General features: G+C 36.5%; 1 protein-coding gene across 1 annotated transcript; it reads left to right on the top strand.

Moving 5' to 3' along the window:
- The first annotated feature begins 46,551 nt into the window (after window positions 1–46,551).
- LOC101056789 (ubiquitin-conjugating enzyme E2 variant 1) lies at window positions 46,552–66,024 on the top strand. The gene is made up of 3 exons (XM_009439589.1): window positions 46,552–46,629; window positions 65,337–65,469; window positions 65,858–66,024. The coding sequence occupies exons 1-3, from the start codon at window positions 46,552–46,554 to the stop codon at window positions 66,022–66,024; spliced, it is 378 nt and encodes a 125-aa protein (XP_009437864.1).
- The last annotated feature ends 6,065 nt before the right edge of the window (window positions 66,025–72,089 follow it).

The following is a 72,089-nucleotide window of genomic DNA, read 5'->3' as shown; positions in this document are numbered from 1 at the left end:
ACTTGCTGATTGCAGAGCCCCAGGGCCTTGAGTGAACACAGGAAGTAGTCAGGTAGTGGTTACTGCAGGCCTTGAGTGATACCCAGTGCTGTGCTGGCTTCAGGTCTGACTCAGTGCAGCCCTACTTGTGGTGGCCACAGAGGTTCTAGTGTCACTCCACCCCCAGATCCAGGTGGTTCAGAAAAGAGAGAGAGACTCCAGTTGTTTGGAAGAAGTAAAAGAAGTGAACAATAGACCCTGTCTGGTAATCCAGAGAATTCTACCAGATCTTATCCAAGACTACCAAGGTAGTACCTCCACAAGTGTACAAGAAACACAGTGACACAGGGCTTGGGGTCCCACCTAATGAATATACAGCTTAGATCACAACACTCAAGTCTATTTGAATACCTGGAAAGCCTTCCCCACAGCTAGAGATACAAACAAACCAAGACTGTGAAGACAACAATAAATATCTAACTTTTCAGTGCCCAGGCACAGACAAACATCTACAAGCATCAAGACCATCCAGGAAAACATGATGATGTCATCAAATGAACTAAATAAGACACCAGGGATCAATCTCAGAGAAACAGAGATATGTGTCTTTCCAGACAGAGAACTCAAAATAGATGTTTTAAGGAAAATCAGAAGAATTCAAGATAACACAGAGAAGGAATTCAGAATTCTATCAGATAAACTTAACAAATGCATTGAAATTATTTTAAAAATCAGGCAGAAATTCTAGAGTAAAAAATGCAATTGACATACGGAAGAATGCATCAGTCTTTTAATATCAGAAATGATCAAGCAGAAGCAAGCATTATTCTGATTAAGACAGGCTATATGAAAATACACAGAGGAGAAATAAGAAAAAGGAATTTAAAAATGAACCAGGCCTCTGAGATCTAGAAAACAGCCTCAAAAGGGAAAATCTAAGAGTTATTGGCCTTAAAGAAGAGGTAGAAAAAAGAGATAGGGATAGAAAGTTTATTTAAAGGAATTGTAACAGAGATATTCCCAAACCCAGAGAAAGATATCAATATGCAAGAACAGGAAGTGTAGAGAACATAAAGCAGATTTATCCCAAAGAAGGTTACCTCAAGGCATTTAATAATCAAACTCCCGAAGGTCAAGAATAAAGAAAGGATCCTAAAAGCAAGAGAAAAGAAACAAATAACATACAGCGGCGAACCAATAGTTCTGACAGCAGACTTTTCAGTGAAAATCTTACAGTCTAGGAGAGACTGACATGACATATTTAAAGTGCTGGAGAAAAAAAAAAAACCCCTTTTACCTCAGAATAGTATATCCAGCAAAAATATCCTTCAAACATGAAGGAGAAATAAATACATTCCCAGACAAACGATGAGGGGTTTCCTCAACACCAGACCTGTCCTACATAAAATGCTAAAGGGAGTACTTCAATCAGAAAGGAAAGGATGTTAATGAGCAATAAGATATCAACTGAAGATACAAAACTCAATGGTAATAGTAAGTACACAGAAACACATGGAATTTATAACACTGTGACTGTGGTGGGTAAACTACTCTTAACGTAAGTAGAAGGACTAAATGATGAACAAACAAAAAACAATAACTACAACAAAATTTGAAAATATACAGAGTACAAAAACATAAATAGAAACAACAAACAGTTAAAAATCAGGGGATGAGTTTTTACTAGTTTTCTTTTGGCTTACCTGTTTGTTTATAAAAAAGTGTTAAGTTGTTATTAGCTTAAAATAATGGGTTGTAAGATACTATTTGAAAGCCTCATAGTAACCTCAAATCAAAAAACACAATGAATACACCAGAAGTAAAAAGCAGGAAATTCAATCATAACAACAGAGAAAATCACCTTCACTAAAAGGAAGACTGGTTGAAAAGAATGAAGAGAAGACCACACACACACACACACACACACACACACACACACACACACAAATGACAAAATGGGAGGAAAAAGACCTTACTTATCCATAATAATGTTGATTGTAAATGGACTAGACTCTCAGTAAAAATTCATAATGTGGCTGAATGTATATAAAAAATCAAGATCCAATGATCTGTTGCCTTCAATAAACACAGTTAATCTGTAAAAACACACATAGACTGAAAATAAAGGGATGAAGAAAGGTATTTCATGCCATTGGAAACCACAAATGAGCAGGAATAGCTATACTTGTATCAGACAAAATAGATTTCAAGAGAAAAACTGTAAGAAGAGACATAGAAGGACACTATATAATGAAAAGGGGGTCAATAAAGCACAATTATATAACAATTATAAATATGTATGCACACAACACTTGAGCACACAGATACCTAAAGTGAATATTATTAGAGAGGGAGATATACTCTGTATTAGTCCATTTTTACCCTGCTGATAAAGACGTACCTGAGACTGGGGGAAAAAAAAGAAGGTTTAATTTGGCTTACAGTTCCACATGGCTGGGGAGGTGTCATAATCATGGTGAAGGGCTGACGCGGGCACCACTTCTTACATGGCAGCAGCAAAAGAGAATGAGGAAGAAACAAAAGTGGAAACCCCTGGATAAACCCATCAGATCTCGTGCGACTTAGTCACTATCACGAGATTAGCACAGGAAAGATCAGCCCCATTATTCAATTATCTCCCCCTGGGTCCCTCCCACAACACATGGGAATTCTAGGAGATACAATTCAAGTTGAGATTTAGGTGGGGACACAGCCAAACCATACCATTCCACCCCTGGCCCCTCCAAATCTCATGTCCGCACATTTCAAAACCATTCATGCCTTCCCAATAGTCTCCCAAAATCTTAACTCATTTCAGCATTAACCCAGAAGTCCACAGTCCAAAGTCTCATCGGAGACAAGGCAACTTCCTTCCAACTATGAGCCTGTAAATTCGAAAGCAAGCTAGTTACTTCTTAGATACAGTGGGGGTACAGGTATTGGGTAAATACAGCTGTTCCAAATGGGATAAGTTGGCCAAAACAAAGGAGTTACAGTGCCCATGCAAAAAAACTGTACTCCAATACCACTGAAGAATATTGATGCAAAAATGCTCCACCAAATACTAGCAGGTTGAACTCAACAATACATTAAAAGATCACTCTTCATGACCGGGTGGGATTTATCCCATAAATAAAAGGATGTTTCAGTATACTCAAACCAATCATTGTGATGGATCATATCAACCGAATGAATGACAAAAACCCTATGATCATTACAATTGATACTAAAAAGGAATTTTATGACAGACCCAGAGCTAGTATTATACTAAATGGAGAAAAACTAAAAGTCTTTCCTTGAATATCTAGAAGATGACAAGGATGCCCATAATTCACCACTGTTCTTCAAAATAGTACTGGAAGTCCTACATAGTGCAAGAGAAAGAAAGAATATGTGCTCATATTGGAAAGGAAGAAGACAAATTATCCTTGTTTGCTGATGATATGATTTTATATTTGGAAAAACAAAATACTCCATTAAAAAACCATTCGAACTGATAAACAAATTCAGTAAAGTTTCAGGATACAAAATCAACATACAAAAAATGGTAGCATTTCTATATGCCAACAATGAACAATCTAAAACAAGAAATAAAGTAATCTAAAGTAATCTTAGTTATGCTCAAATAAATTTAAACACCTTCAAATTAACCAAAGAAGTCAAAGATCTCCACAATTAAAACTATTAAATACTGATGCATGAAATTGAAGAATACACAAAGAATTGGAAAGACATTTCATGTTCATGGATTGGAACTATCAATATTGTCAAAATACCCCTACTACCCAAAGCTGTCTAGAGATTTGATAAAATCCCTACCTAAATACCAATGACATTATTTGCAGAAATAGAAAAAAAATGTTAAAATTTATATGGAACCCACGAAAGACCCAAAGAAACAAAGCCACCCTAAGCAAAAGGAACAAAATAAGAGGAATCACATTACCTGACTTTAAATTATACTACAGAGCTAGAGCAACCAAAACGGCATACTACTGACATAAAATTAGACACAAAGACCAGTGGAACAGAATAAAGAATCCAGAGATACACCCATACATCTACAGGGAACTCATTTATGACAAAGGTGCCAAGAACATACATTGGGGTAAGACAATTTCTTCAATAAATGTTGCTGGGAAAACTGAATATCCATATACAAAAGAAAGAAACTAGATATACAATCATGTCATCTGCAAACAGGGACAATTTGACTAATGATAGACTGGATTAAGAAAATGTGGCACATATACACCATGGAATACTATGCAGCCATAAAAAATGATGAGTTCATGTCCTTTGTAGGGACATGGATGAAATTGGAAATCATCATTCTCAGTAAACTATCAAGAACAAAAAACCAAACACCGCATATTCTCACTCATAGGTGGGAATTGAACAATGAGAACACATGGACACAGGAAGGGGAACATCACACTCTGGGGCCTGTTGTGGGGTGGGGGGAGGGGGGAGGGATAGCATTAGGAGATACACCTAATGCTAAATGACGAGTTAATGGGTGCAGCACACCAGCATGGCACATGTATACATATGTAACTAACCTGCACATTGTGCACATGTACCCTAAAACTTAAAGTATAATAATAATAAAAAAAAGAAACTAGACCCCTATATCTCACTATGTACAAAAATCAAATAACAATGTATTAGAGACTTAAATCTGAGATTCTATCCTATGAAACATGTAAAAGAAAACATTGGGGAAACCCTCCAGGACATTGGAATGGGCAAAGATTTATTCAGTAATAATAACTCACAAGCACAGGCAACCAAAGCAAAAATGGACAAATTGGATCACACCAAGTTAAAAACCTTCTACACAGCAAAGAAAACAATCAACAAAGTGAACAGGCAACACACAGGATAGGAGAATATATCTTCAAACTATTAATCTGACAAAGGATTAGTAACCAGTATATATAAGGAGCTCAAACAATCTAATAAATCTAGAAACATATAATAATCTGATTTAAAAATGAGCTAAAGATCTGAATACACATTTCTCAAAATAAGACATACAAATGGCAAACAGGTGTATGAAAAGGTTCTCAGCATCACTGACTATGAAAGAAATTCAAATCAAACTACAATGAGATATCATTGTTAAAAAGATATCATCCTAGTTAAAATGGCTTTTTTCCTAAAAGTCAAGCAATAGCAAATGCTGGTGAGCATGTGGAGAAAAGGGAATCCTTGTGCACTGTTGGTAGGAATGTAAATTAGTACAACCACTACGGAGAACAGTTTGTAGGTTCCTCAAAAAACTGTAAATAGAGCTACCATACAATCCAACAATCCCACTCCTAGGAATATACCCAGAAGAAAGGAAATGAATATATTGAAGACATATCTGCACTCCCAGGTTTACTGCAGCACTATTCCAGAAGCACAGATTTGGAAGCATCCTAAGCATCTATCAACAGGTAAATGTATAAGGAAAATATGCTACCTATACGCAATGGAGTACTATTCAGATATTTTTTTAAATGAGTTCTTGTCATTTGCAGCAACACAGATGAAACTGGAGGTCATTAAATATAACTAGCTAGGCACAGAAACACAAAGTTGGCATGTTCTCACTTATTTGGAGGAGCTGAAAATTAAAATAATTGAACTTATGGAGATAGAGAGTGGAAGAATGGTTACCTGAGGCTGAGATTGGTGGTCGTAGGGGGTTGGGAATGGGGATGGTCAGTGAATACAGTTAGAAAGAATGAATGAGACCTGGTATTTGCTAGCACAACAGGGTGACTATAGTCAAAAATAATTTAATCGTACATTTAAAATTAACTAAAAGTGTAAAATTGATTTTTTTGTAACACAAAGGATAAATGCTTGAGGTGAAGGATACCTCATTGACCCCAATTTGATTATTACACATTGCATGCCTGTATCAAAATATCTCATGTAACCCATCGATATATACACTTACTATGTACACAAAAATTAAAAATTAAAATATATGAATAAATAATATTTTGAGCTAGCTAACATTTAGGTAATTTTGAATGAACAACATGACAAATTTAAGCTTCATGTGATTCAGTTAACTTCACCCAGATAAAACTTATTCCTCTTCCTATGCTGTGCTATGTTTCTAAACCAGACCAGCTGTCTCACCAATGCCTAAATTTCACTATTCCATTACGTTACTGGAAACATGGGTCTTTGCATGTATAAGAGCAGCATCATCTTAGGTAAAATGAGATTTTCCCAGTTTGATACGCTTTTCCTCATACTACATATTTTCTTACTATTTGACTCCTGCATCATTTCACTGTAATTTCTAGGACCATAGTTAAGCAATAAACCAATCATGCTTTAATCTCTTACCAAACATTGTGCACATCCTTTTAAATGAACTTGAACCAAGTTTTTCCACAAAACAACTAAGGTCTATTGCAATGGACACTTTTCTATCTTCATCTCTCTCTTTGGCATCACATAGTGTTGAACACCCTTAATATTGTTCTCTTGGCTTCTGTGATAAAACTTAATTCCTTGTAGTATACAGGATATCTAACATAAGAAAGTACATAACAGATGCTTCATGATCACAGATACATCTCCTACTACTTTATTATCCCTCCTCCACCCTTAGCATGCCTAATGCTGTATAAACACGCTGTTTGCTCATGAAAAGGCCATTGACTGACTAAAACCACCAACACTTTAAGCCATTGCTCTTCCCAGAGTTCTCTCCTTGGCTTTTTTCCCATCTTACTTTGCCGTCTCTCCCTCAACTGTCTCTTCCATTCCTAAGAATTATATTATTATTATACACGGATGATTCTGAAAGTTTCATTTCCAATCCAAACCAATTCCTAGAACTAGATTTTTGCAGGCTACTATTTAACAACATTTTCATCATGCCCTATATGCAACTCAAACTCAACACGTTTAAAACTAAATTCCTAATTATTTCCTCCACTCTCACTTCTGCTGTATTTACTATAATGCTGAACAGCCAGTTGATCACTAACTCCAGTTATTTCAACATCATAAGAACCTCGGTAATTGACCCTGTGTGTTCTACCCTGACAGCCCCCCATTTATTCCACTCAACTATTACAATAGTCTTCCTCTCAATTATATTGCAATAAGCAGTTCAATTTCAAATATATGCCTGCCACTGCCTACAGAGACAGTGATATTTCTAATACATGTGTCTGGTCAAGTTACTTCTTTACTTACAATCATGCATTGGCTTCCCATTATCTACAGGACAATTTTCAAAGTCATTAGAATGGAAAAGAAAGCCTTTCATGATATGCTGCCTGTCTACATGGTCAGCCACATCTCTCCTCACTATATACACCCTATGCTCTGTATCTGTGTATTCATGGTCATAACTACACACTTCAGAGTTGTGTATTCAGACAGAAAGATTGGGAGAAGTACTGTAGTTGCTTTGAGCTAGAGCTACAATGGTAGAGGCTTATTATATTCTCTAACTCCTCATATCTCAGCAAACCCTATTTCCACTGAGGAGTCACTTGAGGCTTCTCACTCCACACCAGCAACACTAAGAAAGCTGGAAAAAAGTCAAAGATTTACTGAATTCACCATGACTAAATCTTTGCACTTGAATTGAAGGACAATTTAGGCTGACTTAAGCTTCATGGGAGCACTGGCTTATCTCTGAGCACAATGATATTTCAGCTCTAACCACTGGTCTGGAGTTAGAAAAAGCTAGACTAAAACATCTATTCTGTCACTTGACTTCTTTGAGTTTCAGTTTCCACATTAGTAAACTAAGAATAACTAGTTTGTGAGGTTGTTTGGATAATTAAATGAGATAATAAAGTATATCACAGTAGTGCCTGGAACATAACAGGTACACTTAGCTATGAACATATATAAGAAAAGTGTTGACAAATTGGAGATGTATAGTTTTGAAAGGCAAGATAGACACATGACTCATTTTTAATATAAGAGAAAAATGCATTTTTAATATTAGATACTTGAATATTTATAAGCTATCAATAAATGAGTGTGTATTGATATGTTTCTGGCACTAGGCTGCTAGCAGTTATAAAACAATACAACACACTCATGGTTTCTACCCATAAGAGACCTATGTTACAATTGGAGAGAGAAGATAAACACTTGAAGCAAGACCTCCTGCCACTACTGCATACATATATAAAGCACCCACCCCAGGTTCCAAACTCAGCATTTCACATTCCCAGGAATTGCTGTGTACCCAGTTCCAGAGTGGACCCAATTGAAAGTGAAATATTTTTCTCAATTATTGGCTACTTGCCCCAACTACTAAGAAGCAGAGAGACTGGGAAGATGACCTGAATGATACATATAGGCCAATAATAGTAATTAGCTTTGTAATGGGTATCCTTTTGCTGATCAACACATGCATTTAAAGCTGACAGAGAAATAAAGCATAGTGAGTTCACAAAAGAACAAAGGCGTTAGCTCTAAGAGAGAATGTCTCCTCTCTGGGACCTCTTCAAGATGCTCTTAGATGCTCCCCAAACAGTAGAAGTAGTTAGTGCTGCTGACTAATCATTAAAGTATTGCTCATAATCCTGGCAAGAAATTGTCTTCACTTCACTCTTAGGTACAAAGATTACACTTACAGGAAAAAGGGGCAAAGCACTTTGGGAAACTAAAAGAAAATATCAAGGAACAAAGCTCATGTGGTTGTTATTGCCCTCAGCCTTACAGAGCATTCTCGAGAATTGCATTTGACCATTTGTTTCCCTAACCAGCCCAGCTGTTCTCACCAGGATATTGTTCTGTCCTAAGAAACTGCGTGGTATGTGTTCTATTTTAGAAATACACTTATCATTGCTTCTGAAATGCCATTTTGCCTTTGGAAACACTCACAGGAACTAGGATCCAGAAAGTGAAAAGATCTGTGAAAGCTCGGAAACTTCTCAGTAGGAGCTCCAATTCTCAAAAAGCCAAAAAAGAAAACAGACTGTATCATAGCTAATACAACAACAACAAAGATGAAAATATCATGTAAAGCATATTATGATAATAAAATATTCTTATTGCATTGACAAATGATAGTATTAGCTACCATGCATTGCTTTCAATTTTGCATTAAGAGCTTTACATTGAATATATCAATCTTCAAAGCTCTCTATATAAAAATAGAAAGTGAAGCTCAGAGAGGTTAAGTAGTTTGTCCATGGTTACCAAATCGACAAGTTGTACAAAATGGAATTTTAACCCAAAGCGTCTGTTCTTTCCATAACCCCAAACTGTTTGATTCCCATCCAAGGATGAAGCCTAACCCTTAAAATAGGTAAAACTGTGGTGGACCCTTGAAGTAAGCTAGCTGAGCTCTGCAATTATGATAAGGAAATAAGTTTCGCCTGATACTTTTCATATGAAATATTTTATCTACAGATATCATTTGTTTTCAGGTTTTTAAAATTATTATTATACTTTAAGTTCTGGGATACATGTGCAGAATGTGCAGGTTTCTTACATAGGTATACATGTGCAATGGTGGTTTGCTGCACCCATCAACCCATCATCTACATTAGGTATTTTTTGTAATGCCATCCCTCCCCTTGACCCCGACCCTGCAACAGGCCCCGGCATGTGATGTTCCCCTCCCTGTGCCCATATGTTCTCGTTGTTGAACTTTCACTTATGAGTGAGAACATGCGGCATTTGGTTTTCTGTTCCTATGTTAGTTTGCTGAAGATGATGGCTTCCAGCTTCATTCATGTCCCTGCAAAGGACATGAACTCATCCTTTTTTATGGCTGCATAGTATTCCATGGTGTATATGTGCCACTCTTTATCCAGTCTATCATTGATGGGCATTTGGGTTGGTTCAAAGTCTTTGCTATTGTGAATAGTGCTGCAGTAAACATATGTGTGCATGTGTCTTTATAGTAGAATGATTTATAATCCTTTGGGTATGTAACTAGAAATGGGATTGCTGAGTCAACTAGTATTTCTAGTTCTAGATCCTTGAGGAATCACCACACTGCCTTCACCAATGGTTGAACTAATTTACACTCCCACCAACAGTGTAAAAGCATTCCTATTTCTTCACATCCTCTCCAGCATCTGTTGTTTCCTCACTTTTTAATGATCACCATTCTAACTGGCATGAGATGGTATCTAATTGTGGTTTTGATTTGCATTTCTCTAATGACCAGTGACAATGAGCTTTTTTTCGTATGTTTGTTGGCCACCTAAATGTCTTCTTTTTAGAAGTGTCTGTTTATATACTTCACCTACTTTTTGATGGGGTGTTTGTTTTTTTTTCTTGTAAATTTGTTTAAGTTCCTTGTAGATTCAGGATATCAGCCCTTTGTCAGATGAATAGATTGCAAAAATTTTCTCCCACTCTGTAGGTTGCCTGTTCACTCTGATGATAGTTTCTTTTGCTGTGCAGAAGCCCGTTAGTTTAATTACATCCTATTTGTCAATTTTGGCTTTTGTTGCCATTGCTTTTGGTGTTTTTGTCATGAAGTCTTTGCCCATGTCTATGTCCTGAATGGTATTTCCCAGGTTTTCTTCTAGGGTTTTGGTGGTTTTAGGTCTGATGTTTAAGTCTTTAATCCACTGTGAGTTAATTTTTGTATAAGGTGTAAGGAAAGAGTCCAGTTTCAGTTTTCTGTATATGACTAGCCAGTTTTCTGAACACCATTTATTAAATAGGGAATCCTTTCCCCATTGCTTGTTTTTGTCAGGTTTGTCAATGATCAGATGGTTGTAGATGTGTAACATTATTTCTGAGGCCTCTGTTCTGTTCCATTGGTCTATATATCTGTTTCAGTACAAGTACCATACTGTGTTTTTTACTGTTGCCTTGCACTATAGTTTGAAGTCAGGTAGCATGATGCCTCCAGCTTTGTTCTTTTTGCTTAGGATTGTCTTGGCTATATCAGCTCTTTTTTGGTTCCATATGAAATTTAAAGTAGTTTTTTATAATTCTGTGAAGAAAGTCAATGGTAGCTTGATGGGAATAGCATTGAATCTATAAATTACTTTGGGCAGTATGGCCATTTTCACAATATTGATTCTTTCTATCCATGACCATGGAATGTTTTTTCACTTGTTTGTGTCCTCTCTTATTTCCTTGAGCAGTGGTTTGTAGTTCTCCTTGAAGAGGTCCTACACATCCCTTGTAAGTTGTATTTCTAGGTATTTTATTCTCTTTTTAACAATTGTGAATGGGAGTTTGCTCATGATTTGGCTGTCTGTCTACTATTGGTGTATAAGAATGCTTGTGATTTTTGCACATTGATTTTGTATCCTGAGACTTTGCTGAAGTTGCTTATCAGCTTAAGGAGTTTGAGGCTGAGACGACGGGGTTTTCTAAATATAGAATCATGTCATCTGAAAACAGAGACAATTTGACTTTCTCTCTTAGTATTCGAGTACCCTTTATTTTTTTGTCTTGCCTTGTTGCTGTAGCCAGAACTTCCCTTACTATGTTTAATAGGAGTTGTGAGAGAGGGCATCCTTGTCCTCTCTGGAAGCTGGAGCGAATGCTTCCAGCTTTTGTCCATTCAGTATGACATTCACTGTAAGTTAGTCATAAATAGCTCTGATTATTTTGAGATATGTTTCATCAATATCTAGTTTATTGAGAGATTTTAACATGAAGGGATGTTGAATTTTACCAAAGGCCTTTTCTGCATCTATTGAGATAATCATGTGGTTTTTGTCATTTGTTCTGTTTATGTAATGTATTACATTTATTGATTTCCATACGTTGAACCAGCCTTGAATCCCAAAGATGAAGCTGTCTTGATTGTGGTGGATAAGCTTTTTGATGTGCTGCTAGATTTGGTTTACCAGTATTTTATTGAGGATTTTCACATCAATGTTCATCAGGGATATTTGTGTGAAGTTTCCTTTCTTTGTTGTGTCTCTGCAGGATTTGATATAAAGATGATACTGGCCTCATAAAATGAGTTAGGGAGGCGTCCCTCCTTTTTAATTGTTTGGAGTAGCTTTAGAAGGAATGGTACCAGCTCCTCTTTTTTCCTCTGGTAGAGTTAGGCTGTGAATCTGACTGGTCCTGGGCTTTTTTTGGTTGGTAGGCTATTAATTACTGCCTCAATTTCAGAACTTGTTATTGGTCTATTCAGGAATTCAACTTCTTCCTTGTTTAGTCTTGGGAGGGTGTATGTGTCCAGGAATTTATCCATTTCTTCTAGATTTTCTAGTTTATCTCCGTAGAGGTGTTTACAGTATTCTCTATGGTAGTTTGTGTTTCTGTGGGATCACTGATAATATCTCCTTTATCATTTTTTATTGTGTCTATTTGATTTTGTTCTCTTTTCTTCTTTATTAGTCTAGCTAACAGTCTATCTATTTTGTTAATCTTTTCAAAAACTGGTTCCTGGATTCATTGATTTTTTGAAGGGTCTTTCATGTCTCTATCTCCTTCAGTTCTGCTCTGATCTTAGTTATTTCTTCTCTTTTGCTAGCTTTTGCATTTGTTTGCTCTTGCTTCTCTAGTTCTTTTTTTTTTTTTTTTTTGAGAGGGAGTCTCACTCTGTCGCCCAGGCTGGAGTGCAGTGGCATGATCTCAGCTCACTGCAACCTCTGCCTCCTGGGTTCACACCATTCTCCTGCCTCAGCCTCCCAAGTAACTGGGACTACAGGCCCCTGCCACCATGCCCGGCTAATTTTTTGTTTTGTATTTTTAGTAGAGACAGGGTTTCACCATGTTCGGCAGGATGGTCTCGATTTCCTGACCTCATGATCCATCCACCTCAGCCTCCCAAAGTGCTGGGATTACAGGCATGAGCCACTGTGCCCGGCGCTTCTCTTTTAATCATGATGTCAGAAGTGTCGATTTTAGATCTTTCCTGCTTTCTCCTGTGGGCATTTAGTACTATAAATTTCCTTCTACACACTGCTTTAGCTGTGTCTCAGAGATTCTGGTACATTGTGTCTTTGTTCTCATTGGTTTCAAAGAACTTATTTATTTCTGCCTTAATTTCATTATTTACCCAGCAGTCATTCAGGAGCAGGTTGTTCAGTTTCCATGCAGTTGTGTGATTTTGAGTGAGTTTCTCAATCCTGAGTTCTAATTTGATTACACTGTGGTCTCAGAGACTGTTTGTTATGATTTCTGTTTTTTTGCATTTGCTGAGGAGTGTTTTACTTCCAATTATGTGGTCAATTTTAGAATAAGTGTAATGTGGAGCTGAGAAGAATGTATAGTCTGTTGATTTGTGGTGGAGAGTTCTGCAGATGTCTATTAGGTCCACTTGATCCAGAGCTGAGTTCAAGTCCTGAATATCCTTGTTAATTTTCTGTCTTGTTGATCTGTCTAATAATGACAGTGGGGTGTTAAAGTCTCCCACTATTATTGTGTGGGAGTCTAAGTCTCTTTGTAGGTCTCTAAGAACTTGCTTTATGAATCTGGGTGCTCCTTATTGGGTGCATATATATTTAGGATAGTTAGCTCTTCTTGTTGCATTGATTCCTTTACCATTATGTGTTGCCATTCTTTGTCTTTTTTGATGTTTGTTGTTTTAAAATCTGTTTTATCGGAGACTAAGATTGCAACCCCTGCTTTTTTTTTTTTTTTTTTTTTTGGTTTCCATTTGCTTGGTAAATTTTCCCCCATTCCTTTATTTTGAGCCTATGTGTGTCTTTGCATGTGCGATGGGTCTCCTGAATACAGCACGCTGATGGGTTTTGAATTGCTATCCAATTTGCCAGTCTGTGCCTTTTAACTGGGGCATTTAGCCCACTTACATTTAAGGTTAATATTGTTATGTATAAATTTAATCCTGTCATGATGCTAGCTGGTTATTTTGCCCATTAGTTTATGCAGTTTCTTCTTAGTGTTAATGGCCTTTAGCTTTTGCTTTGTTTTTGCAGAGGCTGGTACTGGTTTTTCCTTTCCATATTTAGCTCTTCCTTAAGGAGCTCTTGTAAGGCAGGCCTGGTGGTGACAAAATCTCTTAACATTTGCTTGTCTGTAAAGGATTTTATTTCTCCTTCACTTACGAAGCTTATTTTGGCTGGATATAATATTGTGGGTTAAAAATTCTTTTATTTAAGAATGTTGAATATTGGCCCCCACTCTCTTCTGGCCTGTAGGGTTTCTGCAGAGATATCCACTGTTAGTTTTATGGGCTTGCCTTTATGGGTAACCCAACCTTTCTCTCTGGGTGCCCTTAACATTTTTTTATTCATTTCAACCTTTGTGAATCTGATGATTATGTGTCTTGGGGTTGCTCTTCTCAAGGAGTATCTTTGTGGTGTTCTCTGTATTTCCTGAATGTGAATGTTGGACAGTCTTGCTAGGTTGGAGAGGTTCTCCTGGTTAATATCCTAAAGTGTGTTTTCCAACTTGGTCCCATTCTCCCCATCACTTTCAGGTACACCAGTGAAACGTAGATTTGGTCTTTTCACATAGTCCCATATTTCCTGGAGACTTTGTTAGTTCCTTTTCATTTTTTTTTTCTCTAATCTTGTCTTCACACTTTATTTCATTAAGTTGATCTTCAATCTCTGATATCCTTTCTTCTGCTTGATCCATTCGGCTATTGATACTTGTGTATGCTTCACGAAGTTCTTGTGCTGTGTTTTTCAGCTCCATCAGGTCATTTATGTTCTTCTCTAAACTGGTTATTCTAGTTAGCAATTCCTCTAACCTTTTGTCAAGGTTCTTAGCTTCCTTGTATTGGGTTAGAACATGCTCCTTTAGCTCAGAGGAGTTTGTTATTACCCACCTTCTGAAGCCTACTTCTGTCAATTTGTCAAACTCCTTCTCCATCCAGTTTTGTTCCCTTGCTGGCAAGGAGTTGTGATCCTTTGGAGAGGAAGAGGCATTCTGGTTTTCGGCATTTTCAACCTTTTTGTGCTGGTTTTTCCTTATCTTCATGGATTTATCTACCTTTGATCTTTGCTTTTGGTGACCCTCTGATGGAGTTTTTGCTTGTTTGTCCTTTTTTTTTTTTTTTTTTTTTGATGTTGATGCTATTGCTTTCTGTTTGTTAGTTTTCCTTCTAATGGTCAGGTCCCTCTTCTGCAGGTCTGCTGCAGTTTGCTTGGGGTTTACTTTTACTTCAGACCCCATTTGCCTGGGTATCACCAGTATAGGCTGCAGAACAGCAAAGATTGCTGCCTGCTCCTTCCTCTGGAAGCTTTGTCCCAGAGGTGCACCTGCCAGATGCCAGCTGGAGCTCTCCTGTATGAGGTGTCTGTCAAACCCTGCTGAGAAGTGTCTCTCTGTCAGGAGGCTTGGGTGTCAGGGACCCACTTGAGGAGGCAGTCTGTTCCTTAGCAGAGCTCAAGCACTGTGGTGGGAGATCCACTGCTCTTTTCACAGCTGGCAGGCAGGAACATTTAAGTCTGCTGAAGCTGCGCCCACAGCCACCCCTTCCCCCAGGTGCTCTGTCCCAGGAAGATGGGAGTTTTATCTATAAGCCCCTGACTGGGGTTGCTGCCATTCTTTCAGAGATTCCCTGCCCAGAGAGGAGAAATCTAGAAAGCTAGTCTGGCTATAGAGGTTTTGCAGAACTGAGGTGGGCTCCGCCCAGTTCAAACTTCCTGGCAGCTTTGTTTAACACCGTGAAGGGAAAACCGCCTACTCAAGCCTCAGTAATCGTGGATGCCCCTCCCCCCACCAAGCTAGAGTGTCCCAGGTCGACTTCAGACTGCTGTGCTGGCAGTGAGAATTTCAAGCCAGTGGATCTTAGCTTGCTGGGCTCCATGGGGATGGGAACCCCTGAGCAAGACAACTTGGCTCCCTGGCTTCAGCCCCCTTTCCAGGGGAGTGAATGGTTCTGTCTCGCTGGCATTCCAGGCACCACTGGGGTATGAAAAAAACTCCTTCAGCTAGCTTGGTGTCTGCCCAAATGGCCACCCAGTTTGGTGCTTAAAACCCAGGGCCCTTGTGATGTAGGCACCCAAGGGGATCTCCTGGTCTGTGGGTTGCAAAGACCACGGGAAAAGCATAGTCTCTGGGTCGGACAGCACCGTCCCTTGAAGCATGGTCCCTCAGGGCTTCTCTTGGCTAGGGGAGGGGGTTCCCTGACCCCTTGTGCTTCCTGAGTGAGGCAATGCCCCACCCTGCTTCTGCTGGCCCTCCGTGGGCTGCACCCACTGTCTAACCAGTCCCAATGAGATGAACCAGGTACCTCGGTTGGAAATGCACAAATCACCCACCTTCTGTGTTGGTCTCACTGGAAGCTGCAGACTGGAGCTGTTCCTGTTCAGCCATATTGCCCCCGCTTTCAGGGTTTTAAGAAAAAAACATACAAAGTCATAGATTTCTGAGAAGACATTAATAATTTATTTTTGCCTATTACATGCCAAGTACTATATATATATATATATATATATATATATATATATATATATAACTTCTTATTTTTAGGACAGCCCTTCTAGTTATATAGCATCATTACCTTTTACTAGATGAGAAGTCTAAAGCTCAGAAAGATAGTCATAGAGATAGAACCTGAGGTCCTATATTCCTAAGACTTAGTGCATACTTAAGTGTCTTAGCAACTTGAAGCATTTTGGTGCTGATGCCCTCTTCTTCAACCATCTCGTCTTACGAAGTACACATTGGCATAAATTAAGTTTAAATTTTATTTAAATTGTAAAAATATTATTTTCTAAAACCCTCTTCAGAAATATTAGAGTAGGCAGAATTATGAAATTCTAATTTATAATTCAGGGCTAATATTGGTGTGCCAATTTATTTTTGCCAAATAAATTGAATTAAACATTTATTTTAATAAAATCTAAGCCATAGTTTGCTTTATTTTCCCATTGTTAGATTATTGAAGTATACTCAAATGAGATAGACTAGCTCAGACAAAGGGGTGTATGGGATTCAATTGCCAAATGTTAGATTTCTCCCTCCCTTCCTCCCTTGAATATACACCAACTTTTTTAAAAAAGAAGTTACTTATTGATACAATAACACTGTGTAACAAAATACTAGATAATGCAACAGCTTTAAAATAATAAGCCTTTAAGTCAGGAGTCTGTGGGTTGGCAATCTATGCTGCACTCATATGGGTTCTTCTGGTCTTAGATGGGCTCACTCATATGTTTGGTGGTTGGTAGTTGATAGTTTGGTGATAGGAGCCACATGTATTTTATCATGCAGCAGTCTAAATTAGGAATGTTCTCATGTTGAAGGCAGAGTAGCAAGAAAAGAAACAGAAACACACAAATACTTTTTAAATCCTTTGCTTGCATCGAGTTTTTAAATATCCAATTAGCCAAAGCAAGTCACAAGGTCAAGCCCAGAGCCTACAATGAGTAATGATATAGGAAGGATTGATACAGAGTGCCATTAACACACTCCATAAATGATATTCCACTCTTGTCACAATCATTCACATCCTTCACACATGCAAAATATGCTTACCCCCAAACTAGGATCTCAACAGTCTTAGTCAGGTCATCAGGCCCCGAATCTAGGATCTCATGATCTATTATCACGTGCTGATATGACTCAGATAACAATTCTCCTAATGAAAAGACCAATAACAATTTATTGGCCACTCAACATTCAGTGATGATACAGGGATTGGATAACTACATAAAGACTCTTGTTCAGAAACAAAAAATAAAAATAAAAAGGAAGCACATAGCACTGGTGTATAGTAATTATTGCTGGACAAGCGTGGCTAAGACCCCACACAGGGGTGAAGAATGCTCCTTAATTACATCGTTACTCTTCCCTGGAGTCGCTTACCTGTCCATTGTTCTTCATGGTCTTTACCTTCGTTGTCTGAAACATAATTCTTTTGCCATTCTGCTCAGTCACTTTTGAAGAAGGCATTTAAAAATATGATTTTTGAGCACCTTCTTAGCCTGCTTCCTGTGCATAGAATATTGAAATCCCAGTGCTTTTCAGAATTTATAGTCTCATTCTCTTTTAATCAAGGCTGGTAGCACTATTTCCCATGCAACATCTTTAAAACTTTTTGGGCTTCACATAAACGCAGTTCAAACTCACTCCATTGCAAAAAAGCCACAGACATAATTCTTTTTCAGATGGCCTTCTGTCTCTAGACTTCATAGTGTTTCTTTAGGCCTGTCAGGTTGCTATAAGACAATGCTCTTAATATTCTTAGAAACACTTTTCTGTAGTTGAGAGAGTCTATATAACATCTCCTTAATTACTTCAAAGATTTAAACAAAGAGTCTTACAAAATTATCTTGGTCTTTAGTACTAAGAACATGTTTCTGGCAGCTCCTTGGATTTGATTTTTTACTAGCTTGAGAAGATAAAGAGGAGAAAAAGTTATTTTCCAATCCAGGGAATTATGGGACTCTCTAAATGTTACTCACAAACTGGGCAGTTATTTACTTAGCTCATTTCTTTTCTGTTGTATCTTATCATACACTGCCAGTAAGATCCAGTTGACATTTTCAATATTTTGCCTGGAGATATCTTTGTTCCAGTATAAATGTTAATTTGATATATTTTCCATATTCAATGTTACCACATGTTTTGCCAAATGTTTCACCACTAGATAACACTGCTTGCCATTTATTCAGGCTGCTTTAACAGTTTCCTCACCACTTTTCTAGTCTCTACTGTTTCCAAACTCTTTTACCACTCTTTACCCATTGCCTTTATAAAAGTCAATAACACATATTTTAGGTTTCTACTAGAGTGGCATTTAGCTTTCAAAATCAAACTTTTGTATATTTGTTATCTATTACTACAATAATGCTACATAACAAAACAAATCCAACTTAGTGATGTAGAATACTAGGTATTTATTTAGCTCATAAGCCTGTGGGCTAATAATTTAGAATGGACTTATCTGGGCCATTCTTCTGGTTTTAGTTGGGCTCACACACACATCTAGTGGTTGTCTGGCCGTCAACCAGGATAATAGCCATGACTGGGCCATATGTCTCACCCCACCTGGCAGGCTAGCCTGGGCATTTTTTTTCATGGCGAAGCCAGAAAAACAAGAAAAGAAGTAAAAACACCAAATACTTTTTAAAGCCTCTGATTGCATCTTTTTTGAAAAAAAAATATTTTGTTTGCCAAAGCGAGTTTTGTGGTAAGCCATAGAGTTAATATAAAAAGATACTTACAAAGAATGTTGATACGGGGAGACATGAAAAATTGGGATTATTAATGCAATAAATTTAAAACTCTTATTATATAACCATCTCAATTCCATTAACTTTTTTCTTACCAAAAAGATGATAGAAATCTCCAGGAAAAGGAATTGCTGCGCCTTGTACGATTTGGATGTGTGTCCCCTCTAAATCTCATGTTGAAATGTAATCCACAGTGTTGCAGGTGGGAGGTGTTTGGTTCATGGGGGCAGATCTCTCATAAATAGCTTGGTGCTTGTCTTCATGATAATGAGTGAACTCTCACTGAGTTCACATGAGATATGGTTGTTTAATAGAGAGTGGAACCTCCATGCTCTATCTTGCTCCTGCTCTCATCATGTGATGTGTTGCTCCCACTTCATCTTTTTCCATGAGTAAAGTTCCCTGAGTTTTCAACAGAAGCCAAGCAGATGCCAGCACTGTGCATCCTATACACCTTACAGAACCAGTTAAACCTCTTTTCTTTATAAATTTCCCAGCCTTAGGTGTTTTTTATAGTGACACAAAATGGAACTACACAATGTCCTTTTTGGTTTTGCTAAGAATAATTTTAAAACACATATTTTTGAAATAGAAGATATGGAAAACAGCAATAGTTCAAACAGACAAAGACTTAGATAAGGCTTTTCAATATCCAATGCCTACAGAGATCAGGAAGCTAGTGCAAATTGCATATCCCATATTTAAAATGTTCCAGACAAGGTGTTTCAGATTTTTTAATTATTCAGATTTTGGAATATTAGCATGTACATAATGAGATATCGCAGGGTGGAACCCAAGTCTAAACATGAAATTTATGGAAGATTTTGGAGAAGGTATGATATATTTTTTGTGTACACTTAAAGACTGCTGTTATTTTCCTCAGGATAAGCCCAAGTGCTTACAAGGATCAACAAATAAAGTCATAGGTAGATAGATTTTACTTCAATACAAAAAAAAAAAAAAACAACTTACAGTCATACTTGCCTGAAGATGAAATAAAATAGATCAAGAAGTAGATTTTGGTAAAAATCCTCCAAGTAATGGGAAACAGTGAGTGTATGATGTATTAGGAATGTTGCAGAGAGGATTCAAATTTTTGACACAGGAGAAGAGATTTCAATTATGTGGATTTCAGAGTCTTTTCCAATTCTGTTTTTAATACTTATGATTCTATTAGGAGCATAGAATATTTTAAGTCAGACAACCAATATATGCTTGAAAATCTTACATTCACTATCAAAAAAGTAATAGAAGAAATTTGGAAAGAACAAAATGAGAGCCATAGGGCAGAAGAGAAACCAAAATTAATCTGAGGTTAATGTCACAAGTGATATAAGCTGCCAAGTCACTTTTGAAGCAGCCTTGGATAAGAGATCAGCCATGGATGAAGCAAGACCATTTTAGAAGTGAATGAGAAACAGTCACTGAGGATGGTGAAGTAATTCAAGCATTAAATTAATTCTTACATGTTTACCAAATGAATGAGGAACAATAAGCCTACTCTTCTGTGTTTCAAGAAAAGATTTTTAAGTCACAAGGGTGATTGAAATGCCAAGTATCCAGATAAGATTAGTGCCATGTTTTAACCCTAAATTAGTCCTCTTCCATGTTTCGGTATTATCCAATAGAGAAATCTTAAGTCTTATCTTTGACCCTTTGCATCTGGGTTAAGTAGCACCAGGAGCTGGCAAAATGGAAGCCACAGTCATATCCATAGCATTTCCGTCTGTTTGAGACCAACCAGTTTTAGTGCCCACAGGGCAGAACAGCCCTTCACAAAATTGAATGGAAAAGAATTGGCTGCATTTCTCATCCTGAGGCACTAATGCAAACCTGGATTTCATTTCCTAAATTCTTGCTCATGTAATCCAGTTTACTTGAGTTTGCTAATTTTCTCTATTTCTCTATCTGTATTAAGGATAAGTTTCATTTCAAAATAATCAAGGTATAAGAGGAAACTGCATCTGTTACAAAGAAAACTGCAAAGGCAGAACAAAAGTTACACATACTGGATTTCTACTGGAATCATTTTTGTATTAATTAATGCAGGACTACAAATAAAAATTGATGTGTCCCTTGAGTTCAATGAGATTATAGTTTCTGGATTAAGACAGTACAAAAAATACTCCAATTGGTGTACATTAATTTAACACTCACTAATGGCTTAGGTACTTTCACATAGTTGTCTTAAATATTCTCCACACTTTACAGATGAAAAAATATGAATTGCCCATATGGTGACCATATGTTTTCTTTTTTGCCCTGGCCAGTTCCAAGTTACATCTGCTTTCTTAGTATAATTTTCAACAGCATCCTGCTTCATTCTCCAACGTTACCCAGTTTTGATTACAAATTTTATGGTCACTCCAATTGTAACAGTAATAGATGGCAGACATGAGATTAAAATTATGGTCTTCTGATTTCTTCTCCTCTATGAAACATGATATTAAAGTGGATATTATATAGTGGAAATATGACAGAAATCAGCTGCTATCTTCTGAAAGTCCATTGTTAGTATTGCCATTTCCAGATAATTACTTATTCATCTTTGTGTTAGCACTCTTGTCCCTTTGTGACTCATGCTATCTGCTCTGTAATCTTCATCTGTCCTCTTATAGCAGTATCGCAGTCACTACCACATGTTTCAACTGAAGACCATAGAACCCCGATATTTGCATTTGTTGAAGCATTCAACACTCTGGCCTGAAACTTTCTTGACTCCATAAAATCACAATCAATACATTAAGACATTCATTCCCATGGCTATTTCTTGGATACCAAATGATTATCAGAAACTATTCTACTTCTTCAAAACAAAAACTCTAGTATCACTCATACACCAAAAATGCCTTTTGTTCCAGCTTTTGTACCATCATTTCAATCTAACCAACTTTATTTAGTCTCATAATTGCTTTGTTTGTTGACCCCCATGTTTTCTGCCAGATAATCAAACTACTCTTAGCCTCACTTTCTTTTTTACCCAGCCTGTACTCTATGAAAATCTTGTCTATTCTTATATTTTTTATTATTTTGTTATATTTTGGTAACATGGAAGCAGGGTCATGTGTTTCTACCCATAGCACATCAAAGAAATCCTGGGTCATAACAGGCACTCAATACACATATGTTGAATAAATAAAGTAATGACGTCAGGGTGACTGTCTCCTCTTCATTAAATTTTCTGCTTCCGATTCTCATAATGGAGCTACAAGTAGCATATTTGAATGTGCTAGCTGGCATAGCACTGGTCTAATAAGGCTGTAGTAAGGAGGAAAATCCTCAGGTGGGCCAGCTTTGAACTACTACATGAAAATAAAATGATACCCTAATCTTTGATCAGCTATGTCACTTGCTATTACTTTTTGAATTGAATTTTATAAAATTAGTACTTGTAAATCTGTTTATTCTCTCCTAGATACTTAGCCACTTATTTTAATTGTTCCTGTCCTTTGGGATCATGCTCCAAATGGCTGGATGTCCTATAGGAATAGTAAATTTAGAGGCATATCTAGCAATGCGTTTTGCATATAAAAGTTGCCCCATCATTGACTAATGGATAAGCATATTTTCTCACTCACACATGCACTAAAAAAAAGGGTAATTATGTGAAAATAGTCAAATGGAAACATTAAAAATAGTGTTTAAAGTAGGACACACCATTCATCAACCAATATTTTCAAAATATAAACACCTTCATATAATAAAATATTTATAAATATTTGACTATGATAACTCCATGATATAAGTAGGTTTTGTGAAATATATTTTTTATTCATCCTGAATTCTATTTGCAGTCCAGATTTGTCTGCAACTTCTGTGTAGTTTCACTTTATTGGTCTTTGGTAGAAATGACTAGTTACTTTCAGAACAATCCGTCTATTGAGGACACCTAGAATATATAGATAAAATATAAAAATTAACATTGTAACATTACAAATGCAATGTAATATACACTACACACATATATGTCTCTCTACACACACACACACACACACACACACACACACACATAAATGCACACTGAAAAACTACAAATTAGAGTTCAGAGTTCATAAAAAAGGAAGGTTCTTCTTAAACACCTCAGATTTTCATTTGAGAGGCTAAAGGGCTACACTCCAGATTAACAATAAACTTCAGTAGACGAACGCTTGTAAGGACACTCAAACCCTCACTCAGTTAAGGAAATCTGGAATTGTGAGTGCCCTCATCTAGCTGTTTACTGGATTCAGAATTAAATGAACTCTAAAGAAAGATAACATCATCTAGAACCTCAAACTTATCTACATTTTATATGTAACTCTTTAGCTTTTAACAAAATATAACCAACTATATACAAAAAAAGAGTTAACAAAATAAAGAAAAAATACGCTAAAAACAGATTCATATATGGAGTTATCAGACAAGTACTATAGAATAGCTGTAACTATTACAGTAAAAAAAATTAAAGAAAAACATTGGTAGAGGACTAGACACTAAAAATTAAGAATCATATGTTAAATTCCAGAATTTGGAAATAAGCTAATTAAAAGTAAATTAAAAAATAGGTTAAACAGCAAAGTGGATGCAAATGAAAAAATTAATTGGAGATTAATCAGAAAATAATATTCATCTTGAAGCATAGAGAAACAAAAATAGATTAATGTGAATAAAGGCTTAACGTTGGGCCTGAGCCTTGGAAATTACAGATTTGTGTAAATGTAAATGTGTCTGTATCTGCCTTGTTTGCTTTGTGAGACTGCACTTAGGTTGGAGAAGCTATGAGTTGGCAACTAGGGCTTGGGCCTATATGAACAGAATAATATTCAATTATGAAAAACTAAAGCTAAGATATCTTTGTTTCAAAGTGATCCGCACACATCTTGACTCTCATCTGGCAGCTGTACGTGCTCTATATGAATGAAAGACCCACACAATCTGTATATTCTTGGGTATTTGTTGGGCCTCCTGATAGGATGAATGTGCCATATCTGCTGAATTTCTTGCCTTTGCGCTTGTATCCACAATTGTGGTATTAGAAATGTAAATACAAAATATAACATAACCAAATATTAAATTTGCTTGGAGAAGTGAAAGAAAATTGGGCAGAAATAGTATTAAAGATATAGTTGCTGAAATGTTCCAAAACTGATAAAAGACATTGAACCACAGATTCAAGAACTATAAACCCCAAGAATATGAATACAAATAAAACAATATCAAGGCACATCATAAGGGAACTATTGAAAAACAGGAAAATATTAAATCCAGCAGAGAAAAAACATTAGCATCAAAGAAGCAACAATATGACTATTAATAACAATAGAAAAATGTAATGACATTTTCGAAGTTCTAAAAAATAGTTGTTAACCTATACTTCTACAAGCAATAAGAAGAGTCTTAATAATAAAAGCATCAAAAGTCTATTTCTCATTTAGGTTAAGTAGCAGGTATTAGACAACACTTTCTACCAAAACAATTGTAATGATATAAAGTAAGAAAACCCCTAAGGGAGCCAAGACTTCAGGGGTCAAGTTCAAAGAGAACATGGAGGAATTTTGGAGTGTATAAAACACAAAGAGACCTGGCTAAAGGTATCAGAGAGTACTCAAGTCATCTAATACCTCAAACATTATTCTCAAAGACATAATGACACATTGGAGTAACCCTTAAATCGTGGATATTTTCCCTCTTGAAACATTTGTCAATTCTGGCAAGGAACATGAAAACTAACAGATTGCAGATTTCTTGAGCTTACAGTAGTCTCACTGGGCTTAAAATACAAATATTAGAGTTCAGGTCTACCAAAAATGCTATTATTTAAGGGCCAAAACTCCAGAGAAAAGGAAACCAAAGAGAAGCAAGGCCAACATTCTGCACACAATTTTCTGCTGAAGCATTTTTATTAGTTCCAAGCTGCACTGGTATGGAGGATTATTTTGGGAACCCAAACTAAATGTACCTGTAATAGATAAAAGGCTAAGCAGAGACTTCATCAGTGCCACGGTGCAGAGAAGAAAAAAATTAGATTTCAGAACCTACAAAGGAAGAAACACCCTGGTAAATGACAAAAGCCTGCTGGTAAGACCCTGAAAGAGATACATCTAAGAGAAAGGACAAAATGTAAACAGACCAACTTCAATAGGATCCAAGTGATTTGACCATATTCTGTCCTCCTGCAAGAAGAAAAGTAACTCCTCTCCAAGTAAAAATAGTAGGATCCAGAGACTTTACAATTGTTTGTGCATGATGTCCATATCAATAAATAATAAATAACTGACAGGAATGGTATGAAATGAGACAAATTGACTGAAACCTAACACAAAGGTCAGCCAATAGAAACAGACCTATTGGTGGTTCAGATATTGAAGTTATCAGACACAGACATATAAATAACTATATGGAATATCTTCAAGAATATAGACAAAAAGATGGACAATTTAATACATGACCGAAATAATTAAATGAAAATCCTAAAATTAAAAAATAAAACAACTCAAATTAAGAATTTGATTGGTTTAACAACAGAGCAGACAGTGTAGAATAGATCAATAGTCAACTGGAGGGTAATTCAGTAGAAAATGTAGAGAATTAAGCTTAGAGAAAAATAGGATGAAAAATATAAACAGCACATTATATGTATAACTGGAGTCCATGAAAAAGATAAGGGAATATATCAGAAGATTATTTGGAATAATATCAGCCAATAATTTTCCAAAATTGATTAATTCCATCGACCATAGATAAGAGACCATCTATGTGTGTGAGCACACACACGCACACATACATGTATGTGCACACACACAAAGCACATCATGGTAAATCTTCTGAAAACCAAAGAAAACATTAAAATCAGTCGAATGAATAATAAACGACCCATATACTTTAAAAGAACACTGATAAGGCTAACAGCTGATTTTTTCCACAGGAAGGACTGAAGAAAGAATAAAATGTGACTTATTTAAAGGACTGAAAGCAAATTAATGTAAACTCATCATTCAATTTACAGTGAAAATATCCTTCCTACATGCAAACAAAATAAAACATCTTTAGATAAATAAAAGCTGAAATATTTAATTACTATCTAATCTACAATAAAAGGCATACTAAAAATAAATATTTATGAGAGTGAAATAATTTAAAGTAGAACTACAGTAATGAAAAAATAATGAATAACTCCTGAAAGGGTAAATTTAAATGGATAGTAACCATTTAAAGCAATAATATTGTTGAATTGCATGACTTTATAAATGTGTAGAATCAAAATTCTTGGCAACAATAGCACAAAACATAAGAAGAAGGTGAAGTAAAGTATTAGAAGATTCGTGCATTATTTGGAGTGTAGTAAAGACACTAATGTCTAATACATTTTAATGAGAAAAAATGCATGTTGTAATCTTCAGGGTAATCATGAAACAACGTGAAAACAGTTTATTACCAGCGAGGCAACAAAATAAATAATAGAATTAAAAACACTTGATTAATCCAAAAGAATGCAAAGAAAAAGAGACAAATATAAACAACCTAGTCCAAAAGAAAGTAGATATAAACCCACAAATATCAGTAATTACATTAAATAAAAATGACTAAAGACTCCAAATAAAAGACAAATATTGTCAGCTAAATATGAAAATAAAAGCCAAATATATGCCGTGTACCAGTGACATACTTAAATATAGGAAAATATAAAACTTGACATTAACAGGGTGGACAAAATACATCATGCATACGACTAACCCAAAGGAAGCTAATCTAACCATACTAAATATCGGAGAATTTAAGGTAAGAAAATAGAGCTGGAAGGAGACAAAGAGGCAAATTTAATAATGATAAAAAGACAACTCAATAGGAAGAAATAATTCTAAATCTGCATGCACTTAATAATATAGTTTAAAAATATATAAAGCACACATTAGCAGGAAAGGAGAAATATACAAACTCATAATCAGATTGGGAGACATTTTAACACACCTCTCTCACTAAGTGACAAAACAAGCAGACAGAAAGACTCATGAGAATGCAAAAGTTATAAACAAATTGTTTTTCGTTTGGGCTTTCCTGCTTTTTCAGAAGCAGATCTGGAGGCAAGAATTTAAATAGCAGTAATTGATTTGGGAGATCCAGGGAATATCAGTAGGTGACTGAGGAATTTTTAAAGAAAAGAGGAGTCAGTTACTGCTGTGTGCTCCTATGGGCAAAAGAGCTTATTTTGTGAATAACCTCTGAGAAAATGGTAAAAAACAAACAAACAAACAAACAAACAATACAGCTTTCTCAGTATTATACCAACCAAGGGAGGGACAAAAGCTAATAGACATAGAATATTTATACACCTGCTTCCAAGAGGTGTATAAATCAGTTAAGGGCTGTTCCCTAAAGGTATACATTCTCCAGCACTTCTGGTCTGCCATGTGAACACGGATAGCATAAACTTCTATCTTTCTATAAAAAGCCCTCAGGCACAGAGTTACTTCAAATTACCAATAAAGCAGAGCATGTGATAGTGTCAAGAATATGGATGAGGTACTAGCAGCATCTGCTGTGACAATTAACAAAAATGACCTAATTGACATTTCTAGAACACCAAATTGAAAAACTATAGCATACACATTATTTCCAAGTGCACATGGAACACCTCCCAAGTAGACTACATGATAGGCCATAAAGCAAGTCTCAACAAATTTTAAATGATTCAAATCCTATTGAATATGTTCACTGACGGTGACATTAAACTATAATTTAATTTAAAAAATAGCTGTAGGAGTCCACACATGTCTGTATATTAAATACTTTACTCCAAAATAACCCACTGCTCCACTTTTAAGAAAAGCTGATTTCTAATATGGCAGAGAGGGTCTCCCTGAGGTGAAAAATGTATGCCAACACAAGAAAATCAGAGAATAAGGATTTAAAAAAAAAAAAGTATGTTTCATTGAGAGGGAATAGTATATGTGAAGGCAATAGAAGTCAGGGAGGACTTCTTGTAAGAGACATCTTGAAAGGGCTGTGAAAAATTACTATGATTTGGCTGGATAGAGAGAAGAAAAAGCAAGGGCATCACAGGCAGAAAGAACAATATGAGTGAAAACAGGAATGGACACAAAAATATTGGCAATAGTAAACCTGAATGAAATCAAGACCTTTTGTTGGGTAGCTGTGGGAAATTAAGCTGGATAATCAGGATGGGATAAGATAATTGTGTGGAGGGCAAAGATTAGCTATGGCCCAATCCTCAAGAGATGCCTGTGCATATACTTATGTAGCAGACTTCTTTTCTAAGGGAGGCTTCAGTAGAACATTATTTGAAAACCTAAGTTTACCCACAGAGATATTAAAAGCCACTGAGTAAACATACCTTTGTAATAGCACATGTAATAATATCCCACCTTCTGTTCCAAGGAAGGCATTCCTCTGTTTAGTATATACTGTAACAGCAAGTTGCTATCAAGCCCAATATTATTTAGTGACAGATTGTTACAGTAGACAAATCTAATACAGCCCATCCTTGGTCTTTCAGCGGGCACCAGAATGAATGTTTTGGCTGAGTATTCTATACATTTACCATGGAAACACAGAGGGTTTAGCAGCATTAAAAAAATTTGAGCACAATTCAAGTCACTTAATACAGTTTAAGACTCAACAATCATGTACTTAAATTCTCTTTCAGTTAATTTCAGTATATCTTCCTTTGGTGGTTCAGAAGGGTTTTTAGGTCTTACAGGTAGTCTCAGGTCATTTATAGAAACACTAATCCTTACCAGATTGTGTGTTCACACATAGTGATACTAGAAGCCTTGAATCCGAGGTGGCTAAATAATATAATTTCTCATAAGGTGATACTCTAGAACAGTATGGGGAAAACGGTGACAGGGTATTGGAAAAACTTGGAGAAGAACCTGCCAACAGGTGTACAGCTTTGGAAAAGGAGAGTGTTTCCTGTGTTGGAAATGAGGGATGCAGAACTGTGTGTTCTCCTTAGAATCCCCAAAGAAGATAGTTGTTCAGCCCTAAGTCAGAGTGGATACATTTTCTAGCTCTATTTATTACCTTGACTTCCTTCAGCTTCCTTAGCCTAGCTGCTCAATCCAAGGTGAGAGTACTTCATCTTCCTTGGATTCTGTCTCCTTAGGGTCCCAGTCTCAAGAGTTATGAAACCCAGAATTTTGTGAATGGAGAAATTAAGTTAGGAAACCATTAGTAGGAATTCAAAGGGAAAGGGATAAATTGCAATATATGCAGGGTGTTATGAAAAACTCAGAAAACAGGGACAAAATATATTCTACTTTGAAAACTATATCATTTGTTTTTTGTTTCCAAGATGGTAGATTACAGGCATTGCTAACATACCTCTCCCACTTAGAAGGACAAAACAGTGTCTAGAGATTCACACTGTGAACTTTTTTCAAAAAGTGATGCAGGAACTGAACAGGAAAACCAAAGGAATCTACAGATCCTTTGAAGGAAGTAGGAGGCTGCAACCTACACAGTGAGTCAGGCAAAAGGCTGTGAGTCCCCAGAGTGTGAGGGGGAGGCACAGCCTCTGGGACACCCCCACTCCCCCGCCCCCCTCCCCCCACCGAGGATCTTAAAAGTCCAAGCCACAGGAAAGGCCCTAACCCTATCCAGCACAGTAATAGACTTATGGACTATCTTGGAATATAAAAGTAGAAACAGTGGCAGGAAGACCCTTGCATGCACTCCCAGTTTCCAGCGTGGACTGAGGGAAACCATTCCTTACTGTTTCTCACAGGGAACCCTGTGGAGGACAGCCAAATAGTTTAGGCAGTGGTCACGGGTTGAAAGAAGCTCCCAAGTCGGTTTTATGATATAACCTTGGGTGGGGATGATGAACTCCTTCGGCCAGGGCCAGGGTGAGAGAGAGTGAAAAGCAGGCTGCATCTGTGAGTACAGGAGCCACAAGTGCAGAAGTCAGGCACCTGGCTTTGTAGCGAACAGGGAAAGGCATGGCCTGAAAGCTGTGGTTGCTATCTCCGTGGAGAAGCTTATGACTCAGAGCAGTTGTGAGTTCTGAGTGCAAGATGTCCAGAACTTAGCCCACTGCTACCAGTGGAACACTGCAGGAGTGGATATAATTTTCCAAGTGTGTGGAATTTGTGTGCAGCTTACCACCGCCTGCTACTCCCTATTCCCTGTGTGAACTGTTCTGCACAGCAGAGGCAGCAACACTCCCCTCTGGAACATCAACTGAGTGGCCTGAGAACTGCTTCCATCACCTGACATCCACAAGGGCTACTGCTTGCCCTGCACATGGAGACTCAGAGCACAAACTTACCTGACCAAGCCCCCACCTAATTTTGCCCTGCCATCTGCCCTGGTAGCTTAACACAAAGGACAGAAACTCTTAAGAGCTATATGAAAGAACCATATAAGGCCCTGCTCACTGCCTGAGAAACCAGAGTATCCACCCTGGGCAACATAAGGCAAGCAAAACTCCCGCTACTACTACTGCAGCTAGGGCTGTTTTGCAAGTACCACCTCCTGGCTGGAGGCCAACCAACACAGGTCATTACAACATCTCTTGGTAGAATAATACTGCTCCCAGGAAGGAGAAAATGGCTGCACAATCTCAGCTATCACCACTTCCTGCATCACTCTGGCTAACCAGGAGCTCCTGAGTCTGTCCACATGACCAGTTTATTACTATTGTAACTGGCCATCATGAAAGCCAACATACTAAGGGTCTCAACAGCCAAGTAATCTCAGAGTCTACATTACTCCCCTGCCGTTCTCATTAGAGCTGGTGCTGCTACCCATTACTGGAAGACGTGAGGACAGATCACATCACCAGATCCACTGCAGACATTTCCCAGCACCACCCTGAAGTATGGAAACTTCACTGGGCAGCTAGACCCAAAGGAGCGACAACATTCACAATAGTCTGGCTCCCAGGGACTCCCACTCCTAGGAAAAGTGGGAGTGCACCACATCAAAAGAACACCCCGTGAGACAAAAAAATCTGAACGGCAGGCCTTGAGCACTAGATCTTTCCACTGGTGGGAAGTATCTTTCCATAGAGTCATAATTGCAGTGCTGGGCTCAGCAAGGAAAGATTTCAGGTCTAACCCAATAGTCAGACAACTCTGGTGCGCATGAAGAGTCTTGGAGAAGGAGACATCCTTCCCACCTTGTCCAACACTGCAAGCACATTTGGGGCTTCTCCCATGAAAGCCTGGCATGGGTGCAACTATAGACAGCTTTTCTGGAACACATCAGGGTGACGACATCCCTTCAGGAGGAACATCCTCCAAGTTCAGGCTTGAATGAGAGACAGAGTCACAATTCCTCTCTACTTGAAACATCAACATTCATGTAGATGAAAAGAGGTAACTGTCTGATCTGAATAGCTGGAGCACTAGGACAGGAGTGTATCTGACCAGTGGGTAACTTTCCTCTTTACTTGGCAGGGAAACTGAGTTGACTCCAACCTTTGCCCCTAATAAGACCTCACTGTGACTCACTGAGAGTTTTTCCAGCCACTTCTGTCAAGGCTAGAACCTCTGCCCACCATGGGGTATTGCACTTACCCACCGGCTTTAGCCACAGCCACTTTCTACCCAGGGACACCTACCATACTGGCCTGAAGCCTGAACCATCAAATCATTAAATTAAATACTGGGGAAATATAAATAAATAATACATAAATAAATAAGTAAATAAATAAATAAAGCATGCCACAGGGCAATGAGACAGGCTTCAAGAGCCCTTTACCATCCCCACCCCATATGAAGCAGTAAACTTGTTCACACAATGAGCACATTGCTACGACAACCAGCATATGAGAAAACCACCTGCATTAGTCTATTCTTGCACTGCTATAAATACCTGAGACTGGGTAATTTATAAAGAAAAACGGTTTAATTGGCTCACAGTGCTGCCGGCTGTACAGAACACATAGTGGCTTCTACTTCTGGGGAGGCCTCAGGAAGCCTCCAATCATGGCAGAAGGCAAATAAGGAGCATGATGTTTCACATGGCTGGAGAAGGAGGTAGAGAGAGGGGGGAGATGCCACACACTTTTAAATGACCAGATCTCATGAGAACTCACTGTCACAACGGCAGCACAAAGGAAGATGGTATTAAATCATGAGAAACTGACCCCATGATCCAATCACTTCCCACCAGGCTCCATCTCCAACCTTGAGGATTACAATTGAACATGAGATTTGGGTAGGAACACAGATTCAAAGTATATCACCACCAAACAAAGACTCTCTATAACCAAGGAACTCTTACAGAGTCTTCACCCTTGAAAGCACCAAGAACTGAATTAAGCTATTATTAACTATAAGCATTAAAGCCACATTCTTAAGGGGAAAAAATAAATTAAAAAATAAACAAAAAAGAAACAGTCAAATCAAACATAAATTCCAGAATATTTAGAAGAAATAGCTTACCCAACTAAGAAGGAACCAGAAAAATAACTCTGGTAATAGGACAAAACAGGATTCTATAACGCCCCCAAAAGATCACACTAGCTATCCAGCAATGAATTCAAAACAAGATGAAATATTTGAAATACCAGATTAGGAATTCAGAAGGTTGATTATTAAGCTACTCAATGAGATATCAGAGAAAGGTGAAAATCATCATAAGAAAATTTAAAAAGCAGTTCAGGATATGAATCAAATCTTTCCAGACTGATAGATATAATAAAGAAAAAACAGTCAGAATTTCTGGAAATAAAGCACACACTTAGGGAATTACAAAATGCAGTGGAAAGTTTTAACAATAAACTAGAACAAGTAGAAAAAATAATTTCAGAGCTCAAAGACAAGGCTATTGAATTAACCCAATCTGACAAAAATTTTTAAAATCAAAATCAGTGAGCAAAATCTCCAATAAACATGGAATTATGTAAAACAGCCAAATCTAAAAATAATTGGTGTTCCTGAAGGAGAAGGGAAACAAAATCTGAAAAACTTATTTGAGGAAATAAATGAGGAAAGCTTTCCTGGTCTGGATAGAGACCTAGATATCCAAATTTAAGAAGCTCAAATAACTCCTGAGAAATTTATTGCAAAAAGATTTTAACCAAGGCATATATTCATCAGGCTATCTAAAGTCAACATGAAGAAAATAATTCTAAGAGAAGTAAGGCAAAAGCATCAGGTAACCTACAAAGGAAAACCTATGAGAATAACAAAAGACTTCTCAGCAGAAACTTTACAAGCCAGAAGGGATTGGGGTTCTATTTTCAACCTTTTTAAACTGAACAACTGTCAGCCAAGAATTTTGTATCCACCAAAAAATAAGTTTCATAAATGAAAGAGAAATAAATTTATTTTCAGACAAATGCTGAGGGAATTTGTCACTACCAAACCAGCACTACAAGATATGGTAAGAAGAGTTCTAGATCTTGAAACAAAAGCCTGATCTGCACCAAAATAGAACCTCTTGAAAGCTTAAAACTCACAGGGCATATAAAACAAAAATACAATTTAAAAAACATCTAAGTAACAATTAACATGATAAAGAGAACAGTACTTCACATCTCAATATTTACATTGAACCTAAATGGCCAAAATGCTTCACTTTAGAGATATAGAATAACAGAATAGATAAAAAACTACCAGCCAAATGTCTGATGTCTTCAAGAGACTCTCCAAATTGGAAAGATTCCTATAAACGCAAGCTAAAAGTTGGGCGGGGGGAGATATTCCACACAAACGGAAACCAAAATTGAACAGTAGTAACTTTTCTTAAATCAGACAAAAGCAGACCTCAAAGCAGCAACAGTAAAAAAAGACAATGATGGTCACTACACAACAATAAAAGAATCAATGTTAAGGGGTGGGACCAAGATGGCCAACTAGAAGCAACAGTGATCAGAGGCTCCCATCAAAAAGAACAAAAAGAGTGTGCAAATCCAGCACAGGCATCCTAGGTATCCAGGTTCTGTCATCAGGACTGACTAGGCAGCTGACGTGATCCACAGAGAGGAAGGAAGAGCAGTGTGGTGAAGCAGCCCACCTGAGAGCCATACAGGGCAGGGGAGCCCCCAACCCCCAGCCAAGGGAGGCAGTGAGTAAGCATGCTACCCAGCCTGGGAAGCCATGCTTTTTCCTGAGAACTGTGAAACCCATGGATCAGAAGATCCCACTCATGAGCCCGCGCCATGGGGGCCTAGGGTTCCAACCACAGAGCTGTGCAGACACTCAATAGCCACTCACCTAGAATCTGCTTAAGCCTGCTGAGTTCCCCAGAAAAGGGGCAATTGCCTGCTGTCTAAGCCACCTGAGCTCCTTGGGAGAGGGACAGCAGCCAACACTGGGACTGCTAGCTGTGTAACCCATTAAGCTCCTGGGGTGGGAGAAGGGTGGCAACCATCTCCATAGCTCCAGGCCATGCTTTACCCCTGCTAGAGCCAAGGAGGCTGGATGGCTTGGTCCCAAGGGGTATTCCCCATAGCCCAACACATCAGCTATGGCAGCTGTGACCACAGTGCCTCTTTGGGCCTGACCCTGACCCATCCCTCCTCACTGGGGAGTGCTTCCCTGCAGGAATTCCAACTCCAGACAGGGGCTCAGGGACAGAACTCTGATCTCCCTGGGCCTGAGCCCCTGGGGGGAAGGGTGGCCATAGTCTCCACAGACCAGCAGACTTAGTCATTTCTCCCTCTAGTTCTGAGAAATTTGAGCAGCACCTCCCCTCCACCAAGGGAGAGCCAAAGTGCTTCATTAAATGGGTCCTGTTCCCTGTGCTACCCAAATGGGTGAGACTCTCCAACAGGGGTTGTCAGACATCCTATAAAGGAGCATTCCTACTGGCATCAGGTTGGTTCCCTTAGAGGTCAGAAATCCCAGCAGAAGGAACAGACACCCATCTTTGCTGTTCTCCAACCTCCTCAAGTGACAGCTCCAGGCACAGGAGTGAACCAGATGAATAGGGCCTGAAGGGAACCCCCAGCAAACCACAGCAGCCCTACAGAAGAGGGACCTTACCATTAAAAGAAAAAACAAAAAAACAGAAAGCAACAACAACAGCATCAACTAAAAAAGTCCCCATAAAAACCTCATCCAAGGGTCAGCACCTCAAAGATCAAAAATGGACAAACTCATGAAGGTGAGAAAGAATCATCAACAACAACAACAAAAAACACTGAAAACCCAAAAGGCCAGAGTGCCTCTTCTCATCCAAATGATCACAACACCTCTCCAGCAAAAACTGGAAGGAGGATGAGATGGACAAATTGATAGAAGTAGGCTTCAGAAGGTGGGTAATAACAAACTCTGCTGAGCCAAAAAAAGATGTTCTAACCCAATGCAAAGAAGCTAAGAACCTTGATAAAAGGTTACAGGAGCTGCTAACTAGAATAACCAATGTAGAGAGGAACATAATTGACTTGATGGAGCTGAAAAACAGCACTAGAACATCTCGAAGCACATACAAGTATCAGCAGCTGAATCGATCAAGGAGAAGAAAGAATATCAGTTTGAAGACCATCTTGCTGAAATAAGGCAGGCAGACAAGATTAGAGAAAAATGAATTAAAAGTAACAAACAAAGCCTAAGAGAAATATGGGACTACATAGAAAGACTGAACCTACAATTGATTGCAGTATCTGAAAGAGACAGGGAGAATGGAACCAAGTTGGAAAACACACTTCGGGATAATATCCAGGAGAACTTCCCCAACCTAGAAAGACAGGCCAACATTCAAATTCAGGAAATAAAGAGAATACCAGTAAGATACCCCATGAGAAGATCAACCCCAAGACATATAATCACCAGATTCTCCAAGGTTGAAATGGAGGAAAAAATACTAAGGTAAGTCAGAGAGAAAGTCCAGTTCACCTACAAAGGAAAGCCCATCAGACTAAACACGGATCGCTCAGCAGAAACAATACAAGCCAGAAGAGAGTGGGGGCCAATATTTGACATTCTTAAGAAAAGAATTTTCAACCCAAAATTTCATATCCAGCCAAACTAAGCTTCATAAGAGAAGGAGAAATAAAATCCTTTGCAGACAAGCAAATGTCAAGGGATTTCATCACTGCTAGGCCTGCCTTGCAAGAGTTCCTGAAGTAAGCACTAAATATGGAAAGGAAAAACTGGTACCAGCCACTGTAAAAATACACTAAAATATAAAGACCAAAGACACTATGAAGAAACTGCATCAACTAGTGGGCAAAATAACCAGATAACATCATGATGACAGGATCAAATTCACACATAACAATATTAACCTTAAATGTAAATGCACTAAATGCCCCAATTAAAAGACACAGAGTGACAAATTGGATAAAGATTCAAGACCCAGTGTTGTGCTGTACTCCGGAGACCCATCTCATATGCAAGCACACACATAGGCTCAAAATAAAGGGATGGAGCAAATTTACCAAGCAATTGGAAAGCAGAAAAAAAAAAAACAGGGGTTGCAATCCTAATCTCTGACAAAACAAACTTTAAACCAACAAAGATCAAAAAAGACAAAGAAAGGTACTACATACGGTAAAGAGATCAATTCAACAAGAAGAGCTAGCTATCCTAAATACATATGCACCCAATAAAGGAGCACCCATATTCATAATACAAGTTCTCAGAGACCTACAAAGAGACTTAGACTCCCACACAATAATAGTGGGAGACTTTAACACCCTACTGTCAATATTAAACAGATTAACAAGACAGAAAATTAAGAAGGATATTCAGGACTTGAACTGAATTCTGGATCAAGTAGACATAATAAACATCTACAGAACTCTCCACCCCAAATCAACAGAATATACATTCTTCTCAGCACCACATGGCACTTATTCTAAAATTGACCACATAATTGGAAGTAAAAAACTGCTCAGCAAATACAGAAGAACTGAAATCATAACAAACAGTCTCTGAGACCACAGTGCAGTCACATTAGAACTCAGGATTAAGAAACCCACTCAAAGCAACACAACTACATGGAAATTGAACAACCTGCTCCTGAATGATGTCTGGGTAAATAATGAAATTATGGAAGAAATCAAGAAGTTATTTGAAACCAACAAGAACAAAGAGACAATGTACCAAAATCTCTAGGACACAATTAAGCAGGATTAAGAGGGAAATTTATAGCACTAAATGCTTACATCAGAAAGCTAGAAAGATCTCAAATCAACACCCTAACATCACAATTAAAAGAATTAGAGAAGCAAGAGCAAACAAATCCAAAAGCTAGCAAAAGACAAGACGTAACTAAGACCAGAGCAGAACTAAAGGAGATAGAGACATGAAAAACACTTCAAAAATCAATGAATACATGAGCTGGGTTTTTTGTTTTTTTTTTTTTTTGAGAAAAAAATAACAAAATAGATAGACTGCTAGCTGGACTACTAAATAATAAAAGAGAACAAAATCAAATAGACAAAATAAAAAATGATAAAAGGGACATCACCACTGACCCCACAGAAGTGCAAACTACCATCAGAGAATACTATAAACACTTCTAAACAAATAAACTAGAAAATCTAGAAGAAATGGATAAATTCCTGGACACATACACTCTTCTAAGACTAAACCAGGAAGAAGTCAAATCCCTGAATAGATTAATATCAATTTCTGAAATTGAGGCAGTAATTAATAGCCTAACAACCAAAAAAGCCCAGTACCAGATGGATTTACAGCTGAATTCTACCAGAGGTACAAAAAGGAGCTGGTACCATTCCTTCTAAAGCTATTCCAAACAATTAAAAAGGAGGGACTCCTCCCTAACTCATTTTATGAGGCCAGTATCATCTTTATATCAAATCCTGCAGAGACAACAAAGAAAGAAAACTTCACACCAATATCCCTGATGAACATTAATGGGAAAATCCTCAATAAAATACCGGTAAACTCAATCCAGCAGCACATCAAAAAGCTTATCCACCACAATCAAGTCAGCTTCTTCTTTGGGATTCAAGGCTGGTTCAACATACGCAAATCAGTAAATGTAATACATTACATAAACAGAACAAATGACAAAAACCACATGATTATCTCAATAGATGCAGAAAAGGCTTTGATAAAATTCAACATCCCTTCATGTTAAAATCTCTCAATATACTAGATGTTGATGAAACATATCTCAAAATAATCAGAGCTATGTATGACTAACTTACAGTGAATGTCATACTGAATGGACAAAAGCTGGAAGCATTCCCTTTGAAAACCAGCACAGGACAAGGAAGCCCTCTCTCACAACTCCTATTAAACATAGTAAGGGAAGTTCTGGCTAGGGCAACAAGGCAAGACAAAAAAATAAAGGGTACTCGAATACTAAGAGAGAAAGTCAAATTGTCTCTGTTTGCAGATGACATGATTCTATATTTAGAAAACCCCGTCATCTCAGCCTTAAACTCCTTAAGCTGATAAGCAACTTCAGCAAAGTCTCAGGATATGAAACCACTGTACAAAAATCACAAGCATTCTTACACACCAACAATAGCCAAGCAGAAAGCAAAATCATAAATGAACTTTTTAATTCACAATTGCTACAAAAAGAATACAATACCTAGAAACACAGCTAACAAAGGATGTGAAGAACCTCTTCAAAGAGAACTACAATCCACTGCTCAAGAAAATAAAAGAGGACACAAACAAATGAAAAAAAAATCCCATCCTCATGGAAAGGAAGAATCAATATTGTGAAAATGGCCATATTGCCCAAAGTAATTTGTAGATTCAATGCTTTTCCCATCAAACTACCATTGACATTCTTCACGGAATTAGAAAAAAAAAACTACTTTAAATTTCATATGGAATGAAAAAAAGAGCACGTATAGCCAAGACAATCCTAAGCAAAAAAAAAAAAAAAAAAAGCTGGGGGCATTATGCTACCTGACTTCAAACTATACTACAAGTCTGCAGTAACCAAAACAGCATGGTACTGGTACCAAAACAGACATACAGACCAACAGAACAGAACAGAGATGTTGGAAATAACACCGCACATCTACAATCATCTGATCTTCGACAAACCTGACAAAAACAAGCAATGGGGAAAGGAGTCCCTATTTAATAAATGGTGCTGGAAAAACTGGCTAGCCATATGCAGAAAACTGAACCTGGACCCCTTCCTTACACCTTAAACAAAAATTAATTCAAGATGGATTAAAGACTTAAATGTAAAACTCAAAACCATAAAAACCCTAGAATAAAACTTAGGCAATGCCATTGAGGACATAGGCCTGGGCAAAGATTTCATGATGAACATGCCAAAAGCAATTGCAACAAAAGCTAAAATTGACAAATGGGATCTAATTATGCTAAAGAGCTTCTGCACAGCAAAAGAAACTATCATCAGAGTGAAAGACAACCTATAGAATGGGAGAAAATTTTTGCAATCTATTTATCTGACAAAGGTCTAATATCCAGAATTTGCAAGAAACTTAAACAAATTTACAAGAAAAAAAAAGACCCCATCAAAAAGTGGGCAAAGGATATGAACAGACACTTCTCAAAAGAAGACATTTATGCAGCCAACAGACTTTTGGAAAAAAGCTCAACATCACTGATCATTAGAAAATTACAAATGAAAACCACAATGAGATACAATCTCATGCCAGTCAGAATGGTGATTCTTAAAAAGTCAAGAAACAATAGATGCTGGCAAGGCTGTGGAGAAATAGGAATGCTTTTATACTGTTGATGGGAATGTAAATTAGTTCAAACATTGTGGAAGACGATTCTTGTAGGATCTAGAACCAGAAATACCATTTGACCCAGCAATCCCATTACTGTTATATACCAAAATTAGTATAAATTATTCTACTATAAAGACACATGCACATGTATGTTTACTGCAGCACTATTTACAATAGCAAAGACATGGAAGCAACCCAAATGCCCACCAGTGTTAGACTGGATAAAGAAAATGTGGTACATATACACCATGGAATGCTATGCAGCCATAAAAAAGAATGAGATAATATCCTTTGCAGAGACATGGATGAAGATGGAAGCCATCATCTTCAGCAAACTAACACAGGAACAGAAAACTAAATACTGCATATTCTCACTCATAAGTAGGAGCTGAACAATGAGAACGTATGGACACAGGTAGGGGAGCAACACACACTAGGGCCTGTCAAGTTTTGAGGAGCTAGGGGAGGGAGAGTATCAGGACAAATAGCAAATGCATGTGAGGCTTATAACCTAGATGACGGGCTGACAGATGCAGCAAACCACCATGAAACATGTATACCTATGTAAAAACCTGCACATTCTGTGCATGTATCCTGGAACTTAAAGTAAAATAAAAAATAGAAAAAAAAAGAATCAATCCAATAAGAAGGCATTACAATCCTAAATTTATGTGCACCTAATAGTTGAGCTCACACACAGATTCATAAAACAATTAGTACTAGACCTAAGAAGTGAGATAGAAAGCAACACAATAATAGTGGGAATCTTCAATACACTATTGACAGCACTAGACAGATCAATATACTACTGACAGATCTTCAAGACAGATAGTCAACAAAGAAACAATGGATTTAAATGACATGCTAGAACAAATGGACTTAACAGATATTTATAGAACATTTTACCCAAGAACTTCAGAATATACATTTTTCTCATCAGCACATGGAACATTCTCCAAGATAGACCATACTATAGGCAACAAAACAAGTCTCAATAAATTTTAAAAAATTAAAATTATATCAATATCTTGTCAGACCACAGCGGAATAATATTAGAAATCAACTCTAAAAGGAACATTCAAAGCTGTGCAAATATATGGAAATCAAATAATTGGTTCCTGAATGACATCTAGCTTAACAATGAAATCCAGATGGAAATTTAAAAGTTCTTCAAATTCAATTATAATGACACAAGTTATCAAAACCTCTGGGATACAGCAAAAGCACTGCTAAAAGGAAAGTTTATAGTACAAAAAGCCTACATCAAAAAGTCTGAAAGAGCACAAATTGAAAACCTAATGTCATACCTCAAGGAACTAGAGAAATAAAAACAAAACAAATGTACAACTAACAGAAGAAAAGAAATAATGGGTCAGAGCAGAACTAAAGGAAATTTAAAGAAAAAAATTACATGAGATCAATGAAATAAAAAGCTGGTTAAAAAAAAAACTAAATAAAATAGATAGACCATTAGCTATATTAACCAAATAAAGTGGAGAAGGCCCAGTGCAGTGTCTCACACCTGTAATCCCAGCACTTTGGGAGGCCAAGGCTGGCAGATCACTTGAACTCAGGAGTTTCAGACCAGCACGGGCAACATGGCAAAACCTCATCTCTACAAAAAAATGAAAAAATTAACCAGGTGTGGTAGGTGTGTGCCAGCAGCCCCAGCTACATGGGAGGCTAAGGTGGAAGGATTGCTTGAGCCTGGGAAGTCGAGGCTGCAGTGAGCATAGATTGGGCCCCGCACTCCAGCCTGGGTGACCAAGCAAGAACCATCTCAAAGAAAAAAAAAAAAAAAGAACAAAGAAGATTCAAATAGCCTCAATTTGAAATGAAACCGGAGACATTACAACTGACCACAGAAATACAAAACATCATTCAAGACTACTATGAACACCTTTATGTGTACAAACTAGATACACTAGAGGAAATGGATATATTCCTTGTAACATATAACCTTCCTAGATTAAATCAGGAAGAAATAGAAACCCTGAACAGACCAATAACAAGCAGTGAGATTGAATCAGTAATTTAAAAATTGCAAACAAATAAAAAACCCAGGACCAGATGGATTCACAGATGAATTCTATTAGACATTCAAAGAAGGATTGGTACTAATCCTACTGAAACTATTCAAAGATTGAGAAACAGGGAATCCTCCCTACTTCGTTATATGAAGCTAGTATCACCCTGACACTAAAACCAGGAAAGGGCACAACAAAAACAGAAAACTACAGACCAGTTTCCCTGATGAACATAGATGCAAAAATCCTCAACAAAATACTAGCTAACTGAATCCAACAGCACATCAAAAAGATAATACATCGTGATCAATTCGGTTTCATCCAAGGGATGCAGAGATAGTTTAACATACATAATTCAATCCATGTGATGTACCACATAAGCAGAATTAAAAACAAAAAAAAATTATTATCTCAGTAGATGCAGAAAAAGCATTCAACAAAATCTGGAATTCCTTTATGATAAAAACTCTCAAACTAAGCAAAAAAGATACTTACCTCAAATTAATAAAAACCGTATATGACAAACCCATAGCCAATATCATACTGAATGGGGAAAAGTTGAAAGCATTTCCCCTGAGAACAGAAAAAAGACAAGGGTGCCCACTTTCACCACTCCTATTCAACTTAGTTCTGGACGTCCTGGCCAGAGAAATTAAGCAAGAGAAAGAAATAAAGGGCATCCGAATTGAAAAGAGAAAGTCAAATTATTGCTGTTTGCAGATGCTATGATTATATTCCTTGAAAATCCTAAAGACTCCTCCAAAAGACTCCTGAACTTTATAAACAAATTCAGTAAAGTCTCAGGTTACAAAATCAATGTACGCAAATCAGCAGCACTGGTATACACCAACAACAACTAAACTGAGAATCAAATCAAGAACTCATTTCCTTTTACAACAGATGCAAAAAAGGGAAAATATCTAGGAATATACCTAGGAATTTCACCAAGGAGGTGAAAGATCTCTACAAGGAAAACTCCCATAAACTGCAGAAAGAAATCATACATGACACAAACAAATGGAAACACATTCCATGCTTAAGGATTGAAAGAATCAATATGCGAAAATGACCATACTGCCCAAACCAATCTACATATTTAATGCAATTCCCATCAAAATATCAACATCATTTTTCACAGAATTAGAAAAAAATCTTTAAATTCATATGGAATAAAAAAAGAGCCTGAATAGCCAAAGCAATCCTCAGCAAAGTAACAAATCAAGAGACATCATATTACCCAACTTCAAACTCCATTACAAGGCTACAGTTATCAAAACAGCATGGTAGTAGTATAAAAGCAGGCACATAGACCAACGGAACAGAATAAAGAACCCAGAAATAAAGCCAGGTGCATACACCCAAATGATTTTCAACAAAGCATACAAAAATATTACCTTATTTAATAAATTATGCTGGGAAAACTGGCAAACCACTTGTAGAACAATGAAACTGGATCCCTATCTCCAACTTTAAACAAAAATCAACTTAAGATGGATTAAGACTTATATATAGAACCTGAAACTATAAAAGTTTTAGAAGACAACATTGGAAAAACTCTTCTAGACATTGGCCTAGGCAAAGAATTCATGACTAAAACCCCAAAAGCAAATGCAACAAGAACAAAAATAAATAAATGGGACCTAATTAAACTAAAAAGCTTCTTCACAGCAAAAATAATAGCAATAATAATCAGTAAACAGGCAACCTACAATGTGGAAGGAAAGATTTGCAAACTACTCATCTACCAAAAGGCTAGTATCTAGAATCTACAAAGAGCTCAAACTTATTAGCAAATAATAATAATAACAGTAATAATCCCATCAAAACATGGGCAAAGCATGGTACCGGTATAAAAATAGGCACACAGACCAATGGAACAGAATACCGGATACAGAAATAAAGCCAAATACTTACAGTCAAGTGATCTTCGACAAAGCAAACAAAAACATGAACTGTGGAAAGGACACTCTACTCAACAAATGGCACTGGGCTAATTGGCAAACCACATATACAAGAATGAAACTGGATCCTTATCTCTCACCTTACACAAAAATCAACTCAAGATGGGTCAAAGACTTAAATCCAAGATCTGAAATCATCAAAATTCTAGAAGATAACATCAGAAAAACCCTTGTAGACACTGTCTTAGGCAAATACTTCATGACCAAGAACCCAAAAGCAATTACAACAAAAACAAAGATAAATAGATAGAATTTAATTAAACTCAAAAGCTTCTGCACAGCAAAAGAAATAATCAGCAGAGTTAACAGACAACCCACAGAGTAGGAGAAAATCTTTGCAAACTCTGCAACCAACAAATAACTAATATCCAGGATCTTCAAGGAACACAAACAAATCAGCAAGAAAAAAATAAACAATCCCATCAAAAAGTGGGCTAAGGACATGAACAGACAATTCTCAAAAGAAGATACACAAATGGCCAACAAACGTATTAAAACAATGCTCAACATCACTAATGATCACTGAAATACAAATCAAAACCTCAATGAGATACCACCTTACTCCTGCAAGAATGGCCATCATAAAAAAAATCAAAAAATAATAATGTTGGCATGGATATGGTGAAAAAGAAACACTTTTACACTGTTAGTGGAAATGTAAACTAGTACACCCACAATGGAAAATAGTGTGGAAATTCCTTAAAGAACTAAAAGTAGATCTATCATTTGATTCAGCAATTCCACTACTGGGTATCTACCCAGAGGAAAATAAATCTTTATATGAAAAAGACACTTGCACACGCATGTTTGTGGCAGCACAATTCACAATTACAACAATATGAAACCAGTCCAAATGCCAATCAATCAACAAGTGGATAAATATGTGATATATATATGTATATATGTGTGTGTGTGTATATATATATATGTGTATATATATACCATGAAATACAATTCAGCCATAAAATGGAATGAAATAATGGCAGTAGCAGCAACCTGGATGGAATTGGAGACCATTATTCTGAGTGAAGTAACACAGGAATGGAAAACCAAACACTGTATGTTCTCACTCATAAGTGGGAGCTAAGCTATGAGGATGCAAAAGCCTAAGAATGTTACAATGAACTTTGGGGATTCGGGGGAAGGGTGGGAGGGGACTGAAGGATAAAAGACTACATATTGGGTACAGTGCACTCTGCTCAGTTGATGGATGCATCAAAATCTCAGAAATCACCACTAAAGAATTTATCCATGTAACCAAACACCACCTGTCCCACAAAAACCTATTGAAATAAAAAAGAAAAATTTTAAAAAGCAATTAAGAAAAAAGTGGACAAAAGCCATGAATAGACAATTCTCAAAAGAAGATATGCAAATGGCCAAAAAACATAAGAAAAAATGCTCGTCATTGGTAATGATCAGGGAAATGCAAATCAAAACCACAATGGGATACCACATTACTCCTGCAAGAATGCCCATAATCGAAAAATAGAAAAATAATAGATGTTGTTGGGAATGTGGTGGAAAGGGAATGTTTTACGCTGCTGGATAGAACGTAAATTAGTACAACTTCTATGAGAAACAGTATGGATATTTCTTAGACAGGTAAAAGTAGTTCTACTATTCAATCTAGAAATCCCACTACTGGGTATCTACCCAAAGGAAAAGAACTCATTATACGAAGAAGACATTTGTACATGTATGTCTATAGCAGCACAGTTCATCATTGTAACAATGTGGAACCAAACTAAATGCCCATAAACTAATAGGTAGATAAAGAAAATGTGGTATATATACACACCATGGAATACTACTCAGCCATAAAAAGGAACAAAATCATGTATCTTGCAGCAACTTGGATGGAGTTGAAAGCTGTTATTCTAGATGAAGTAACAGGAGTGAAAATCTAAAGCCATATGTTCTCACTTTTAAATTGGAGCTAAGCTATCAGAACACAAAGGCGTAAGAATGATATAATGGACTTTAGAGACCCAGAAGGAGGAGGGCAGGAGTGGGACTATGGAAAAAAACTACCTGTTAGGTACAATGTAGACTTCTCGGTGATGGGTGCACTAAAATCTCAGAATTCACCGCTCCATAATTCATTCACGCAACAACAAAAAAACACTTGTACCCCAAAAGCTATTAAAATACAAATATTTTCAAATTTAAAAGATAAGTTATTTCAAGGTCCAGCCAGATTTAAGGCAAGAATTAACATTTAGTTAGATTGGATCCTCCTATTTATTATTATTTCTATTCATAATATATTCATAACATTATTCCTGTTTTATAAAAGAGAAAACAGAATGATGTATTGATAAATAAGCTAATGTATATAACCTGCCCATAGTCACACAGCTAATGAATATTTGAAACAGTATTTAAACTTAGATTTGTCTGATTTCAAAACCACTTTCTTCATACTATTCCATACACTCTCACCTTAACATTGGCAATAGCTCAGGAAGGTAAAAAGTAAAACAATAATATGAATAGCTAACATCTTGAAAGCTGTGTGCCAGGTAGTGAACTAAGCACTTCCCATGTATTATTTCAACTTAACTAATTTTAAAGTTTTAGAAACCAAGAAACAGACGGCTTAAGTAATATGTTCAAGGTCTCATAGTAAGTGAGCAACCAGGATTTGAACTTAGGCTCTGTGATTCCAGAGTCTACTTTTTAAAGCTTTATGACATATTCAAACAGAAGAGTATCATAAATATGTTAGGTCGATTTTGGTATTCAAAGTCAGGATGCCCCTAGACCTTCATTCAACTAGGATGTAAATGCCCAATTAGGAAGTTGTGTTCATACTTTAAATTTATTGTATTGGCTTTGCTCCTAACACTCCATGAGAAGATACTCCAATACCCAGCAAAGGGGAATAGAGAGGGTTTTGTTCATGGATAATGCCATTTGGCAAAGGGATATCTCCTGCAGCATCCAGTGCCTGTTTTGAAGGGGCAACATCTGGATTAGAGCCCAAGGTAATATTCTGGACTCAATTATGTAAATTTATGCCACACGGCCCTAGATTAAATCACCAACATCATCTGAACTGGTTCATTTTATGTATTATTCCCTAGCATGGCCTTTGTTGTCTCACAGAGCTCCTACATAACTAACCAACTCCATATTCTTTCCTCTCTTTGATTCTTCAAGGGAAAAAACCCACAGCAGTAAGTTGCATATATTTGTTCCCAAGCTTGTGATATGCCTGAAGGATTTCAAGTACTGTTCAGTTGTCTAGAAATCCAATTCACATACATAAAAATAAGATACAAAAGATCAGATCCCTTGATATATTAATCGAGTAGTGGTTTTACCTGTAATTACACTTGCTGTAGAAAGGTCAGGGTTTGAAATGGTACAATAGATTGACCACTCCTCCACTCATACACTACTCATTTATAAGGTTTGTGTCAGAGAGGAAAAAAAAGGGCCTGATATCTGTGTTCTCAGTGTCCTACATTCCATCTGACCTTGCCACTAAGGAATTATTCCTCAGGGGATACCCCCGCATCTGAGGCATGTCTAAATCAGGCACGAGGTGATGAGGCAAAGCCCCTGCTCTGGTCAATAGCTCTCTACATGCAGGAGTGGATAAACTATGGCTTTTGGGACAAAACCAGCCTGCTGTTTGTTTTTGTAAATAACATTTTATTGCAACACAGCCACACCTATCACTTTATATATTAACTGTAGCTGCTTTTCCATTGCAACAGCAGAATTTAGTAGCTTAACTAAGAATGCATATCCTGAAAAATTGAACATGTTTACTGTCTGGCTATTTACAAAAAAAATGTCAATTCCTGGTCTACAGCAATAACTGTCTTGGAGTCTACAAATGAACACACATTAACCAATATAAACAAATGTTCATCAGGTGCCTTCTGTTCCCCTCCACCCTCCTGTTGCTCTCTCTCCATCTTCACTGAAGCACCCAAAAAGAAGATGCCCCATAAAATGTAATGTGGAGTTTTTATCGACAACCATCTGATTTTTGACAAACCTGACAAAAACAAGCAATGGGGAAAGGATTCTCTATTTAATAAAGGGTGTTGGGAAAACTGGCTAGATATATGCAGAAAACTGAAACTAGACCCCTCCCTTGCACCTTATACAAAAATTAACTCAAGATGAATTAAAGACTTAAACATAAGACCTAAAACCATAAAATCCCTAGAAGAAAACCTCGGCAATACCATTCAGGACATAGGCATGGGCAAAGACTTCATGACAAAAACACCAAAAGTAATGGCAACAAAAGCCAAAATTGACAAATGGGATCTAATTAAACTAAAGAGCTTCTGCACAGCAAAAGAAACTATCATCAGAGTGAACATGCAACCTACAGAATGGGAGAAAATTTTTGCAATCTATCCACCTGACAAAGGGCTAATATCCAGAATCTACAAAGAACCTAAACAAATTTACAAGAAAAAAAAATCCCATCAAAAAGTAGGTGAAGGATATAAAGAGACACTTCTCAAAAGAAGACATTTATGCTGCCAACAAACGTATGAAAAAAAGCTCATCATCACTGGTCATTAAAGAAATGCAAATCAAAACCACAATGAGATACCATCTCATGCCAGTTAGAATGGTGATCATTAAAAAGTCAGGAAACAACAGATGCTGGAGAGGATACGGAGAAATAGAAACACTTTTATACTGTTTGTGGGAGTGTAAATTAGTTCAACCATTGTGGAAGACAGTGTGGCGATTCCTCAAGGATCTAGAACCGGAACTACCATTTGACCCATCCATCCCATTACTGGGTATATACCCAAAGGATTATAAATCATTCTACTATAAAGATACATGCACATGTATGTTTATTGTGGCACTATTCACAATAGCAAAGACTTGGAACCAAACCAAATGCCCATGAATGATAGACTGGATAAAGAAAATATAGCACATATACACCATGGAATACTATGCAGCCATAAAAAAGGATGAGTTCATGTCCTTGGCAGGGACATGGATGAAGCTGGAAACCCTCATTCTCAGCAAACTAATACAAGAACAGAAAACCAATCACCACACGTTCTCACTCATAAGTGGGAGCTGAACAATGAGAGCACATGGACACAGGGAGGGGAACATCACACACCTGGGCCTGTTCGGGAGTCGGGGGCTAGGGGAGAGATAGCATTAGGCGAAATACCTAATGTAGGTGACGGGTTGATGGGTGCAGCAAACCACAATGGCACATGTATACCTCTGTAACAAACCTGCACGTTCTGCACATGTACCCCAGAACTTAAAGTATAATTTTAAAAAAAATTGTAATGTGGAGTTTTTAAGGGAACATGTGATCTCAATAAGTGGAAGAAAGAATGAGATGCTAGAAAAACTTCAGAATATTGAGCACTTAGTTAGTAGGGCTGAATTGAAAGGAGGAAAAACTTAGGAGGTTTCAAGTAGCATAAAGGCACTTAGGATATTGGGAGAGAGGATTATTTGGAGCATGGCAGGCTTCTAGTGCCTATTTTAAAGTTTTACTAGAAACTTCATGACTCACACACAGCATATATGAAGTTAAAAAAACTTCTTATTTGGACCATGTATTTCTTCATGCATGCATTCATTTATTCAATATAGTTTTGAGCCAGGCACTAGGTTAGGTGCTGAGAACACAACAGTGAATAATCAGTGCTGTTACTGTTTTAATGCTGGCTACAGATTAGTAGGAAAAACAGGAAATAGAAGAATAGTCACAAAACTATATAATTCTGATTAGCACCACACAGGAAAATAAGGATATTCTAAGAGTGTATAATGAGAAATACTGATCAAGATTGGGAGCTTTAGGGTGGGATATCAATAAAAACAATATTGATTAAAAACATTTAAGCTGAGACCTGAAGGGCAGATAGCAGTTTATACGAATATCACTTTCTCCAATCCCTATTCTTGCTTGGTTAGAATAAGACTGCTATAGGTAGGAATTGGGCATCTTCAAGGATCTGAAAGAAAACCAGATTTCTTAGGAAGAGTGAAAGAATCATTACATTAAGTATGTAAGTAGAATCCAAATCACATTGGATTTTGCAAGCTCTAGATTTTTATTCCAATGATACAACTTATAAGCAGTAGAGCATCATGGTTTTATTTATAGCTTTCTTCTATCACTCCAGAAAGAAGGTAGAAAATAGACTGAAAAGAATGAGAGGCCAGAGTTTATATAGGCAGGAGACTTATGGGCTCTGGCAATGACTTCTGACTCTTCCCTTTCAATCATCTTTTCTTCTCTATAATCTGTACTCTTTCGCCTACTTTTTCTTCTTCCTGGACTTCCTCTCTTCCTCTCTAAACTGTCCACTGGCTTTGGATTTCAGCTGTCAAGCTTATGCTATTAGTTTTACTGCTTAGCAAACAAATGGGCTCTGGAAGACTGGCCTGGAAAGCTAAATACCACTTAAACTGTTGAAACATAAGTTGTATGCCAGGTTGTTTGTCTTCAAGAGTAAATACCTTCTGTTTGAAGGTTGGAGAACATTTGTACTACAGGTCTTGGCTCAGCAGGTGCCCAATACTAGGTTATTGACAGGCAATGGACTCTGCCTTGCCATACAAATGGAAAAATAACAGATAGGTTCAACTCAAGGACAAAAGATAAAGGCTGTGTGTGTGTGTGTACACCCGTTAGGCCTCCTCCTTCTTTCAACTGAATTATAACACTCAATCTCTTGTCCATCACTTAATACCCATACCCTGGGCTTTCTGAATTTATCCTCTCTTATTCTCCTTTTCTCCCTTTCTTATTTGTTGTTTGTTTCATAGCATTTCTCTTCTTAAGGAACAAGATGCTTTATCACTAGCTAAATAATTTTGTTTTCAGCAAGCAGATGGAAAAGGAATCTGTTGGTACCAGGGTACTTCCAAGCTCACTATGTATGGAACTACCTACTTGGACTATATGAAAGCCTGACCTGTGCAAACGTTTACAGTTACAGACTGAAACCCCACAGCCTACTATGATTGTATTAAAGTAGCCTGTAGGCCCCATATGTTGTTGCTGCCCTTCGCCAAAAGCGTAGCCTAGCTCTTGTGTCACAGTAACCATATTTTGAATGGTTGTGATGGAAATTTCCATTTAACAAAGATTTCTAAGATTTTAGTGATGCCCTACTTGTTTCGAGAAATATACATCTATAAAACTTTCTTTTTCTTCCACCTGGGAACCAAGGAGTAGGGTAACTGAACATTCTGTTAGGTCTAGGCCCTCCACATTTCTGTCCTGCTGTTTCTTACTTTACAAGATGTCTTTCCTCTTCTCTGCTTTGATGCTTGATGGTAAGTCCCATGGCCACAATGAGAAGGAAAATGAGTATACAACCACAAAACAACCTCTGCATTTTCCTGGAGCTTCTGAGGGATTTACAGTTGAGGTACTCAATTTGCAGGTGAGATATCCAGGTGCCTCTTAATGCAGCAGGTCCCCCAGTGGCTCTGGGTAATTTGATATCTCTCTGTTCTTGCTCTACTTGTGTTCTGATCTAGCCTGAACCTGGAGCTGTTGCTGATTCTACCTCTAGGTCCATGGCATTTCCATCACTCCTTTTGGCAATGAAGCCTACATTACTCTTTTGTCTGAACTTGCTTCTAAATTTTGGCCTTATTCCAGCTTGTTTCTCCCCTACCAGCTTCCTTTTTGTGTTACATATCTTGAACAGTGTCTGGCCTTTTTACTGTTCCACAGATACAGTTTCTTCTATTGAAGATTAGTATCTTCTTAAAGAGTAAGGCAGCATGTCATAGCCACACACTCCTAGGTAATGATGCTGGTCCTTAGAAAGATTAATGCCTAACATATGGGGTTTTATATATGAAATAAGCCAACCAAGTGAAAGTGTCTAGTAAGAAAATAGAGGGAAACAAATATTTTTCATCCCTTACTTTGGGAGCTGCTATGAGATTTCCATATATGATCTAATTTAAATCTCATGAGAGCATTATTAGAAAGCCACAGTTAGCCCCATTTTAATGATAAAGACATGAGGTTAACAGAATCTAGAGGTAGCTCATCCAAGGTCCCAAGGCTATAAATGTGTCTGATACAATGTTCTGGCTCTTAACCATTACATTGTATTGTTTCTATGCCTATTAAAAATAGGAAAATGAAGAAATACTTGAAAAGGTAAAACCAGCCATTTTTACTTAAGAGAATCATGTAATTACAAGTGTTCAAAAGAGGCAATTTTGAACACTTAGCCTTCTGTATATGGTGTGCTGGCTATGGATTATCAAACAACTGGTTAGATAAGGCAAGAATAAAACTTCCTCTCAACAACTAAGATTCTATGATGCTGTATTTGGTAATGGTGATGTTTCACATGACAAATATTTATCCCTTTGCTGGACTGAGTAAGGGCACAAGCTAAATGGGGTTATAAATAATCAGCTTTATCTGTAATAAGTCTAGATTTAAAAACTACATTTGTTTCTAAAGCTAAAATTTGGCCTCCTACTGCCTCACTACAAACCAATTTTTGAGATAACTAGCTTCTAGTAAAAGGTAGACATACTTTAGTAGTTCAGTTGAATAAATCAGAAAAATGACAAAATAGTAGCTGGGTTTGCAGGAGGAAGCCACCAGAACTGACAGTCCAAGACAGGAAAAAGAAGAGAGAGAGACCAAAGAGCTTTCAATAAGCTTGCCTTGTTTTTTCTACACATTTATTTTGTTTTTTGGATAAAACGCAATCCTTGAAAAGGAGAGTGTAGGAATGGAGAGAGAAACTGGAAATATTCTCCCCTAGACTCCTCTCCGTAACTCCCTTCCTCAATCAAAGAGAAACAAAATCCCCTTTCTATGAACTCATAGGCACAAGAAAGATGAAAAAGAGTCCTCCTCCTAGGTAATTATAAAGATGTACTTTGTTGATGAGGCAGCAGAGTAGAAGTTAAACTTATATCTCTAGTTAAATTGTTAGGGCTTGAATCCTGGCCTTGATAATTGCTCTGTAACACTGAGCAAGTCATTTAATCTCTCTGTGCGTCAATTTGCTTAAACACAAAATGATAATTACAGGAAAGGATTTGGGAACATGATGACAATAGCAGCACAGGTTTTGAATCTCTAAATTCTCAGAAATAAACATAACAGGTAGATATCAAATTGAAAACTCATGTGTAACACTTGCAACAAAGTAGGTAACAAGATATTACCATGATCCCAAAATACAAGCATATGAGCATGATTGATACCAACATGGTAAGAACAGCATGATATCAAGAATTGTGCAGAATAAAGCAAAAGGAAACAACAGGGCATTTGATTAACCTAAGAACACATAGAAAAAAAAAACGTTCACTAGAAATACAGCTGACTTGAACTGAGAATAGCAGCTGAAACTGGTTGGGAATAGAAGAAAGTAAAGATATAATATAGATGATGTTAAGTAAAAACGATGTAGCCCTGAATTGGAATTGAAAGTACACATATGAACTCATGAGGTATTATCTCTGTCTAGCTACATATCTAACTATCTCCTCCAGCTCTATCCATGGAAAACACTAGAAACATTAAACAAGAAGCAATAAGCACTCTAACATTCACATTGTGGACTTGAAACACCATGTTCCATCAAAAGAGAAGCATTTTAAATAATTGGCTGTTTCCAGGTCAGGCACATATTATCATATAAAATAGTGAGTATGCTACAAAGAACTATTAGGGTCGTGTTAAAAGAACTCACAGATTAATTTGAAGCCAAATTTATTAAACAAGTATGGGAAAGTGAGCCTCAAAAAGGATTACAGTAGGGGCATTATGACAGCAAAATGTCATTATTGGCAGCTCCAAGCTCTCGTTCCCCCACAGAAAAATATTTTTAAAAAATTTAAAAAGTAGAATTTATCAGATCTAACCTTGTCAGAACCCTGGAAAACAGTCAAAGATTTAGAACAACTAAGAAAACAGTGAATCAAGAAAAGGGCAATTTCATAACATAAAACTTTGGGGCATTTTCAATAGCCCTTGGCATGCTCTCTCTACTACGGTAATAATCTTGAAGAAGGAAGCCTGCATTCCCAGTGTGTGAGACTGATTTCAGGATATAAAGGGAGCAGAACAGACTTCATTCACAAGATATTGTATATGCCTGTTCTAACCTTCCTGGAGAATACTTGAGGAATAGACATAAGATAATCATACCTGTTTCCCTTAACTTAGAGGTCAGGCTGAAAAAAATGACAGGCTTTGCAAAAACATTCTGCAAGCTAGAATATCCAGGAAAAATCTGGAGCAAAATATTATGGAAAAAACATACAATAGTCCACCTAAGTATATTCCACCCAAAAGAGGAGAGACTTTTGGGGAATCAGTACATTTAAAAGGACCTGTGTAATCAGAAGAATCGATATCATTAAAAACACCATATTGCCCCCCAAAATCTGTAGATTCAATGTGATTGCTATCAAAATAACAACAACATTTTTCAAAGAATTAGGAAAACCATTCTGAAATTTATATGGAATCAAAAAAGAGCTCGAATAGCCAAAACAATCCTAAGCACATAGAACAAAGCTGAAGGCATCGCATTACCTGACTTCAAATTATACTATAAGGCTATAGTAACCAAAATGATGTGGCACTGATATAAAAATGGACACATAAATCTATGGAACAGAATAGACAACCCAGAAACAAAGCCACATACCTACAGCTAACTGATATTTGACAAAGTCTACAAAAACATACACTGAGGAAAAGACATCCCATTCAACAAATGATGCCAGGAAAATTGGATTGACACATTCAGAAAAATGAAACTGGGCCCCCTATCTTTTACCATCTACAAAAATGAACTCAAGGTGGATTAAAGACTTAAATATAATACCTGGAACTATAAAAATATTAGAAGAAAACCTAGGTAATACTCTTCTGGACATTAACTTTGGCAAATAATTCATGATTAAGACCTCAAAAGCAAATGAAACAAAACAAAAATAGGCAAATGTAACTTAATTAAACTAAAAAGCTTCTGCACAGCAAAGGAAATCATCAACAGAGTGAACAGACAAGCTGCAGAATTAGAGAAAATATTTGCAAACCGTGCACCCATCAAAGCACTAATACCCAGAATCTACAGGGAACTCAAAATACCTCAACAACAACAACAAAAACATCCAAGGAACCCCATTAAAAAGTGGGCAAAGGACATGAACAGACATTTTTCATAAGGAGAAATACAAATGGCCAAGAAGCATGTGAAATAGTGCTCAACATCACTATTCATCAGAGAAGTGTAAATTAAAACCACAGTGAAATACCACCTTCTACCATTCAGAATGACTATTATTGAAAACCCAAAAAATAACAGATGTTGGTGAGGATACAGAGGAAAGGGAACCTTTATACTCTATTGTTGGGAATGTAAATTAGTATAAACTCTATGGAAAACAGTATGGAAATTTCTCAAAGAACTAAAAATTGAACTACCATTTGATCTCACTACTAAAAAGACCCACTTCTCTTCGTCTTTGTACATTTGCTTTGTACAGAAGCACTCCTTCCAAACAATAATCCCACTACTGGATATCTACTCAAAAGAAAAAGAATCATTACATATTAAATATATGCACTGTTATATGTTTATTGCAGCACTATTCATGATAGTAAAAATATAGAACCGATCTAAGTGATCATTAATTAATGATTGGATAAAGAAAATGTGATATATATATATATATATATATATATATATATAATGAAATACTACTCAACCATAAAAAAGAGTGATATGTCTTTTGCAGCAACGTGGATGGAACTAAAGGTCATTATTTTACGTGAAATAACTCAGGAACAGAAAGGCAAATACTGCATGTTCTCATTTATGAGTGGGAGCTAAATAATGTGTATACACATGTATAGAAAGTGGAATAATAGACATGGGAGACTTGGAAGAGTGGGAGGATAGGAAAAAAATGAAGGTTGATAAGTTATTTAATGGATACAATGTACACTAGTTGGATAATGGTTATAGTAAAAGCCCAGACTTCACCATTAGGGAATGTATCCATGTAACTAAACCACTCTTGTCTCCACTAAATCTATAAAGAAAAATTTAAAATTAAAAAACATATATATAAAAGACACATATATACAGGGAAATTTAGAAAGCCACATGCATGCAGAGAAAAGACCTGAGTTGATGCTATGCTGTCAACTAAGACTGATCCTTAAGGTCAGTTCAATCATGGTTAAATATGGAAGAAGTGCTTTTGTACAAAGCAAATCTACAAAGACTAATAGAAGTGAGTCTTTTTAGTCTGTTTCTTGTTCTTTGGATCTTTTCAGCTCTTGGCATTCAAGGAACTATCTGTCAAATATTAAGGAAACACATACATAAGGAAGTAATTTACACATAGCAATGAATATAGAATTTACAAAATAGCTTGGGAAAGTCACTAAACAAAAGGACTACCAGCCCTCCACAACAACAACAAAACAAAACAGTAAACCCTGGGGAAGGGGGATAATCTGATTTCCAGAGTTACCACATTATAGTATTCAAATGTTCAGCATTTAACCCCCACCCCCGCCCCCTCAAAAAAACCAAAGGTATACAAACAGACAGCGAAGTATGGCCTATTTAAAGAAATAAAATAAAGAAACTATACCTGAGGAAGTCTAGACATTGAACTTACTAGAAAATTGCTTTAAAACAACTGTCTTAAATATATTCAAAGAGCTAAAGGAAACATAGGCAAAGAACTAAAGAAAATAGGGGAAACAGTATATAAACAAAGTGAAAATATAATGAAGAGATAGAAATTATGAAAAAAACAAATTCTGGAGCTGAAAATTATGAAAACTAAAATCAAAAATTCATGAGAGTGGTTCAACAGCAAACCGGAGCAGACAGAAGAAAGAATAAGTGAATTTGAAGATAGTACAGTTAAAATTATTGACTCCAAGGAGAAAGATAAAAGAACAAAGTAATGTGAACCAAGCTTAAAGAGTCTTGTGGAACACCATCAAGTGGGGCAACATATACAGTTTAGAAGTTCCAGAAGGAGAAGAGAGAAAGACAGGAAGAAATAATATTATGAATAAATAACGGCTAAAAACTTCCCAAATTTCACGAGAGATATGAATCTATAAAGCTAAGGTAAATAAACTTCAAGTAGCATGAACTCAAAGAGACCCACATTACCATATTATAATCAAACTGGTGAAAGACAAAGATAAACAGAGAATCGTAAATACAGCAGGAGAGAAGTGAAACATCACATACAAGGGATTACCAACATGATAAGCACCATATTTCTCATGTAAAACTGTGGAAGCCCCAAAAAACAACTGTCAACCAAGAATTCTATAACTGTCAAAACTATCCTTCAAAAACAAAAGAGAAATGAAGACTTTCCCTGATTTTAAAAGCTTGAAGTAACTTCATACCACTAGAAAGACTAAAAGAAATACTAAAGGGATTCCTTCAGCAGAATACACTACAACTCAACAACAACAACAACAATTCTCTGTTTAAAAATGGGCAAATTATTTGAATAGACATTTCTCCAAAGAAGATATTTGACTGGCCAATAAGGACATTAAAAGATGCCCAAGAACACTAATTATTAATAAAATGCAAATCAAAACCAAAATATAATACAAGTTCACACCCATTAGAGTGGTTATTACCCAAAACAAAAGAGAAAATGACAAATATTGACAGGATGTGGAAAAACTGAAACTCTTGTTGGTGGGGATGTGCAATTGTGCAGCTACTGTGGGAAACATTATGGGGGTTCCTCAAAAAATTAAGCATAGAATTATCTTATGATCCAGTGACTCTACATTTAGGTATATATACAAAAGATTTTAAAGGAACTTGAACAAATATTTATACACCAATGTTCATAGCAGCATTATTCACAATAGCCAAAATCTGGAAACAGCCTGAATGTCTATTGATGAATGAATAGATTTTTTAAATGTGATATATACACACAATATAATATTTTGTCTAAAAAATAAATTATAATATACACTACAATATGGGTAAACCTTCAACACATTATGTTAAATGAAATTAGGCAGGCACAAAAAGACAAATATTGTATAATTCCACTTATACGAGTTTCCTAGAATATTAAATTCACAGAGACACAAAGGAGAATAGTGGTTACCAGCAATTGTTGGTAGTGGGGAATAGAGAATTATTTAATGGGTACAGATTTTTAGTTTGGGGTAATGACAGTTCTGGAGATGGAGAGTGGTGACAGTCGCACAACAATGTGAATGTTCTTAATATCACCAAATTGTACACGTGAAAACAGTTAAAATGGTAGATTTTATGTTATATGTATTCTACCAGAATAAAAATTTAAAGATAAATAGATACATAGACAGAGAGATAATAGACACATAGATAGATAGATAGATAGATAGATAGATAGATAGATAATAGATAACAGACAACAAAAGATAAATAAGAGGGTATGATAGAAATGACAAGTAAGCCAAGGGTCAGAAAGTTCAAGCCCACATTTGAGAACATTCAGGAAAGCACTTTAAAATGATGTATATGTAACCAAGTTTATACCCTATTCTTTCCTACTTTCTTATTAAATTATCTATGAATATATAGAAAAAGTAAAAAAAAATTCATAATAATGAAAAAACACTGAAAATGAATATCAGAATTTGGAAGGAAGGTCTACTAAATAAAAGATCCAAGGAGTTGAACAAAGGTTAACAACCAGTGGCTGAAACACGAGTTTCTACTTGAAACGGCAAACTCGGGCTTAAAGTTGATAAGATGCTTTGAGTCAGGCAATAGGCACCGAAACAAATATCCAAGGTCAGTTAGGATATTTATATCTAGTCCTCTACTACTCAAGTACCAATCTTGAGTAAGGCAACATATGATGCACAGGCCACACACCTAGTACCTCTCCTTGGCAGTATGGTTTTCACAACTATAATGGTGTACATCAAATAAGAAATGTGAAGAGCACAGGTAGTAGTGAAGACTTGTAGATACAATTTTTCATTTTTATGTTTGTGTTTTTCCTATCCCAGTGACAGAAAATAAGTGGTAGAAAATTGCAGAGCTGCACAATGTAAATGTATCTGTTACTTCAGAAGCTGAATTAGGAAACAACCACACAAATCTTTCTCCCAGTTTAAAGTCCAAGGATAGGGATGCCATGTTTTTTTATTTCATGTGCATTAGCTTGTTTATTTTAACTACTTTAAAAATGAGAAAATGTTGTGAAATGGTTGTATGAAGTGGTATACCTATCTCTCAATTGTAATAACTGCTTCTGAGCCAGGTATTTGCTCTTTTAGAAGAGAGTTTAAGTTTTATTTATTGGTATTTATGATTCAGACTATCTGGCAGTCTTCTCCCAGTGGCCACTAAGTAGGTCCAAGGAGAGAAAAGAGAAAACATTTACAAGCAGCCCATGGAAAAGTGCTAAAGATTCTCTATGCTTTGATTCTTCAATACAATTTTAAAAAGAAACAGTCTTTTAGGCTCAAGCTTATGGCATCACAGAGAAAATATTTAATGAGCCAGGCATGGTGGCATGTACCTGTAGTGCTGGCTACTTAGGAAATTGAGGCAGAAGGATCACCTGAGCCCAGGAGTTTGAGGCGGTAGTGTCCTATGATTGTGCTTGTGAATAGCCACTGCACTCCAACCTGGACGACATACTGAGACCCTGTCTCTTTAAAATAATGTTTAAGTATAATTTAAAAAAAACACAGAGAAACAGAAAGATATAGGTAACAAAAACAATACAAGGAGATGCAAATGTGCCAGTGGTTAAAAAGAACAGAAATCCAAAAAAAACAAAAACTGACATAAATGTGTGATATGAAGAAAATCTATTATTGTGTCTTTACCCTGCATTCTTCAAAATTAAGAATGAGTATAAAACAAAACAAAGTATAAATCAGTAAATAAGCGTGGAAAATGGAAATTGAAACTATAAAGTTTAGGTGTCCTAAAGAGGGAACAAAACTATTTGAAATGAATAACTAAATATCAGAAATGAAATTCTCTGGATCTAAGGAAACAATGCTTAAGAATAGGAAGAAAAATGTCAACTTTTGTTCTGGATAAATTAATAGAAAAATAGGCCTGTATGTAGACATAAACTAGTAAAATTTTGGATTTAAATATACATAAAACATCCTAATATATTCAAGCAAATAAAACTGGGTTACTCTTCCAGATATACCAACCTGATTTTTACTCCTTTCTTAAAATAATGGCATAAGAAGATACATATTTTAACAAAAAAATGTATTTTCAAACCATTACCCTTGACCATTCTATGTTGTTGCCCCAAAACAGAACACATTAACTGAAGTACGCACAAATCTGCTGGGGAAATTGGGCAAATATGCTTTATAGATGGCACAAATAACAAGAAATTTATCTTTGAAATAAGTAAAGTTGGCCTTACCAAAAAATTTGAGCTTTCATCTACTCAAACCTTTGCCCTGAAAAAACAGTGTGGGATCACAAGAATTATTCTGATCTCGGAAAAACCACTAATAACTCCAATAATAAGAAGATGTGAGTTTTGGTATTTTATAAGTTGGAGAACATGTTGCTGGGATCTTTTTAGCCTCACACAACCTGATTAGAAACAGCTACACCAAGAACTTTAAGGACAAATATGGCCACAACAAATACAAATCATTTGCTATCTCCCTAGAATAGCTGTTTGTTGAAATAGTAGATAACTTCCCTAACCTGTAGAACTGTTTTTATTTTCTGTTTTATTTGTTTGCTTTATGACCTTCTTTAACTTTATCCTCACTATTGTATTATGAAAGAATTCCAGTATTCAGAAAAAATTGAAGAATTTTGCAGTGCACAACTGTATATCTGCCTAAATTATACAATTACCATTTTACTATTATTTTTTTAATTTTCAAACTTAAGGTATACTTTAAATATAGTAAAATGTATCCTTTTTGGCATTTAGTTATGCCAGCTTTGTCAAACACCTTCAGTTATATAATACCCGCCACAATCAAGAAATAGAACTTTATTTTATCCTTTAAATTCCCCCATACCCATTTGTATTCTATCCCCATCCCCCCACTCTCAGATCCTAGCAATCACTGGTCTGTTTTCTATCTTGAGGGTTACCAAATTTAACAAAGAAAAACACACGTTTTCGAGAATACTTATACTATTTTAAATAATTTATCTGAAATTCAAATTTAACGGAGTATTCTATATTTTATTCAGCAGCCTTTCCGTACTTATCATTTTGGTGCCCTATTAAAAAAAATATGCGGCCAAACCCAAACTTCAAATACATTTGTTCCTGTGTTTTCTTCCATAAGATTTATCGTTTTCTATTTTACTATTAGGGCTATAGTCCAATTTTAATTTTGTATAAGGCATGAGATTTATGTTAAGGTTCCTTTTTTCTTTTTTGAATGGAAATGTCTAATTGTTTCAGCATATTTTCTTTAAAATATTATTATTTCTCCATTGCCTTTGCACCTTTGTCAGAAATCAAATGGTCATATCTCTGTGGGTCTAATTCTGATCTCTCTGTTCTGTTCCCTTGATCTTTTTTTTTTTAATCAATGCCACACTGTTTTGATTACTTCAGCTTTAGAGAAAGTTTTGAAATTATGTATTGTTCAAAATGTTTGAACATTTCTAGTACATTTGCCTATTCATATGAATTGTAGGGTTAGTATTTTTTAAATTTTTGAACAGAGATCCTGTAGGGATTTTGATTGACATTAATTTGACTCTATAGGTTTATTTGGAGGAGAGTTTCCATCTTCATCACAATTAGTCTTTGAGTTAATGAATAAAGTATATCTCCTCATTTATTAGGTCTTTAGAATCATTTTTAATATATCAGCAATAGCATATATAACTAAAATTAGATATATTACCAACTATACAAAATAAAATAATTATTAGAGAATAATATGAACAATTGTACCCCAAAAATTAGGTAGACTAGATGAAATAGAAAACTTAGAAATGAAGAACTTACCTAAACTGACTCAATAAAAAGCAGAAAAACTCAACAGGTCTTTAACAATATATATATTGAATCAGTAATTAAAAACCTATGAAAAATTTAAAAAACAAATAACACAAATTCTTCTCAAACTCTTGTAAAATATAGAGCAGAAACCACTTCCTAACTCATTATATGAGGTTAGCCTTGCCTTGATTCCAAAGCCAGAAAAAGATATCAGAACAAAATAAATTTACAGACAAATATTTCTTATGAAGTTAAATGCAAAAATTCTCAAGAAAATACTAACAAATGGATTCCAACAGCATATTTAAAGGATTATACACCATTACCAAATGGGATTTAACCCAGGAATACAAGGGTAGTTCAACATAAGTAAATCAATCAATGTAATATACTACATTAGTAGAACAAAAGGAAAAAAAAAACACATGATCTTCTCCTTGGTGCACAAAAGGCATTTGACGCAATCCAATATACTATCAAGACAAAAGCACACATAAACTAGGATGTGGGTAGTGATGACGGTTATGTAACATTGTGAATATAATTAATACCACTGAATTGAATTGTACACATAAAATGATTAAAATTACATAACTTAAGATGTCACAACTGAAAATTTAAAACAAACATTACAATGAATTAGAACGATTAAATACGTTAAATCCATGGGTACATATTTATATTCGAAGATAAGTGACTTGTTCAACTTTGGAGTTTCACCCTTATTTTATGTTGAAATAGGTAAATAAAGGAAAAGATGAAGCATTTATCCTGCCACTTCTATATGAATTTTACCCCTCCATAATGAATTAGGAGATGAAGTGATGCATCTGTTTATAAGTAAACAAGTGATAGTAGAATTAGAACTTCTGCCATTTTCAATCGTAATGAATTACTCAGTCTAGACAGTTCGCATTAGTAGCTGCAACATCACAAATGGAGAACCAAATGTCATGTTCTTTATGATTAAAAAACACAACACCACCTACAGTTTTACTAAAAAGATCAAAATTGAGTCTAACCTGAGCTAGACTTCAGGTCCAGCCTCCAATTTGCAGAAAAGACTAAAGACAGAAAAATGTGCTTAATTACATCATGAGTATACAGTATATTCTTCGGATCCTCCACCAAATACGTTTTAATAAAAGCAAAGGTTTAGAGGAAAAACATATTGATTAAATAAAATTTATAAAAATGTTTCATAAAAATTGATAACTAAATAAATATAAGGAAGCTGCTACTATAAAAGTAAGATAGGTGTTATTTTAGAGGGAGAGGGGAGAAGTTTTTGAAGGGACAGCAAAATTGGAAGGATTTATGGGGTTGGTGGTATGATTCTGTTTCCTAACTTGGGTTGGGTACACAGGAGTTTGACTTATAATAAGTCACTATACTATATATACCTTCAGTGCATTTTCATAATTCATTTCATTTTGCAATAACATATTACAAATAAATTATTTACAGAGAGAAATGTATTCACAACATTTTTGAAGTGGCAATATTAATGGTACTACCTTAAGGGAGGAAGTTGTAAGAGTTAAGTGAGAGTATATATAAAGCACTTTGATATGACTGGCATGTTTAGAATTCTATTATTATTACGGCACATCTTATTTATTATTCCAAAATTAATAGTTAAGTCTATATATAGTTATATTACCAATTTAAACACATTTGCTACCTCATAATTAGCACAACCATAGAGGTAATATATTCATCCTTATATTAAGCTATAAAATATATACTGTATATAAATACATAATGTATATACTGTATATGTACTGTATATAAAATAACAGTACATATTTTGCACATATTTGGGCAAAAGCTAGGGACATGACTAGCTTTTGCCCAAATATGGGCAAAATATGTACTTTTAAAGTACAGTCATATACCACTTAATGATGGGGATATGTTCTGAGATATCTGTCCTCAGGCAATTTGGTTGTTGTGCAAACATCATAGAGTATATTTTACAACCTAGATGGTATAGCCTACTCTACACCTAGGCTATATAATATAGCCAATCGCTCCTAGGCTAAAAAAGAGTGCAACATGTTACTGTTCTGAATATGGTAGGCAATTATAACGCAATAGTAAGTGTTCGTGTATTTAAAAACATCTAAACATAGAAAAAGTACAGCAAAAATATGCAATAAAAGATTTTTAAAAGTACACCTGTATAGAGCACTTACTGTATAATAGGGCTTGCAAGATTGGTAGCTGCTGTAGGTAAGTTGTTGAGTGGTTAGTGACTTTGTGAAGGCCTGCACTGTACACTTAGGCTACACTAAATCTATAAAAGAATGTTTTTCTTCCTTCAATCTTAGGTTAATTGTAACTTTTTTCCTTTATAAACTTTTTTTGAGACAAGGTTTTACTCTGTCATTCAGGCTGGAGTGCAGTAGTGTGATCGTGGCTTACAGCAGCCTCTACTTCCCAGGTCAAGTGATCCTCCCACCTCACCCACAGGAGTAGCTGGAACTACAGTCCCAAACCACCATGACCAGCTAATTTTTAATTTTTTCATAGAGACAAGGTTTCACTATGTTTCCCAGGCTGGTCTCGAACTCCCGAACTCTAGCCATTCACCTGCCTCAGCCTCCCAAAGTGCTGGGATAAGAGGTGTGAGCCACTGTGCCCAGCCTACAAACTTTTTAACTCTTTTATATTAACAATTAACTAAAATACAAACACATTATACACCTGTACAAAATACATTCTTTCATTAATCTTATTTTATAAGCTTTTTCTATTTTTAGTTTTTTTTTTTCAACTTCCTAAAAGTTTTGTTAAAAAGTAGGACATAAACACACATTAGCCAAGGCCTACACAGAGTCAGGATCGTCAGCATTATTGTCTTCCACCTCCACATCTTGTCCCACTGGAAGGTCTTCAAGGGCCATCACACACATGGAGCTGTCATCTCCTATGACAGCAATGTCTTCTTCTGGAATAACTCCTGAAGAACCTGCCTGAGGCTGTTTTACAGTTAACTTTTTTTTTTTAAATAAGTAGAAGGAGTACACTCTAAAATAATGTTTAAAATTATAGTAAATACAGGCTGGGCACTGTGGCTTACGCCTGTAATCCCAGCACTTTAGGAGGCCAAGGCAGGCAGATCATTTGAGGTCAGGAGTTCGAGACTAGCCTAGGCAACATGGAAAAACCCCATCTCTACTAAAAGTGCAAAAATTAGCCGGGCGTGGTAGCTAATACCTGTAGTCCCAGCTACTCAGGAGGCTGAGACAGGAGAATCATTTGAACCTGGGAAGTGAACAGGTTCAAACTTTTCAGTGAGCAGAGATTGAACCACTGCACTCTAGCCTGGGCGACAGAGCAAGACTGTCTCAAAAAAAACCAAATATAGTAAATACATAAACCAGTAACATGATTATTTATCATCATTATCAAGTATTAATATTATGTACTATACATACTTGTATAATATGTGTTCTATTTTTATACAACTGGCAGCAGAGTAGGTTTTTTACACCATCATCACCACTTGTGAGTAATGCGTTGTGCTACAACTTTAGGACAACTATGACTGACATCACTAGGCAATAAGAATTTTTAAGCCCCATCATAATCCTATGGGATCACTGTGATATATGCCATCTGTCATTGACTGACGCCTCATTATGCAGCACATGTCTGTATCTGTTTTGCGATAATAATGGTGAGTTAGGACAGCAATGCAAGATGGCAGCCACCACGGGCTCAGAATGTTTATGAAAACCAAATATACAGCGTTAAAATAAAATATGGATCTAAATCATTCCCTTTTGTAAAATTTGTAACAAAATTTAATATGAATGGAGTCAATAGTTCTTTTTTTTTATTTCAATAGGTTTTCGCAAAACAGGTGATGTTTGGTTACATGAATAAGTTCTTTAGTGGTGATTCCTGAGATTTCAGTGCACCCATCACCTGAGCAGTGTACACTGTACCCAGTATGTAATCTTTTATCCCTCACCTCACTCCCACCCTTTCCTCGAAGTCCCCAAAGTCCATCGTATTATTCTTTTGCCTTTGATCCTCATAGCTTGGCTCCCACTTATGAGTGACAACATACAATGTTTGATTTTCCATTTCTGAGTCACTTCACTTAGAATAATGGTCTCCAATTCCATCGAGGTTACTGCAAATGCTATTATTTTGTTCTTTTCATGATTGAGTAATACATATATATATATATCTCTCTCACAATCAATAGTTCTAACGGAGTAGTGGACCCAAGAGCCATATCAATGCTATCAAAATGGCAAAATTCATGTTGTATTAAAGTTTTCCTGCAAGAGCTGTGGCACCTAATGATGTCTAAAGAAAATATGAAACTCCCTCAGCCAACTGAAGGTCTGTGTTACAGCAATTAATCAAAAATAAAAGAACACAGAGCTTCCTCCTTCCCCCCACCTTTCAATTAAGGAGTCTTCATTTTCCACAGTGGTAAATTTTCTAGATATGTCTTGTAGACCTCAAAGTACTGGAAAGGGAATTCCTATTCAAAGGAAATTTACCTTAAGATACTGTAAGTGACACTGAATTTTTGTCCATTTCAAATACAGAAGTTGTTCTATAACAAATCATCTTGGTCAAGTGTAACCACTGTCCACGTAGATGAATTTCTGGAATGAATAAAATATATTTAAATTGTTCCCATCATAACTAGCGGGACACATCTAACTCAACTGTGAAAAGACATATTACACAATCACGTTGTTGCTAATTACATGGCCTGAGATCTCTGCCTTTTCTTGCTAGCCCTCACCCCTGCTTCTCACCTTCCCTGCAATAGCCCTCTAGCCTGGGGCTTTGTTAGATTAGATTAGATGTGAAGGTTTCGGGTCACAGCCTGTGGGACTAATGGTGGGTGTGTGGGGTGCTTTAGATGCATCCCTGCTTTCTTCCTTTAAGTCTTAAATGATGCCCCCTCCAAGCTGTATGTCCTGTCCCTACATTCCTTCACTTCCACTCTTGGCCAAAGCATAGATTGTAACCCCTCTGATCCCCTCTGAGATTGGCCATCAGTGAGTAATTTAGTGCTTTCCCCATATCTTTTCTTCCCCACCTTTATGGAGGGGTGCTGCTTTTTTCTCCCTCTTCCTCAAGTTCCTTTTTGTACCATCACTACACAGTGCTTTCCATGACACTTCCTTGCTTTGACCAGAAGCCATCAGGTAAGGTTGCAAAGACTCTCTAACTGCTCTGGTTACGTTTTGGAACTGTGTATATTCACTCTCCATCAGCCTAAGAAATGCATATTGAGTCCTCAGCTCTACCACCCTCTGCTGTCATCATCAGCTGATGGGTTTTTGTAGCTCAGGTTTTGATAAGGTGAAAATTACAGCCACCAAGTTTATTCAGAACTCTCAGCTGTCAGAGTCCTTGGTGGTTAAACTTGGAAAAAGGCCACATGAAGATATGTGTAAGCACACATGATCCCTCTGAATTATTTTCTTTTTCTGTAATTGCTTTTGCTTCTAAAAATTGGATAAGTATTAAACAGGACTTTCTTTTGGTCATCCTTGCAGTCCATTGTGGCCTAGTCTGGAATCTGACAACTGGAACAAAAAGAACTTTAAATTTGGCGCATACTTTGGTTTTGGTGCTGCTGCTTCACGAGCTCCTCAGCAGGGGTTTAACAAATAACTTGGTGTGCCCAGAAGATCATTGTTGGTGGGCTTGACTTCCCGGCAAATTGTTGTATTTCTCCACTTTCTGTTTAGGACTACTAAATGCTGAAATATGGACGAGTACAGAAATAAAAGTAATTCATTGTGCAAAAAATAAATAGTGGTGACTCGGAAAATTAATTCAATTTTAATTATAAAGCAAGGGACACCGAGCAAGGTACTTTGCCATTTACAAACTGTGTAAAATTTTGTGTGCAAGACATAACTATTCTGTTAAGCCACTGAAATTTGGGGGACATATAGCAGAATTGTCTTAACTGAGACATGTGAGCAAGTTACTTAACATCTTTGTGTGTCAGTTTACTCCTATAAAATGGTTAATAATCCTTACCTCATAGGGCTATTTTAAAAATTAAAATAATCTGTTCAAGAGGATTGAACAATGCCTAGCACCTAAGGCTCTCACTGTTATTAATGACCTTCTGGCTGTTTTTGTCAGAATTGGCTCAAGGACTGGGCACTTCTAATACTTTTATTGGTGGAAAATTCTCAGAACTGCAGCTGATTGGGATTGGGGCAGACAAAGACTGGCACACCTGGGTTTTGGTCACCTTATTATATTGCTTAATTTTTCTCTGTGGTGACCGCACATTCAAAAACACCTCAACCCTTTTCCTTTCCTGCTCTACTCCTTAATTATGTGTGTTGCTCAGTAATTTACGGGTTTTTTTTTTTTTTCCCCAGTTAACCACAGGAGTCCTGTCATGTGCAAAGTAGATCCTTCTAGAAGCAATTCAGAAGTTAATAATTCCAATAATATTAACCTGTGAGAATGCACTGTTTGACTGAGGCTGTGTGGCTGTTCCCTTAAATGTCACTTGCTGCTTGCAATATGCTGGGAAGGATGCTTTGTTATAACTTGGCCTGCTTTCTGTGCTTTCTTTGTGGTCCCGTAGGTGAAATAGGTCATACTCTCAAAGTAATTAATTATGGCTAAAATGAAGAATTGTATCTTTGTAGACTGAACTCCTAGAAAATGGAAATATGAGGACATTGTCCTCTCTGGATGAATTTGCTTATATTTAAAACTTTTTAAACTGTGTATCCCTGAAAAAAATAATTGAGTTTCACAGCTATGAACTGGAGAGTCACGTGGCTTTTCCATTTTGAAAACAAACAAAGGTTAAGAGGAGTGCCAAGAAGTAAATACTCCAAATTCTATTACCATGCGGTTTCAAAGGGCATGACTAAGGTTCACCTTAACATCCATCTGGAGTTGAGGAGGCTTTTGTATAGGTTAACGTTCCAGGGGTTCAAAATGTGACTTTCAAAATAGTCCCTGTCCTAGCTAGGCATGGTGGCATGTGCCTGTAATCCCAGCTACTCGGGAGGCTGAGGTGGGAGGATTACTCAAGCTTAGGAGTTCAAGACCAGCCTGGGAAGCATAGTAGGAGCCCATCTCAACAACAACAAAATAATAATAATTGGCTCTTCCTGTTGTAAATTGCAAGAAGCACAGGTAGCAGATATCACAGGAGGGTTCTAATACAGTCTTCTCCTCCATTACTAGCTGTGTACTCTTGAACAGGTCACTCATAATTCTCAGTATAAAACAATTCCACAGACATGTATTGAACCCTAAATGTGCCAGACATTATGTCAGGTGTTGTTAAAGTGACAAAGATAAATTAGATATGGTCCACTTCTTTCTTCTATTACACAAGTAAGGAGATGGAAGCCATTGGACTACAAGATTTCCAAATTCCTTCTCAATCCAGAAAAGCTTTGGTTCAACCGAGCCCTATGATTCATATATATTTCATTATTATACATTTCAAACTGAGTATTTTCAGGTTGCAGAAGTTTGGATGGGTTTTCTTATTTTTCCCAATGATCTGTCACTTCTGAAATTCCAAGGGAAAGGCATCAGATACAGCCTTTTTTCAAATTTGGGCTGCTATAGGCACCTTTCCTTCTCTACAGTATTTCAGCTGAAACACAGGATGAATGGCTTATTTCAGTCCCAAATCCAAAAGGCCATCGTTTGTCTTAATAAGGTTATTGTAGTTAAGGTGGTTCACTACCTTCTTAAAACCTATGAGACTTTACTAACAAGGACTGCTTGCTAAGGTGACAGTCAGTGATGTGCCGAGTGGAAGAATAGGTTAACCTGCTGTGAAATTCCTTAATTTAGGTGCTTCAATAAGCCAAAAAAAAAAAAAAAAAAAAAAAAAAAGTATGCTACAGCAACCTCAACAGAAAAATAGAAGAGAGAACATTTTCCCACATACTCTGGACTCTGAGAGGAGTAAAAGGAGAGGCTAAAATGAGCAGGTTTTATGTTACTAAAGGAGAAAGTGAAGCTTGAGGTTTGGGAATACTTGATAAAAAAATCAAATAGTATTTGTGAAAGGCAAGAAGACACAAGGTCAGCTAATGGCTGGGTTCATCCATCCTCTCTCTATTGAGTAGGCCTCTTTCCCAGGGAAGATCCCAACTATATCCTAAATATCTCAAGAGCTGATATCACAGTAACTGAAATATGAGGATGTTGATGATGATGATGTTTGCTCATCTCTTAAATGGAGAATCATAATAATGGTACCTATTTCATAGGATTGTTGTGAGGATAAAATGAGTTAATATGTGAAAGTGTTCTTGGAATACAATAGCAGTATACTTATTTGTGCAGAAAAAAAAAAAAGAATGCCACCAGTTACAAACTGAAGTAGACTACTCTTTTCATGGTTTTATTCTGACAGTGTTTGTCACACACATTTGCATATGCATATACCTGTGCAGACTTTACAGTATGGTTGAATTGATGAGAGTATAGATGCGCTTGAGGGTACATGGGTGGGCTTAATGTATATATGCATTTATGGGAGGGAATATATGTGTACTCGGTATCAGTATTACATTGTACTTGGAAATGATTAAATATTGCATTGCATAGTTTTGTTTAATTTTCCTGATTCATTAAAATTGTTTTCAGTCTCTTTTCCTATACATCCAGATGCCATCTATTTGACCGCTTCCAGTCCTCTTTCTAATGCCCTTCCCAATATGCTAATATTCTTATCCTTTTGTATAACACTAAAGCATTTGCCATAAAAGAGACTGGCTGTCCTATTTTCCATGTACTAAATTTTAAAAAACTTCTGAAAGTAGCTGGCTTCCTGGTTGATTATTCTCACTAGCACAATGTCCTGAAGACCTCTTTCTACTGTGCTGGACTGATGCATAGAAAATACAGACTTTTAATACCTCTTCCTGCCTGCTAATGTAGTTATTTACCAGACTTGAAGATACTTTCTCTGTTCATCAGGATGTCAAATGGGGTCCAGACAGAAATCTAATAAGCATTTCCACTGTCTTGGAATTTATACATGACAATGAAACTCTAAGTCCAAATGAAAATTGGGGCATCCATAATAATTATGTGTAAGTTAGTTTCCCCCGACCCCGTCAGTACAAAGATAACATGTCAAAGTTCCGCCAACCCAAGGAAACATCAGATTATTTTAGGCGACTTAAAAGAAGGATAGAAATTTTCTTTTTACCTTGGCCATTACTGACTTATTTAATCTGTATGGGTTTTTTTTTTTTTTTTCTAAATAATGTAGCTACATTGTAACAGAGGGCTTCAATGTTTTTGCTTGTTTTGTTTGTTCTTAAGCCCTTCAAGATTCATGAGACCATGATGAACTGTTAGAGTTTCTTACCTCTCCCTCAAGTAATACCACTTGGGATTGGATACATCTAGGTGGAATAACAGTAGTAAAATTTAGTGACAAAATGCCAAAAGTGAGTTTTAGGCATCTCAAGTTATTGTTTCATTAACATAAAGTCCTGTCATTCAAAGAAAAATACATCTTTGTGTACAAAATGTCAAGATTAGCCTAGACTAGAGACACTATGTGTAGTTTTAGCATTCATATTGATATACATATATTATACATAAATATTTATATATCTAAATATATATAAACAAGTATACCATATTTATATGTGTCATATTTATATAAATATATAAAATGTGCTAACCAAGACACACTGCACTCAAAGACTCTGCCCTATTAAACATCAAAATCAGCAAAGATAATATAAATTATTATCTTGCTATATATTTCTTCCATTTTCCTCCCCCCAAGCCTTCCTCCCATCCTCCTTTAATCAAACATTTACACACCACTTGTTGTGTAACAGGCACTGCGCTAACTGCTACTTATAGGGGTTACAGTGAAAAATATATTCCTTGCACTCAAAGAGCTCACAGTCTACATCCATGCACCTCCTCACTACAGATATTAACTGATTGTTGGGAAACTTTATCATAGCATCAAACACAGGTTGGTAAAAGGGCGCAGAGAAGTAACACTTAGTCCAAATTAAAAATACAACTGAAAAGTCAAAAAGCAGTTTGATCTTTTTTGTCTCTCATAGTTGAGGTACTGATTTAAGCTTAATATAGTTAAGGACTTTCTCCTGCACAGTTTTCTCAAAATACAATGAACTAACTTGTATGGCTGTGATTCTCTATCACTTTGTAAAATCAAGCATAGATTTGTGTCTGCTTGCTTTGAGTGTAAACAATGTGGCGGTTAGGCCCCTTCAAACTCTATATAATAATAATATTTAAATAAAATAACACAGAGCCCATTATAAGTCTTAAATGTCTCCTCCAATTGAAGCACTGCCTATCATTTTGGGTCAGGACCAAGTGAATAAACAGCAGTATCCACCCCCATATCAAGAATTCTGCAATGCTTTTAGGCTATTTCTTCTCCAATGTGCACAGTTTT

Source organism: Pan troglodytes, chromosome X (genome assembly GCF_028858775.2).
Source record: "Pan troglodytes isolate AG18354 chromosome X, NHGRI_mPanTro3-v2.0_pri, whole genome shotgun sequence".
Taxonomy (NCBI): domain Eukaryota; kingdom Metazoa; phylum Chordata; class Mammalia; order Primates; family Hominidae; genus Pan; species Pan troglodytes.
This window is presented reverse-complemented; position numbering and strand designations above follow the sequence as displayed.

What these genes read in the sequence shown, in the direction of transcription:
- LOC101056789 (XM_009439589.1), top strand. Translation starts at nt 46,552, where the DNA reads ATGCCATTTGGCAAAGGGATATCTCCTGCAGCATCCAGTGCCTGTTTT. An exon ending in CATCTGGATTAGAGCCCAAG is followed by an intron (nt 46,630 to 65,336) that starts GTAATATTCTGG and finishes ATGGTGAGTTAG; the next exon opens with GACAGCAATGCAAGATGGCA. An exon ending in AAAATTTAATATGAATGGAG is followed by an intron (nt 65,470 to 65,857) that starts TCAATAGTTCTT and finishes TCTCTCTCACAA; the next exon opens with TCAATAGTTCTAACGGAGTA.